This window comes from Odontesthes bonariensis, chromosome 13 (assembly GCF_027942865.1).
Source record: "Odontesthes bonariensis isolate fOdoBon6 chromosome 13, fOdoBon6.hap1, whole genome shotgun sequence".
NCBI classification, from domain to species: domain Eukaryota; kingdom Metazoa; phylum Chordata; class Actinopteri; order Atheriniformes; family Atherinopsidae; genus Odontesthes; species Odontesthes bonariensis.
Genome location: NC_134518.1, coordinates 13324118 through 13393675, shown reverse-complemented (window position 1 = coordinate 13393675; position 69558 = coordinate 13324118). Strand labels below are relative to the sequence as shown.

The following is a 69558-nucleotide window of genomic DNA, read 5'->3' as shown; positions in this document are numbered from 1 at the left end:
TAATATTGACGATGCCACCGGGGCTGATTTGTAAACAGGAGGGTTTTTAAACTCCCATCGCAAAGCCAGCGTGCGCACGCGGTGCTGCGTGCGCGAAGATACCGCACGCTGCATCAGTCTGAGTCCTGGTGCCGGTGACCTGGGAGTTTAACTTTCACGTTTCAGCACATTCATTTACACTCATTTTATTTCACTGCCATCGTGTTACAAGAGAAAAGAAAAAAGAAAAAAGAAAAAAACGCCTCTCGTTACATGTCACACCGATGCGCACACGTGCCCTCAAGAGCCGGAATCACTGTTACCTAAAGCTGTTACACAAGTCCTGTTTACATAGAGCAGGCCTTCACTAACACGCGCTGCCGGGCCAGGCTGCGATAAAACAAACCCAGCACGATAACCGGTCCGACCTCAAACATGCGAAAGACGAAACAAAAAGTGTGTCAGGGGGTCATTAGCTACATAAGAAGCTACAATAGCACAGGCGAGAGGGGGTCGCGGGGTTTGATTGGATTGGCAGGGATGGCAAAGCACGAAGGTAATTCAACGGCAGGCCGATTCACTGTAACGCGAACGGTCCTGCAATCCCCGGGACAACTGCAGACTTCAGCAACATATCTGGGGCAGAGGTTGTCCCTTCTGCTTTCTCACAGACACACTGGGAATGAGGTCAATTGCACTTTTACGCTTAAACTTTTAACTGCAGAGGGCACGGAACTGCACACACACACAAACAGAGCACACACACACACACACATCTGCCTCCATATCTAACAGTGTAATAATTGATCTTTTTTGTGGCTTTTTCGGAATGCAGTTCACCACATCCTCTCATTTTCATCATTTTGTTTTTGTTTTTTTTACTGAGGACACAGATAAGCGCATAAATACAGATTGGGTTCAGCCCGGGCCCGATGTTAGGTTCCCCCACGCCATCAGCTGTCACAGAGCCCTTTTAAACTCGTGTGTGACTGACTAGGACAGATGGGGAAATGTTGAACCTTTCAACCTTTGGTTGAAACCCTGCGTTTCTTTCCTCTAAAGGAAATGCCCCTGGACTCCCGCAGAGGCACTGTTCACTGACCCGGTTATTTACATCCAGGCGGTGAATACACTTAAACGATGAACACTTAACAACCGTAAATCGCTCTCATCTGTCCTTGAGACCACAACGGGCATTATTTTCCCTGTCATAACGCCTCTCAACTCACACGCTTGTGCGCATTCAGACTGTGAGGGGACTTGGGGTACGGGCATCGCCGCTGGGCACCAGCCGGGATGTTGTGAGACTCCAAAAAACTTATTTCCCTGGTTGTCATCAGAATCGTTGAAAGTTAAAAAAAATAAATAAATAAATAAATACATGTGCAGAGGAGTCTCTGCGGTTGAGCAGATGTCCCGTGTGAAGCCCCTTACCTAAGTGTAGCCCCTCATTGGCCATGCGTAAAGCTTCCGTGAAATCGTTGGCTTTGAGCTTGTCTTGGATTTGGCACTTGACCCTCGTCTCGTCGGGGCAGCACTTTTCCACCACGCTGATGAGCAGGACGTTGTTTTTCATGCCTTTCGCCTCCTTGTGTTTTAACCGCTCTTTGCACAGCGGGCATTTGGACGGGAGGTAGCCCCCGACGCACCTCCGGCAGAACGTGTGGCCGCACGACATGGTCACCGGCTCGCACATCAACAGGAGACAGTGCGGGCACTCCAGCAGATCCATTGCACACGGCTTCCGTCAACCAGCACGGTGTCCTACGGGAAAAAAAGCTTTTTGCTTTGTCCGTCAAAGCAATCCAGACAGGGGGAGAGGAGGGGGGGGGGGGGGGTTCGGGTTTTTATTATTGCACGGATCTGTTGAGTACCATACTGACGGCTAAGCAATAGGCTACACAAAAAAATGTGCCCCACATCCGCTCGAACCAGACCCGTTTCTGTCCAACTGCTGTTAATCTGAGCCCCGTCCGCTCAGCGCTCCAGTTCACTTTTCAAATAAAAGGCATTCATTGACATTGTCTTTTCGAGTCTTTTCTTCGTCTTTGGTCTGGGACGAGAGGCATCTTCCCTTTTCAGATAGGTTAAAGAGACACCAGCTCCCGGTTCGACACGCTGCTCCCCTCGACGCTCGGAACTCTAAACACGGCGCCGACCGGACCGATGAAGCGGCTCATCGGGTTTTCTTTTTTTTTTTTGGTTTTTCTTTCCTCCCTCTGTTTGGTAGTCCGTGTCCGCTTTTAACCCCCGTAGCAAAGCATCCAAATCCACGAAGCTAGGTTACTGTGTAACACCATTACGTTACATAAATAAAAAAGTCACGTGACGCGGCAGCGCGCGAACTGATTGGACGAGGGAGTAGCTTTCCGCCCTGTTGTGAAACCCAAGGATCCCGGGTTTCATAACACAATTCCTGCGACTGAAGTCCTCCATTTGAGATCTCGCTTTTTTATTCGATACTCAGCAAACACCCACGAGGTGAGCTCACATTGTTTGTGTGTGCAGCCACACGACAGAGTTTGCTCTCTCAGGAGTTATGAATTTGGACATTTTCCTGTGACAGAGTAGGGAATCCCATCTTAACTTCCAGGGGGCGTGGTGGAAGGATTATGACCTAAACCGAGACGTGTTCATGCGGAATTTGGACGGTTTGACTTATATACTTATATTATGTAGCTATTTTTTTCTTCTTCTTTTAAACAGAATAAATCGGCTGAAATGATGGTCAGGCTGCAATTTACTCAGGTTTGCTCAAAATGCTGTTCGCTTCCTGTAAAACGAGGTCATCTATGCGACACTGGCATATTTGGACCATCACAGTGCTACTGCACAGTCGCAGCTGTGCAAGCAACGCTTTCCACAGTCAGAGGTAGAGCTGCTACATTTCTAATGTTCGGAATCACTCCTCCAGGAATATACATTCCCATGATGAAGTATATGCTATTCAAGAAGCTTGACGGGTGGTTTGAATGAGGAAGAAGTGACTCTTTAACTCCAGCCTATACATGCTGACCTCTCTGTGACATTTCACTGGGTTACACAACCAGACAGTCACCGCTACAAGTTGTACCAACTAGGGAATATCAATATTTACGTGAAATTATATCCCAAGCCATTCGGTGGAAACGAACACTGGTGGCGCGCAACGCTGGTTTTACAATTGGAAATTTCTTTATTGGGTTTGGTGGATAAACAAATGAAAGTGATCATCCCAACCAATCTATGAAGTATTTAAATTATTTTACTATCTTTACATTAATAGGTAATACTATCCGCAAGAGAGTCCTCACATAAAACGCCACACAATGCTACAAGGACTTTAAGCCAAGTGAAAACAATGCATGCATACAAAGTACAGCATACATAAAAAAAGGGGTTAGATTAGAAAAGAAATAAAAGAACGACATAAACAAAATATAAATCTATGCAATTTCATCAATAATACTGCACATCGCGGCATCCTTGTCCCACATTCTGTCCTTATTTAAACTGGGGATATTCGTGTCCTGGTGACCTGCTGCCATGCAACTGGCACCTGCCTCCTCTACATCCATCGGTTCCGTTTTCAGCCTGGGGGCCTGCCCAGAAGAACAACCGGCGCTCGCTCCTCCAGACACACCCGTTGTCCCGTCACACGCACCATCTGGAACTTCCACCTGAGGCAAGTCGTCGGGTAGGGAGGAGAGGCACCCCTGGATCATCTCCACCACTCTCTCCAGATGTTTCTGGAACCTTTCTGCCGTCTCGAGCCTCTGTCTCTTCTGCACCTCCATCATCACCCTCAGAGTCTCCCTGGCTTGGTGTGGCCTGTATTCATTTATCAGATGGTGCATATGGACAAACAAAAGCTTTATGTCCTCGAGCTTCTCTTCGCGCTTTATGCTGCCGGGACTCTTGATAAGAATGTCGAGCAGGTCCAGAAAGTTCACAAGGATGGACATGTTCAGTTTTTTGAGCTCCCGTTTGTGGTCAAACTGCATAGGATGGAGTCTCTCGATGCCTTGGCTCTCCAGAGGACGGATAATCAGGTCATCGCACTGAAACTGGTTGCCAAACATCATGTAACTGTCTCTGATGGGTGGAGGCGGTTTAGGGGCCAGACCTTTGCGGATATTTTCATCCGTGTACTCTTTGATGTACTGCATAGGCGGCGGAGGCAGGGCACTAACCTGCTGTGGTTCCCCCATGATGCAGACCTGAACAACACAAACAAAGAAAAGCTGTCATTAGAAAGGCTGGCCACTCTCAGAGGGGCCTGAAAGTACTCTGATGGAGGGATGTGTAAATGAGCTTTTACTGCTGCGTCACATCCAGAGGCTTCGCTTCGATCAAGTACTTCTGGGTATTAGTAAAAGCAGAAAGAAAGCGTGTTTGAGCATTGAAAATGTATTCAAAGTCAAAATAATAATATGCAAAGTAACACGCTGAATTTGTTGCAAAACCTTAGTTCATTGCCATGTCGCACTCAGCCAGGGGATTTTTAAGCAAGCTAAGAGTTGATTAAATAAGCCTTTATCTCCTGACAAATGGCTGTTTTTGTTCATCACATAAGGAGACATTAAAATGAGAATATATTCATTTTGTAATCAAATAAGGTTTTTTCTTTTAAAAGAAGAAATAGGAACTCTTATTAATCATTTCAATGGCCATTTTCAGACAGCAATATTGTCATAAAGACTATATCCCCAAATCTTTTACAGATTGAGATATACATGTTTATATTTTGATGGGATTTGGTGGCCAAAACTTGAATGAAACACTTTCAACTACACACGGTTTGTGACCGTTTAGAAGAAATTTGTCCTCTGCCCGCCTGCAAGCGGTTTCCTGTTAACTCTCATTTTGTCACTACAGATTCATTTTTCATGAGAAAAGATCATTCTTTGCCTCTTGGCACACTGCGTTCCTGAGTTCCTTTGATTGAGGAGGAACTATGCAATGGCACAGGTAATATCAGTTTGAAAAATGACAAGATGAACTCGATCTGAAACAAAACCCTCACACGGCTCGTTAGCTAAAGCTACTGCAAAGAAATCAACGCCCTGCATTTTATGTGCTGCCCCACAGCGTGGGACAACATTTGTGGGGAAAACCAGCATGCTGACTCGACCACAAACTTCAAACACAAAGCTTTGGCGAGTGCAACATGATGCACTCGCCAAAGCTTTTTTTTGAGCAAAATGCTGGCAGCATTTTAAAAGGCAGGAATCCACCAACAAGTGGAATCAAACAGGACTGAAATGACAAATAATTCATTACACCTCACAGCATAAAAGGAAAAGTTGCCTTACACTACATTTATGGAGCACACTTAATTATTTCCAATGACAAGCAAATAAACAAAAAGCTCAAGAGAATTTGACTTAAAAAAAAATAATATGACGATATGTGGAGCTCCTTGGAAGCGATGCATCAGCCATGAAACTGAACACATTTATTCTTCATCCATCTGACGTGCACTGCTAAGAAATGTATGAAAGTGTCGAGTTTCAGTCGGTGTCTCCAGGCTATAAGATACTGCAGCAGACCATAAAAGCTGATTCATACTCGGCGCAAACGCGCAACTGTTCTGGCTCGAGAACCATTAATGACCATTAATGAGCCCCTTCACAGTTCCTTCAGCTCATAAGCGCAGTTTGCGCCGAGAATGCGTCACATTTGCAGTTCTCTCCAGACCAGCGAGCGTCACTGTTGAGGAAACAAGCTGAAAAGCATACGAAGAAAGCATACACAATGCCACCTGTGGTGTCACGTCAGCAGAGGCTGGCACATCTGATGCGGAATGAATTTACTCTGGGTGTAGAACTGTATATGTATCTCAGAGCTAAGCGGCTGCGGCAAAAACAGAAGAGATGGTGGATTGTTCGTCCTTTGCAACAAGACGAACTTTGTCAAACGTTGTCCCAGTGTAACTTCATAGACGTGTCGTACAGATGTTTGTAGAGGCGCATCCTCTCGGTCACCGCGGTCTCTGTAGTGTTCATTTTTTCTTTTTCTTGGTCAGCTGTTTCCGGTGGAGTGTGCGTGAAGTCAGAAAAAAAGTTGTGTGCGCGCCCTTGCGCCGCGCGAGGATTTTCTAGCTTGCGAAGGGGGGCGTGGCGGAATTTTGGGACACGTGACCGTTTGCGCCATTTGCGACCAGCTAGTATGAGCGAGGTTGCGCCGAGTATGAATCAGCCTTAACAAAACAATGGGCAGACAATGCAGCTGGGACACGTTTCATTCAGCTGACGACCGCTTAAAACGATGGCACCAGAGCAATAATGTATCTTTGTTTTGCCATTTCAAATTCCTGTTGTGTCTCTCTCTGGGTATGTTTTGTGGGACACGAGGACAGAGGATGCAAAGTCTGAAAAATTAGAAGAGGGACAACTTTCAACTTTACAAAAAAAAAAAAAAAAAAAAAAAAAAACACAAACACATGGAGCTCCCATCTACACATTCCACCACCGTTATGCACACAGCAAGTAGTGACAGTGGGTTTAAACTATGAGTGCCTGTGTATTTGGGATTCGAAACAGGCATCACACTCTGCCACTTGTCCCAAATGCTTGCGTGTGGATAAAGTGAAATAAAGAAAAAATATCTTACTAGATGCTATTAAGTAGAAGTATCAAATCAATATACCGGTATATATGGTACAAGGTAAAATACGAGTAACGTTGCACTAAAAATTAAATATGTCCCCACTAGTTGTGCAAAAGCACTTAGTTTCTTTACCGATTTGGTTAAAAAAATTTTGACAGTAAGCTTTCATAGAAGAAACAGACCCTCACACTATAACAAAGGTAAACAAGGCAATAAAGATCCAGCCAGTAGCATATGTGAAACATTTAAAGTAACAAAGCAGTCCCACCAGTTCTCTTAGAAACTGCCTATCAGTGGGAGACTTAAGAACACTCATATCCCATTAAAGAACGTATTTTGTAATATATAATATATAGCTATATATATGTATGTGTAGTAAATTCACAATAAAAGCAGACGTAGACATCAACGCAGTGGCTGCCTTCTGGGTGGGAAATTTAGCTAACTAGCTATGCCACTGCTAACCTCCGCTGAACAGTTCAAATCAAGTTAACTACCGACACACGTGTAAGTAAAGGCAGTAACGATACATGTACACACCTTTTAAATGACTCCTCAGAACGAGAATGTAGACTTCAGATGTGAAATGTTACCACGATTTCATCGGACAAGTAGCTCATGACTAGCTTAGCCTCCACAGTCTCAGTAAGAACGTCTTTTTTTTCTTTCTGTTCCAATCCCATTGGCTGAAACGAGCTCGTGACACCTTCAGTCACATTGATTGGACCGTGGCTGAGGAACAAACTCAACGTTGATTGGTCGCAATCCTCAGAGCTCGAATAAGGCCAACTAGAGTTTTTCTGGGATTTTGAAGATATTTCACTTGTCATCCGAAAGGGTCCTTCAGTGATAAACTAGATGATGGGAGGATCATCTTATGACCAGAGAGGGTCGTTACAGTCACATGTGTCACTGAACCCCCTGACCAATGTGCATGTCGTTTAAGTTATTTTTATCTGCAATTGTCTACCTGCCTAAGGGCGAGTTTTGGTCACAGGATCCAAGGTGTGAATGGTTGTGAAACTGCCTGTGGAAGAGAGACATGGCTTCCTTGACTCCTCTCTCAAACCATCTGTCTTCTCTGTCCAGAATGTGTACATTACTGTCCTCAAAAGAGTGTCCCTTAAGTTTACCTTGAGATGTAGGTGCACTGCTGAGTCTTCACCTGAAGACTCCTATGTTGTGCCATGCGCTTGTGGAGCTGTTGTTTGGTCTCTCTTATATAGAAGTATGCACATGCATACATGACGCCACTCAGTTTGTGTTTGGGTGTTTTGTCCTTTGGGTGAACCAGTCTCTGTCTGAGGGAGTCCTTGGGTTTGAAGTGCACTGTAATGTCATGTTTGGAGAAGATCCTTCTAAGTTTCTTACACATTCCTGCCACATATGTAATTACAGAAGGCTTGTGGCTGTTCTTCTCATCTTCTCTAACAGTATTGTTTGGTCCAAATGTCTCTGCTGATTTGACAAAGGCCCAGTTTGGGTATCCACAGGTTTGAAGAGCTTGGACTGTTGATGTTCCTTTTTTGTTCCCCCAGCCATAGTAGGTACATTCTCAGCCCGGTGATGTAGTGTTCTGATGACAGTAAGTTTGTGTTCTAGCACATGATGTGAGTCAAACAGCAGTTACTGATCTATATGCGAGGGGTTTCCTGTAAACCTCAGTGTTTAAAAAGCCTCTACTTCATGAGTTTGGATGTTGACCCAGGTGTCGTCCACATATCTGAACCAAGTGGCTTGGTGTTGTTCCGTTGTATGAGTTCAGTGCTTTGCTTTCTACTTCCTCCATACAAAAGTTAGCCACAGTGGGGAACACTGGAGATCCCATGGCACATCCGTGCTTCGTCTGCAGAAACAGTCATTGTATTTTAAGTCTCCATCACTGCTGAAATCAGTATACAAGTAAAAAGTGAGTCCACGTCAAAGAACGGAATGGTTTCACTCGGGGACAGTTTCAGGAGTTGTTTCAAACTTCTCCACAAAGTTTGTGGAGTTCTGTAAAGTTGAGACCTTTGGATAAAACATCCTTTTCTGGTTTGATGAGGTCCCTATCTAATAAGTTCTAGCCTGACAGACACAGATGTGTTCCAAGAAGAATTGGCTCTGCCGATTGCAATTTCCGCTTTTGTTGTTCCTTGCTCTTCCCGTGTTGCGAAAGCTGTGCCTTTTAAGTGAAACTGTAGACCCCCTCTGTGATTGTACTGGGGAGAAGTGCTGACAGTTTTTGTCGAGTCAGATCCATCTTGTGATAAGTGCATAAATGGTGAAATGGACCTGTCTCATTTTTTCGTTAAGCAGCTGGTTTTGAGGCTTCAACAGTATCTGTTCTGCTCTGTGACCTCGAATATTAGAGCTAAGCCGTCCACTGATGGGGGTGACTGTGTTGTCTGCATTTAAAATGAAAGCGCAGGTAGTTCCTGTTGTCTGCGAGCTTTTTTGACATCTATTTCGTACTCCCGCACCAATCGGAGGGTGTTTTCCCTAAAATGCAAGGCAATATCTTGAGTTATTTTCATGTTTTAATATTTTGTTCAGACACTGGCAGATGTTAGGACCGATGTATTGCATGTATGTATACCATCTGTATTCTCACAGACTTTTAAAACTAATGGGAAATGCAGTCTAAATCAGTTTAGTTCTATATGGTCATTTATTTAAAAAAAGAAAGAAAGATTAAATTCCCTTCAGTTTTATTGATATAGCACCAAATCACAACAAATGTCATCTCAAGGCACTTCAAAGATACAGTCCAATTCAAGCCAATTAGAGTCCAATTCATTGTAATCATAATCCAATCAAATCCAATTAATTAAATTCAAAATTAGTCCAATTCATACATACAGAGCCAATTCAGAAACAATTTCCTGGCTAAGGAAACCAACAGATCGAACCGGAACTCCTCTTTGTTCCAATCTCCCGTCCTGAGCGTGCCTGAGGCGACTGTGGAAAGGAACGACTCCCTTTTAACAGGAAGAAACCTCTGGCAGAACCAGACTCAGGAAGGGTGGCCATCCACCTCCACCAGCTGAGGTTTGAAAGGACAGAAAAGAGGGGACAACAAACACCATTCAAAGGATACCTGTTGAGACAGAGAAACACTTAATGACCACAATAACGCCAAATGTACATAATGTCATATGAGGAAATAAAAGGGGGGAAAAAGAGAGCAAAGTGAAGAAAGATGTGACATAAGATGACCCCCAGCAGTCTAGGCCTATAGCAGCTTAACTATGGGATGTTTCAGGATCACCTGAGCCATCCCTAACTATAAGCTTTATTAAAATTTTAAGCCTAATCTTAAAGTCCGAGAGGGTGTCTGCTTCCCGGACGTATACTGGCAGCTGGTTCCACAAGAGAGGGGCCTGATAACTGAAGGCTCTGCCTCCCATTCTACTGTTAGAAACTCTGGGAACCTCAAGTAAACCTGCAGTCTGAGAGCGAAGTGCTCTGTTAGGAAAATATCCAACTATGAGAACTTTAAGATGGAGGTCGTTCATTTTGAGCTTCATATGCGAGGAGAAGAATCTTAAAAATTCTGAATTTAACAGCGAGTCAATGAAGAGAAGCTAAAACTGGAGAAATATGATCTCTCCTGCTGGTTCTCATCAGAACTCTCAAATACCACATTCTTATTTGTGCGTGGATCACAACGCAATCATAATGTTCTTATTACATCTTCACAGCAGACGTGGTCTCTAATAAGACGTCCAGCAGCTAATTTAGTCATTTTGCCCAAGACTCGACTTGGTCATGGAATAATGGGCAATGGAAATTTTACAGCGTCGAATAAACTAATCAATGGATTAGAATGAGAGAGTTTTAGCCTCTTTCTCCTTGAATGCAAAGCCACTTGTCTTGGATCCCTTTTCCTCTTGGTGGTGCTGTAGCATCCATCTCGTTTATCGGGTTTTGTGGGTGAGAATATAGTTTCAGATTTTTAACATGCTTTTTGTCACTCCAACCATTACTTCCGAAGAAGCTCTAAAAGCTTCAAGCGCAAGCTTGGATTAACGGTCCCTTGAAACAGATTATAAAACGAATGTGGTTTTCTGACATCATCCGAATAATCCTGGCACGGAGAGAAGGTCATCTGTTGTTTCTTTACAGAAGAAAAAGAGAGGATGCAAAAGCCGAAATCATTGCACGGGTAGGCCTAATGGTGACGATGACGGTCAAGAAGAATTAAGGAAAAGGTAAATGATGTAACTGCGACTAGAAATGTGCAATAAGTCAAATGTTTACAGTATGTATAACACGAAGTACCCAAATTTTCATTTAGAAAATAAAGAATCTTCTTTTTTTCATTTACTCTTTCCTGAAATGTTTTCGAATAAATTGTGCGTTTTGAATTGTACTTATTTATTCGTCCCTTCATAGTTATTCAATTTGAAAATCTTGTTGAAAGCTACTTCATCGCCAAACAAGATGCATCTTTCTGCGGAAAATGTTACAATAGAAGGGCGGAAAAAAAGTCAAAAGTTCTCTCTCTCTACTACTGTCAACTTTAGAATAGTGCAACATGATAAGTGAAAGTGCGCGCGCGCGTGCGTGTGAGTGCGCGCGCGTGCCTGTAGCGGTGTGTGATTTGCCTGCACAACCCCGTTCGTTGCCGCAAGGATGTGGTTTTACTGTGCAAAAAGTTTACGCCGGAAGCTCCTCTGCATCTGAGAAGGTATCATCCCCAACATTTTTTTTTTTTTATTTTCTGTCAGCGCGAGGCAAAGAGCTGCTCTACCCATGACAAGTGTCGCTGGCTGTGCTGTCCGTAGCCGTCACCATGTTTCCCAGGGTGATTTTGAAGGGAACCATGATCAAAAAATCTCAGCAGAAGAAAAGAACATCGCCGTCTAATTACAAGGAGAGATTTTTTGTACTCGACACACAAGATTTGAAGTATTCTGAACGCCGGCCGGGGGTAAGGCAACGTTTATGATATGCAGTCCCAGCCATTTGCTTTGGAAATGTGATATTTTGAATGCCAGTAATAATCTCCACAGGTCCCTCACACTTGAACTAAAGAGCATGTTTTTTTTGTTTTGTTTTTTTTTGCAGAAAAAGCCCATGCTGAAGGGTTGCATTGAACTGTCCAGAATTAAGTGTGTAGAGATTGTTTGTACTGATGTCCCCATACCATGCAGCTTCAAGTATCCTTTCCAGGTTAGAGTTGCAATTTCTCAATGAATATATAGGCTGCTTTCTATACAAAATAAGACTCATATATACTAAGTATTGTGTATCGTTAAGTATGTAGTATGACAAAGTAATGTTTTCTCAATGTAAATGCCCCTACAGGTTTTCCATGACAGCCATTACCTCTACATATTTGCCCCAGACAACGACTGCCGTCAGAGATGGGTCCGAGCTCTCAAAGAGGGTAATTCGTCTCTGGACATCTTCAGGCAATGGCATCACATGGAAAATGATTCAACTGCATGTACGCCACAAATCCATTCAGTGTTGAAATTTCAAACCGTACGCATATTTGTTTTGTTTCCTCCGACGTAGAGACGAAGTACAACAACTTGGTTGCAAAATACCACCCGAACTTCTGGATGGAGGGAAAATGGAGATGCTGCCAGCAAACTGAGAAACTGGCAGCAGGTTGTCACGTATATGACCCAGAGGGTTGTGGTATGTATTTTTTTCTTTTTTTTTTTTTTTCTTCTCACCATGTTGATCGTACATCCCCTCCCTACTTTATTTGAAAAGTGAAAAAAGAAAAGTCAAATCACTTTTAAAAAAGAAAAAGAAAAGAACATGCATTTTTTCGGGAGCTTTAAAGACATGTCGTTAGGGCCCTCCTCGACTCGACAACAGGGTCGTGTAACTCAACATTCTACAAAAGCCTTTATAAGACCGTTTGTGCCGTGTGGATTTGCATCTGCACTAAAATCCTCCAACTTGTCGTTTCTGATTTCCCTGCAGCTTCTAAAAAGCCACTTCCCCAGCTCCCGGATCCAGAGGTACAACTCTCTAAACAGCACATACCGTTGAAATATTATTGACGAGGTGGCTGATGCTGTTCAGAATACAGATACAATGCCTTTTGTTTGTGTGTTTCTCTTTTAGCTTCAGTTTGTCAATTCTTTTCAAGTGTCCCTCTGTGATTTCGTTCATGATTTTGTTACAACACGCGCTGGTTGACAAGCACTGAGCTTGTGGTTTGGCCCCAGAAACGTCCAATCGCTCCTGCTAGTATTTTAAGAAACTAATCTCTTGTCTTTGCCTCTCTCTCTCTCTCTCTCTGGAAGACGGAGCTGCAAGATTTAGGACAGCAGTGGGTCATCGCTCTGCAAGACTACACGGCGATAGGAGACGACGACTTGTCTCTTCAGAAAGATCAGGAGTATCTCCTGATCAACAGCTCCCATTCTGACTGGTGGTCCGTGCAGGATGACAGGGGGTAAGGCTCCAAAAGGTGCCCTGTTACCACCTCACTCTTTGCCCTTACATGTGAAGCATTTTCTTTCACAACAATGACAAAAATGAGAAAAGAGTCAATGCGTCTTTTTCCCGGCCCCTCATCAGGTGCTCAGGTTTCGTGCCCTGTACGTACGTGGCTGAAAAATATGGCAACAACTTTGAGAGATTCGAGTGAGTTCTCCTCATTTTTCTGGTCATTGCATGGACGTCTTAATATTTGTTCATTTGTTCTCTGCGGACCTGACTTACTTTTGGGTAATTTGTCCTTTTACAGGTGGTACAACAAACACATTAACAGAGGGGGAGCAGAGGATTTATTAATGAAAGAGGTAAAAAATGAAATTATATCAAATAAATCAGCCTGTGAGGTTTAAGTGTTTATTCCTTTTCAGTTAATTTATTCTAACCTTTTTTTTGACGTAAAAAAAAATAAAAAAAATAAAGTCGAATTACAATTCTTACGCCTATGAGCGAGATGTTTTTCATGCGTGGTAAAAGCGCACTTTTGCTGTGACTGTGCCACCTACACCTTGCTCTTGCAAAAAATTATTGCACCTGCAACCTCGGAATCTGACACGACATGGGACATGAAATTTTTCTCACAACCACAGTGTTTCCACAATTTCCTGCCGTCAAGTGCTCTGCTACATTTTGCAAGCAACAGGGAGAACAGCTGTCCATCACCATCTGCCTCTCAAATGACTGCAAGGCCCATTCTGGCTTCAGCTCCTCTACTCCGCTGTAGAATGAAATGTGTTTTTTTTTATCTAGCTTATGTCATGTCGCTGCTCCGATTTTTAGGGAAAAGAAGGTGCGTTCATGGTGCGGGACTCGAGACATGCGGGAGTCTACACGGTGTCAGTTTTCACCAAAGCACCAGGGTAATTTTACCTCCATGTCTATTTAACTAAATAGATAGATTGAATTGCTTTATTGCTGAAATTACAATGGCATGAAAAGTATGTCTGATGGTTCATGAGATTTCATCTCTTTTTTTTACATTATTAAATACTGTCACTATGACAAATAATACCTCTACTGCTATAATCCTAAGTTTTTTTTCATATCCTATACTTTTACTGGGACTGACTGTGCACGTTTTGTGATTGGCGAGCCTTTTCTTTGTGCATGTTTCTTGCGTCAAAACATTTTGTCATCTCTAGATCTAATGGAGAGAAGAATCCTAGAGTGAAACATTACCAAATAAGACAGACAGAAACTGGGCGGAGAGCGTTTTACTTGGCAGAGAAGTACCTGTTTAGCACCATTCCGGAGCTAATTCATTACCACCAACACAACGCTGCCGGTAAGTTTGCCGTCCGTATGAGACATTCATTTAGAAAGATGCGGAGGAGGAAGCAGGGCTCATTTTTTTTTCTTTCTAAAAAGTGACAAAGCAAAAGCAAATCTGCAGCTCAGTTTCTGTGTCTCCATAAATGTGCGTGTATAAAGATGCCTGACTCTGTCTTCGTGTGTGTTTCTCTTGCTTGGCAGGTCTGATAACGCGGCTGAGGCATCCAGTCTCTCAGGGAATACGCTGCTCCCAGGAGGCTGCTGATCTCTCAAAAGGTTGCAACGTGTTCGCTTGCATAAACCGACCTGGAGCTAAAAAGAGTCATGAGTTGATGCTGAAAATCACGTTTTTGCTGACCTCTTGTGGTTTTCACCCTTATGTGTTCAGAGCAGTGCAACAACAGTTCAGAGGACTGATTTTTTTTTTTTTTTGTGATATGTTCGCTGGAAGTCTGCTTTGTCAGTTACACGTACTGAAGTTTTGTAACGGAACAATATTGTGGGGGTTGTTTTGCTTTCTGATCCCAACAGATCAGTGGGAGATAGTCCCAGAGGAGCTGAACCTGGGTCAGGAGTTGGGCAGCGGCCAGTTTGGGCTGGTGCTGGAGGGGAGATGGAGGGAGACGAGGGTCGCGGTGAAGATGATAAGAGAGGAGTGCATGTCAGACGACGAGTTCAAAGAGGAAGCAAAAGTTATGATGTAAGTGCGATGCAGTTAACGGCATTCCAGTTGAAATAAATGTCAAACCACCCATCTTAAATGTGTGTGTGCTGCGACAGGAAATTGTCTCACTGTAAGTTGGTGCAGCTCTATGGTGTGTGCACCCAGCGCTCGCCCATGTGCCTGGTGTTTGAGTTCATGGAGAACGGTTGTCTGTCAGACTACCTGCGAGAGAGGAAAGGCCGTTTGTCTCAGAATGTGATGCTGGGAATGTGTCTGGATGTCAGTGAAGGGATGTCTTATCTGGAGAACTCCAACTTCATCCACAGAGATCTGGTGAGCGGACAGAGAAGAGTTTTGCAGGTAATGCTTTCGTTTCCCTGCTATGTTGGGAGTGTTTATTGCTCCTCTGTCCCCACAGGCTGCCAGGAACTGTCTCGTCTCGAGCGACAATGAGGTGAAGGTGTCTGATTTTGGCATGACAAGGTACGCGTTCATCACAGACTCTGAAAATCATTTGCCAAACTGCTGCACCTTACAGGCCCATTGAATAAGCCTGCGTGGGTGGCGTCCTCTCTCTTTGCTCTGCAGGTTTGTTCTTGATGATCAGTACACAAGCTCCCATGGTTCCAAGTTTCCTGTCAAGTGGTCAGCCCCAGAAGTGATCAAGTACTCCAAGTTCAGCAGCAAGTCTGACGTCTGGTCATTTGGTGCGTTAATCTGTGTCTCGGCCTTTCTGTTGTTTGGTCCGTTTGTCTGATTCTCTGTCTTTTTTGTTATTAAGCCTGTCGCTTGTCCCCTTTTATAGTTATAGCTCTAACAGCTGTGCTTGGTGACTTTCGCAGGTTGATTAACTGCAAACCAAAATGACCCATGTAAGGTCTGGTGATAGCCCCTATCGTTGGATTCTTTAAGAAACCAAACTGGGAGTTAAATCGGACTGCACTGGTTAAGGATATATTCTCCATTAACGGCCACAGGAGATTATTATGCAACTTCAAATCTCCCAAAAAAATGTTATATAAAATTTTAATAAAAATAGAATTCAACAAGGTCCATAAAATTTAAACCTTATATTTGATAGAAATTAGTTCAGAAGGAATATCAAATGTTGAAACTGAGAAAGCCTATAGTTTTTTCTTTCTTTTCTTGATAAATATAAATAATCCCTTTCACTGTGATTTATATTTGTATAGTCTTTAATAAGTAAAGTTGGAGAAGGACTCACCACTCTCTTAAAGAATAGTTAACGTCTCTGTGTAGAAATGCAAAGAATTATGGGGCTTCATCATCCATGGCAAATGATATCTTTAAAAAAAATCAGTCAAAGAAAACAACCTACACGAACAACATGACCTGAGTTCAATAAGAATCGACCGAAGTGTCAAACTTGTCCTTTGGTTTTAATTTTTTTTTTGCCCTTTCATCTGTCTCCTTGATGGTATTGGGGTTACATTAGTGCATGTAGCCTGTGTTCCATACGCATCTGTTCCACATTTTTTTAATGAAAGCCGTGCTTGTTTCAGCTAGACAATGATAAACCACATTCTGCTTGTTTTCAAAGAAGCATCTTTCTGTAGTAAAAGAATGTGGTTCCTGCCTGCAGTATAGATCTGTCTTCCACGAAGAATGCGACTAAGAAGACGCTGAACTCTTGATTAGCTGAAGTCTTATAGCATGCAAGAGAATACTATTTGTGTCCTCGGTTCACGGCCCTTCTCAAACTATCTTGAAACATGTTGCTGGCACCATATTCGGAACGTAAACGTGGGGTTTAGGTGATTTAGGTGGTGTTTAACTTACATTTTACACTGCCTTTCAATTTTTTTGGGAAAGGGGGGTTGAATGTCAAAGCCTTGAAGCTTTTCTATTGAACATCATACATGCAAAGAGGTGATCTCAATCAATTCGATTATGTTTAACCTCTGAAGAAAAAAAGCACAGAGGTGTAAAAAGACACTGGACTTTTCATAAAATAATGCACTTAAGGATGAGGTTGCATTTGGTTGCTATTTCCATGGTGCAATGGCAACTACTGGATTTACTGTAATCCCCTTGAAGTTAATACGGTTGGGAACGTCGCAAGAACCGAATATTAAACTAGAGGGAACTTTGTGGGGCTAATATTAAAAAATTGCGACTTGTTTGCATCTTACAGATGCAGAGTAGAATGGTAAACATAACCACAACTTCCATGGCAGATGTGGCACAATCGTCTTTCTTGAAATGAAATGAAAAGCTCTTTTTGCACACCTTCTGCTCTGCACAGACTGCAACAAAGAACCTGCGAAAGTGCTGTGGTCTGGCCCAAACAAAACACTTGATCCGCTCGATGGATGGTGTTAAAACGTCAACAAACTACTGCCCCGAATTAAAATAATAGTAATGTTTTTTCAATATTATAATCGTTCATTCATTCACAGCTGTTTGGTTTCATTATCACACTGGACAGGAAAAAAAATAAATGAGAAATAACTGAGGAAAACTGGAACAAATGCAAGCTGGCCTCCATGATCGATGTCCAACAGTATCCGATTGTGCTATAAATCCTTTTCTAAAAAAAAGCGGGTTTCAAAGAAGAAGACCTATAATGACCCCTCTTTTGAAAGAAAGCACAACTGGCACTTGATAAAACTCAGGAGGACAAACCACAGTGCTTCTGCAAGTCCTGTGCAAGCCAGTTTATATGGTTGTGGAGGCAAAGACCAACAACCCCAGGTATACCACGAACGTGTGGTTGTTCTTGTTATGCCGTCTGCTTGGAGTTATTATGACAGGTTCTAATTTATGGCTAACATCTCTGTTAGCCATAGATAGACATGTCATTTTCCTCCTCGGGCAACTTTCTTCTTTTTTTTCTTTTTCCCCATTCAGTGGGAGGGTTACACCTACGTCATTACCGACCCCAACATTAGTTTACAGGTCTTAACTTTTTTTTTTTAGTCAATCTCATTATTTGTTGTATCGGCTAAAGACGACATTGTATGCCTTTTGTTTTTGTGTTTCCATTTCTTTCAAAAAGTAATGCAACTTTTTAAGACTTACAAAGCTCAAAGTCCCAACCAAAGGGAGTTCTTCTCCTCAGCTGCCTGAAATATCCTATTTGTATAGATCACCATGATAGACTAGTTTGGAACACTGCAAATACATACAGAGAGTACAGTCGAATGGTCAGAAAAATCCCATCCCATCGTCTTTTCCTAAGCACATTTTCTTGAACTCCTCGGAAAATGTCACGGGGTTAATGAAAGGCAAAAGGAGAAATTCTAAAGGACTTAGGAAGGGCCATCATGCTGCAATAAGGTCTTAAATAGACCTAATTTCATACAAAAGTTGAGGAGGTGCTGCGGCAATGTTACATTTGGGAAAAGTGATATTTAACTGAAAGGCACGTAAACCTCTTCCAGAAGACTGCTTTATGAATAAGCATAATGTGGGCCCTTTAAAACAACTTGTTACACTGAACCAAAAAGGAAAGTGCCTGTTCTATTGATTATGTGAACGGCAATTACTTTTGCCAGCACCATTTGAGAGAAAACTTGAAATGTGTCATTATTCAGTTTGGATAATGCTTGTAACCTCTGAATTAGCTGGAAAAAGAGAAGAGCTTACAAAGAGCAACAGCTGATTTTAAAATGAATAACCAGAGTCACAGGAAAATGTTATCCGACTAACAGGTTTGTCTAGCTGATAACAAATGGACTTTCTCTATATGTCTATGCTCAGGTGTGCTCATGTGGGAGGTGTATAACGAGGGCCGTCTTCCTTATGAGAACCGCTCTAACTCCGAGGTCGTGGAGTCCCTGAACAAAGGCCTGAGGCTCCTGAAGCCTCGCTTTGCACAAGACTCTGTGTATGTGCTCATGGAGTGGTGCTGGAAGGAGGTGGGGGCGGCAACTAGACCTATTTGAAGCAAAACAACAGGCGAATCACAAAGTATGTAGACGGTGAAATGCACTGCTGTGACATGTTTCTTTTTGTTCTCTTTTCTAGAAACCAGAAGACCGTCCATCCTTTGCTCTCCTCCTGCATGAGCTGGCCTCCATCTCAGACCTGACTACCAGCTAATGAGTTTCAATCTTCTCAAACACAGTTTTACTTACTTATTTATTTATTTATTGACTCCCTCACTTAATACTTATCAAGGGCTTTCCCAGTGGACTGGAGGAGTGATTGGAAAAGACAAGATAGGTTCAATATAGTTTGTGGATTTTGCACTTTATACTCTTTGTAAACAATTCCTGAGAAGGCTTACATGATGCACACATGCACTGTGACATAACTGTAAATGGTTCAGTTATTTTATAACGTGTCTGATCATTGAACAGGTGTTACGGTTACCATGGTGAACCAGTTAATTAGAAACTTTATTGACCGACGTTAAATGTTTTCCCTTTTTTTTTTGTCAATACCAAGTATTATACTCTTATTTGCCTTAGAAAGTGTTGGTGACTTAGCACTGCCAGACAGACTTTATCTTTTGGATCTTTTATAAAAAGTTTGCGCATATTTGGACGGACATTCAACCAACTGAAGCTGCAGAAAGTATGGAACTACATCCATCGACTGACAAATGTTCATACACCACTGGGCTTTCGGCCTTCTTTTCGAAGAAAATGGATGGACTTCAAAATATCACTTCACATCACTGGCAAACGTCTCGACTGTTTACCAAATGCTAACTGTCATTGCATCAAACCTGCGGCATATTGCATCATAGCTGTGGTAGGCCATGTGCGGGCAAGGCTAGGAATAAATCTGTATCATCAGAAAGGGCACATGTGCTACCTAAGCTTAAAGCAGCAGCCTCAGACTCCTCCAAAGCGAGTCAATCTCCACAGATGCTAACACCGGTTTGGCTAGCAGGGCGCAACTGTCCTGAAAACACACACCGACTTTACGTGTGCTCTGAACACATGACATGTAAAACTTAAATTCTCTGTGTGTATATTCAACCAAGTATTCTTTATCATACAAATGCCCTTCTTGCATTAGCAACAAGCTAAACTACTTGGAAAAAAAAATCCTACCTCCATACGTGGAGGACATGGCTGCATAATCTAACACATTTCATTCATTTCAGTGTGCCTGATATGTTTTTTTGTTTAGATATTTGTTTTACATTAACCTTTGCAAAGTAGTTATCTCTTCGGGCTCAGCCTGACAAAGCTCTCTCCCACCTCCATTTTTATTTCAGTGAACAATACATTTGCTTTTTTTTTAGAAATGGAAAAGGTCATCAATGCTGACAGATGATTGAACCATTCTTGACTTTAGCCGTCATCTTGTCTTTTGGCAGGCCATATCTGTCAGCTTTAAGGGTGACTGTCAAAGGCTTGTTTGCTTGCTCCTTCATAAAGAACAGTCACAGTGACAATTTCTCACAATTTACATATGGCTGAAATGATAAAGAGGATGTGGATCAAAAAGTGATCATTCACTCTTCGCTGTCATTTCAGCCAGGAAATTAGTCACCCAGCAGGAGGAGAGTGATGTGTAGGTGGCCATGTTAGATGTTTAGGTCTTGTTTGGGCCTGTTTTCACAAGTTATCTTCAGACATTGAATCAAAAGCACTCAATGAATTAAAAAGCATAAAAAGGGATAAAAGAAAACATCGAAATGACTGTTACTTATCTACAAACAGGTGAAAAGAGAAAAGGAGATCTGGTGGCTATGTTATGGCTGAATTTTGCTGACATATTTTGAGTCTACTTGTTTTTTTTTTTGTTTTTTTTTATAGGAATAACTCACTAACAAGGTGTTCTGAGTCATCTCCTTTGTCTTATGATAAACATGTCTATCCTAATAGAGCGTTTGAATGGCTTATTGAACACAATAATGATGTCGATCATATCCCGAAACAGAATGTCTGAAAATGAAAAGAATCAAGGTGCTCCAGTCAAAGTCCAGGCCTCAACCCTGACTGACATGTAGCTTCGGGACCTCGAGAGAGCTGAACATGAATGAATGAATGCAAACTTAAATGCAACAGAGCAACATTGTGAACGGGATCATGATTCCCTCACAATGATATGAGAGGCTGATACTGTCACACAGAAAACGATTCTGTTTAAGATGGTTCTTCCAGCTTTTGCATCATGGGGAGTGCTTTTTCCCCCACTAATGGCCTGTGCACTTTGGCTTAGTTTCTGTTCAGTAAATAATGACCCAGTGTCACATGTAATGTGTTGTTTTTCAGTTGTGATTATTGTTTACCTACTTTTAAGGCCTAGTATATATTTGGACCAAGTATAGATCACATAAAACCTCTGGCAGAGGGTGTACTTTCTTTTTCACGTGTGCGAGGCAGATTTATGGACAACCATCATCAAAGGACTAAATAAGAACATAGAGCTCCAAAGACATGCAGAGCCAACACTGAGGCACACGAAGGCTGTTCTGTTTATGTAAAACGTTTATTCTCTAAAAAAATAATTTCATACGAACCATCTGAGCAGTGTGGATTTTAATTATTTAGGCTCTCTTTCAGGGACTAAAAGTTGATATCCCAACAAAAATGATAACTAAGTTGATATCATTATTGGTAGATGATATAGTATCTACTTTTTTTTTGCAATGTCATACAATACACGCATAACAACAAATACAATACAAATGGCAACATCCAATCCAATTTTATTTATAAAGCACTTTACAACAACCTCAGTTGACCAAAGTGCTGTGCAGAAAAATAAAAACAAAAAATTTAAATAATAAAATACAAGAATAAATTAAAAGACATACAACAGCCATATAATTTAAAACAATAACAATACTAAAATAAATTTAAAAAAAAACATGAAGATAAATATTTACTAATAGAGAATGGAAATTTGATTCATAAATGGAAAGACATGTCGCCACAGCTCGGCAGGAGGACGATCTGTGGGAACAAAAGGAGCTCATCTTGATGCGGAACTTTGATTTCGAGCCGATGTTACATAAAAACAAATGTGCATCAATTATGTTCGCCACTAATCCATCCTGAACGGCTCCTAAGCACAGAGCAACGAAAGCTCAGAGGAGCGAGATCAACATGTCGGGGGGGCCCCTCATCATCACCCATCGCCCCACTGTCACTGTCCCTTTAAGAGTATGCACTTGCAGCCATTTTCTGCTCTTTGTGTGGGGTGGATTAGCACAGGGTTGGTACAGGGCGAAACTGGAGCATCAGTCGGCAGAGAAGACGGAAAATAAAGTAATAGCATACAGAAATCGTCGATCGCCGTCGCAGACCGCGACACCGCCCGCCCGCCAGTTCCCCGCCGGACGGACATGTAATTTTCAGGTATGTGGAGAATGTAGCGATGGATGCAGCCGCAGCGCTGAAGATGAGCGGGGCTGGGGATGTGCGCTGGGTAGTGATGATGGTTGGAGATTGGCGTGCTGTCTGTCTGTGTGTGTGTGTGTGTGTGTGTGTGTCCGCCCCCCCTCTTCCTTCTCCTCATCTCGTTCTTTATCCTTTTTTCTTTTCCGTTACTTATTTGCCTGTACAATGTCAGTGAAATGACAGATCCAGGAGAAATGGCCGTGCGTGGAGCGGACCGAGCGCCTCGGGTTATTCTGAACCATGAATGGGATCCCCGTTAGCCTCCATCGGCATCGTAGCTCACACTGAGATGGGTGGGGTGAGGAGAGGGTTCCTGTGTAGCAAGTGCACAGATCAATGATGGAGCACGTAAAGCTCAACGATTTTCCGAGCCGATAGCAGCTCGTCGCTGGACACAGAGAGAGAAAATGAAAGAGATCATCATGACAAGATAGATGGTGATTATGACCGTTCGGATGCCTCGATTCCACGAAAGGACATATACTCCTTTTCAATTATTTTTCTCGCCTTTTCTATCTTGGACCCCCTTACCCCTCAAACCCCCCTCCCCCCCCAGTTGATCCATCCGACCAAGAGGCCACATAGAAAGCATTGCAGACGCTTTCACAGCCATTCCACCAGCAGCCATGCAGGCCTGTAACCGATCACAGGTTCGCCTACTTCCGTTTCAAACAAACGCCTTGATGCACAGGCTGTGCAGCGTTTTTTTTTTTTTTTTTCTTCTTTTGGTGCTTCACTCGCATGAAACATGAAATCCGCCTCAGATTCGACCTCTTGTAAACTTGTAAAGCAGCCTTTCAGCCCCCCCCCCCCCCCCCCCCCCCCCCCCCCCCCCCCCGCACACACACACAGACAGATACGTAACGACTGGCTGCAGATGCTCGTGCAAAAAATGTGAGCCACCACGATCATTTTAGGAGTGTTACTAGAAATAAAGTTAATCTTCTCTGCAGGCCGTTTCTAGTGAGGTGAGGAAATATGACATGAGTTGGAAGAAAGAATAACGTGGACATCTGTGATGTGGCGAAAGAGCTTTTCTTGTGCCATCTCCATAGCGACTAAAGTAGTGTTGCAAAAGCCATATCTTCCCATTAAATATTCAGTAGCACTGTTACTGCCTTTCACACTTATTATCTGAACTTAAATAATATGAGACGCTGCGGTATGACACCAGCCCAAGAAAGGGGAAGCAGGAGTAGACGATGCTGCCAAATGTGCAGCCATCAAACCCCACTGGTGTCGTTGCCAGTTCCGGGCCTTCCCTTATTTTTGTCACCATGCATCCCTTCAAAATCTAAGCTGTCAGTATTTATTTCGTCGTGCCAGGTGCTTGTCATGAAGCCAAGCCAATGTTGGTTCCCCTCCTCACGTGGCGTCCGCTGTTAGTCCTCCAGAAGGAGAGCGTGACATAAGAAGAACCATGAGACGGCAGCAGTTTTGCTGGTCTCTGAAATGGCAATCGGCCTGCGAAGTGCAGCCGCCGGCATGCTTCCTGCACATGCCAACACACCACAGAACACACAGATGCTGCTGAACACACCACTAACTAGCCGCTATGTGCATGTGAAGGTGCTTGTACGTGATGGTGTGTGTGTGTGTGTGCGTCTAAATGTTCACGATTGTCCCTCCTCCCTGCCCGTCCGATCACATCTTATTGTGAGGATGAGCACGTATATTCAAAGCTAGCCTTGGGGGGGGGGGGGGGATCCCATTCAGTGCTGTGACACTAGAGCTGACACACTTACTCTTGTTCTCAGGCAAAAGGGGTAGCAGCAAATTCTGGGCATGGTTTTTCCTCTTCTGTTTACTTTGTTCACGCTCTCTCCATCACAATCCTCATCTTGTTTTCGGTTTGGTTTGGAGGTCTCAGCACTTTCATATCTCCATGCCTTAGTGCCAACATTTGGCTGTCTGATTCAAGATCTCGATGCAACCATTGTCGTACTTTTCAAATTGACCGGGGAGAGTTCTGGAGAGAGTAGTCGTCCTGTTTGGACGTCACTTTTAGTCATTCCAGTCTGATACGGAGTAAGCCTCGTTACCAAGTGCCCAGAGGGGAATGAAGGGGCCCTTTGCTTTGTAGAGATGCACATACACACTTACATAGACGGACACACCAACCATTGAGCACAGGCTGCTATAGGGTGGGAAAGTTTATTCAGCCAATCCGGGGTTTAGACTACGTCTGTATTCCCAGGCACAGATGGGAGCTTGCTATCACAGAGCATGTTTTTGTGCTGGACAAATCCCTTATTTCGCCAACCAAGTTTGAAAAGAATCGGAGAGCATTTGCATCCATGCTGTAAAGCAGCATTAGCCTACGGGGCAAAAAGGGTACGGGAAACGGCTGATAGAAGCCAACCAAATCCTGAAACATCGTAAGGTTTTAACAGTAGATGAGAGCGAAAAGTTGGCTCTGACATTTTATCCTAAGCTTCCATTGGTCTGCAGACACGGGCCTGAAAATGTGCAGGTTTCTGCTGAGTTAACCTTCCCGCTGCCTGTGGCGTAAAAAGATTCCTATTCATTAAGTTTTAGAATACAGAACAGAAATAAAAAAGGCTCTGTCAAAGAACCATGACTCTCAGTGTATCAGTTGTACTGTATACCACAAAGAACCCGTTCTCTACCGTGTATTATCTAAAGCCATCAGTTTGAGATATTTGTGTGCATCATGGCAGAGAGGAGCAGCATAGATATGCCAGCAGGGAAACCTCACCTCTGATTCATTATATCTCATTATTTCTAATCCATACGATGATGTATTTGTCTGTGTGTGTCATGCTGCTGTTTAATGACTCAGCTGTTTGATTTTAGCTTCTGGACGTGTGGTTTATTTTCAACATTACAACCCTTTTGTGTGAGTTGAATTTGACAGCTTGATATAACAGGAAACCCCACCCACCAGTACAGTAATAGATATTCAGATGTGACCATCAGCAACACGTCCGAGTGTGTTGATGATGTGGGCTCATCGTTGCATGGACTAACATGGGCCCTTTTCGATCTGCTGTTTTTTTTTTTTTTGTTTTTTTTTTGCATATTTCTGGCCCTCGTGTGAATTCCTTGTCTTTTGATGCGAACGAGCGGAGAGTTTAATCCCCGTCTTCTCTGTGTGGTCCGTCCTCTGGCCCTCTCGGCTCTCCCCGCGCCGTCTCTGGCCTTGAATATTAAGCTGATTATCGACGCTGTCGGCCCCTCTCTGCCGGGTCAAATGTAAAACCAGCGACACATGATACTGGCGGTGGGAGCTCCAGCACTGCTTAGCTAGGTTTTATAATGAGGTGATGGCACTGTTGCTCAGTCTGGAGCGCGTGTGTCGTGGTGAATGTCAGTTAAAGCCATGTGGATGGGGTGAACAAGTATTGGTGTTCGTTTATGTAACCCAGTGTTTTGGGCTGAGTGACGTAAACGCCCGATTGCGTAAAGTTTCAAAGAATTTACCGTCGGATCGGCTGCCTTTGTGAGATGGCACATTCTGCGTTCGTCAAAATGTCATTCACCGCCAGGCCGCTCCACATTTCCACATCTTGGCATTTCAAGAAGTGCATGCTTCAAGTGTGCCTGCAGTCAAACGAAAAAGCCAAAAAGGAAACAGCGAGGGGCCTCTTACCCCTTAGTTCCCCCTGTGTGTCACACAGTGAAATGGGAGGGTTACACAGGTGCAGGATGAACAGACACAAGCGCTGCACCACAAAGCCTAAACAAAGTCTCCGAAGAGGAAATTAAGCTGTCTGGACATGTCAAGAGAATATCTGCTGCAACTGAAAAGCATTATCTCTGCTTTATCTCTGTAAAACACATGTTTGGATTGTGAAACTGTCCGCTCGCTCTTTAGTTTGATCAACTTATTCTGCATCTTTTTTTAAAATTCCCAAAGCTTTATGCGAGCCTGTCAACTCCTCATTCTTTAGATGGGTTTTAAACAGCAGTTTATTTCAGCTGTTCGTGGTACAATTGCATCCTCTTTTTTTTTTTTTTTTATTCCCAGCATGATAATCTATCAAACTGCACTCCCTGATGTGGAGTATCTCCAGTTGAGGGGGGGCGGTCTTTGTTTTGAAGCACACACAGTCCCATCGGTCATCTCCCTTCTTCATATGTCATATCTTGGCTCTCTTTCCTCTCTGTCTCTCAGACCGGGGTGTTGTTTGAGTGACGCCTTGTTACCATGACGACCCACGTGACCCTGGAGGATGCTCTGTCCAACGTGGACCTGCTGGAGGAGCTGCCACTGCCGGACCAGCAGCCATGCATCGAACCCCCTCCCTCCTCGATCATGTACCAGGTACACACTCGCACACGCTGTCGCCACCGTCCACCATAATCCCCCAGCTGTTCGGATCTTTTCAATGCGCCCCTTTGACTCTTTTGTTTCCTTTTCCGCAGGCCAATTTTGACACCAACTTTGAAGACAGGAATGCATTTGTGACCGGTATTGCCCGCTACATCGAGCAGGCCACAGTCCACTCGAGCATGGTGAGACCCGCCTTCTGGTGTGATAAACCGAAAAAAAATAAAATAAAATGAAAATAAAAAGGGGAAACGCATGTCAAGTCTTTCTATCATTTTGTTTTTTTTACATCTAACCACCTGAATGATTTCTTTTTCGCTCCAAATTGGGTGTTTTCTGTTCCTGTTTCAGTGTTTCAGCCGCACGCTGTTAAAGAAAAACGTTTTGTGTGAACTGATCATGCTTTGGCTCTTTTGTTAGGACTTTGCCATGACTATTGGCAGGGCACACATGCACACACACACTCATATGGACACATTCCACTCACACACTGTTGAGTCAGACAGGCAGTAAAGTGCTGAAGTTCTTTACTCTGACAGTGAATGAATGGAGAATGTGAGCTGACTAGCAAAGAGGGGAAGTAGTGCTTTATTTAACCGTCTTTTATTAGGAAGTCTGATTGAGGTTGAAGCCAGTCTGTTTTGGGAACACTCACCTATTTCAAAGAGGAAGAAATGCACCCCACCTAAAATATTCATGAAGTCTGGGAACAAATGACTCATCTGAGGCGTTTGATATGTTCCGTGTTGTTAAAAAGCTTTGCAGTCCCACTCCAGTAGTTATGAATTTGCTAAAAAAGTTGTTCTCCAACAACTGAACAAGTTTTTGCCATGAAAAACAACTCGCATAACCTTGCAGTGGTTTGGGTGGAATGCTACGCATTTTTTTCATCAGTCAGTGAAAGGGGATCTCTAAATTTGCTAATCTGGAAGCTAGAGCAAGTTACAAGGAGAAGTTGGCCAGCACTAGCTGAGGCTAGCACCTGCTGCCCCAGCCACACAAGCATCCTGCTCGCTCCATCCGGTCTGGGACCTGCGGTTAGCAGCTTGCTCCTGCTCAGTCCTCTGGGCCCAGTTTTGGCGTATATAGTGCCCGCTCTCCCATCCAGGCCCAATCCCAGTTGCTAGTGGCTAGCACCTGCGCAGTCATCCTGAGTAATGGCAATGGCATTGATGGCTGATTTTGCTCATTAAACACGATATTACCAAAAGTGTTCACTCACCCATCCAAGTAATTAAATTCAGGTGTTCCAATCACTTCCATGGCCACAGGTGTATAAAGTCAAGCACCTCGGCATGCAGACTGCTTGCACAAACATTTGTGAAAGAATGGGTCGCTCTCAGGAGCTCAGTGAATTCCAGCGTGGTACCGTAATAGGATGCCACCTGTGCAACAAATTTCCTTGCTACTAAATATTCCACAGTCAACTGTCAGTGGTATTATAATGAAGTGGAAGCGATTGGGAACGACAGCAACTCAGCCACGAAGGGGTAGGCCACGTAAAATGACATGGAGGTCGCCAACTTTCTGCTGAGTCAATCGCTAGACCTCCAAACTTCATTTGGCCTTCAGATTAGCTATAGGACAGTGCATAGAGAGCTTCATGGAATGGGTTTCCATGGCCAAGCAGCTGCATCCAAGCCATACATCACCAAGTGCAATGCTATTGGACTCTAGAGCAGTGGAGAAGCATTCTCTGGAGTGACGAATCACGCTTGTCCATCTTGCACTCTGATGGACGAGTCTGGGTTTGGCGGTTGCCAGGAGAGCTGTACATCTCTGACTGTAAGTGTAAAGTTTGGTGGAGAAGGGATTATGGTGTGGGCTTGTTTTTCAGGAGCTGGGCTTGGTCCCTTAGGTCCAGTGAAATAAACTCTGAATGTATCAGCATACAAAGAGATTTTGGACAATTTCATGCTCCCAACTTTGTGGAAACAGTTTGGGGATGGCCCCTTCCTGCTCCAACATGGCTGTGCTCCAGTTCACAAAGCAAGGTCCATAAAGACATGGATGAGCAAGTTTGGTGTGGAAGACCTTGACTGGCCTGCACAGAGTCCTCAATCCGATAGAACACCTTTGGGATGAATTAGAGCGGAGACTGCGAGCCAGGCCTTCTTGTCCAACATCAGTGTCTGACCCCACAAAGGCCCTTCTGGAAGAATGGTCAAAACTTCCCACAAACACACTCCTAAACCTTGTGGAAAGCTTTCCCAGAAGAGCTGAAGCTGTTATAGCTGCAAAGTGTGGGCCCACGTCAGATTAAACCCTATGGATTAAGAATGGGATGTCAATGTGTGTAAAGGCTGATGAGGCAATATAGTGCATGTCTTGTAACCCGTATAAAAACTCATGGAAATGTGAAAGATTCTTGACAGAGGATGACTAGTGAATCCTCATTAGAAACATTGCTACAGCTTTGCATGATTAAATAACAAGTCTTTTTTTGTTTGTTGTCAATCTGTGCAGAATGAGATGCTGGAGGAAGGACACGAGTACGCTGTGATGCTTTACACGTGGAGAAGCTGCTCCAGAGCCATTCCCCAGGTTGATAAGATGCCTATTCACCTTCTTATCGATGCATCCCTTTTCTTTGAATTTAGCTTTTTTATTCTGTTCTTTTGTTCCTTTTTTTTTTTTTTAAGCAAACTCGGCTAAGACTATATCCAATGATCATAACTGAATTTGCTTGTAAAGCAGGGCTCAAGACTTCAAGTGTTTAGTAGCATTTTGTACCACAAAAATGTTCAAACAAGGCACCGCAGTATGACCTTGAAATAAGGGTTTATGAGTGTCATCTGTGAGAAACCAAGAATGTAAAGCTAGTTTTTTTTTTTTTACACTCCCACTTGCTTCACAAGTTTTAACACCTTTGTGACGCTGCACCCCCCCAAATATCTGATGGGGTTTCATGTGCTGTTCTCTGCGTGGCCCAAAACTGTTTAGGAACAGAATCTCTTGTATACAGAATGTCTGTATGCAGCGTTGCAACATTCGGGATGCAAATATTTCAAAAGATGGGTCAGGCTTCATTGCTTTTTGATTGACACCTCCACGAGTTGCCACGATGTTTCCACAGGCTATAAAAGCCAAGACGGTCCATGCCGCAAGAAAGTTCACGGCCCCCACCTTCCCTCGTGTATACATGGAGCCTTAACCCTCACGCTAACCCGCAAAGCAACATGGCTGCCGCAAGGTTCTGATGTCAAATCTCTGCAGACTCGGCGATGAGTCGGGTCTGTGTCAGATTTGAACTTAGCCTTGATATGTCATTAAGTTGTTGTGCAAATATGTTAAAGGGATGGTTCGCCTATTTGACATGAAGCTGTATGACATCCCATATTAGCAATATCATTTATGACCGTTTTCTTACCCCCTGCTGCGTCCTGTGAGCCGAGTTCAGGCCTCGGTTTGGCGTTGATGAAGGCTAGTTGGCTGGGGTCGCAAAAATAAAGCGTTTTGCTTCTCAAAACAATATGCGTTCAATAGAGTAATACATTTGCATCACAAAATCGTTCTCCAGGAAAAAGTCAGACCTCACAATCGCTTGCCGCTATTTTCTCTCCCTTCATATCACTGCGTGCTGTGTAGACCGTGCAGACCCAGCCAACTAGCCGGACTACCTTCGTCAACGCCAAAACGAGGCCTGAACTCGGCTCCCTTTAACATATCTAATAACCCACAACTGTAGCGATCTTTGCACGTCGGTTTACAAAATAGGACTCATTTTTTTTCTCCCCCCTTTTTCTGTGTCATGAAGCATCCCTCGCTCACTCCCAGTAACACTTAGTGCTGGGAAGAAAAAAAAAAAAAAAAGTGTTTGACTGTTTGGTTCCAGAACAGTTATCTGTTTACTTAGGGTATTCCATGGAAAGGCATTTTAGAATTTTTATTTATTTTTTTTTTTTTACCGGAATGGAAAGTGGTTAAATCAACATGAATTCAATGCAACACATTCTTATCTTATGAATAAGATGTGAACGTTTTAAACCTTTAAATGGCTCTTCCTAAATTCTTTGCTGGTGGTCCTAATATTTTCACTTCACGCCACCGGTGCTTCTGGCACAAAAATGTTATTCTGGAGCCCTGCTCTAAAGAAAAACATCTTTTCGTGTCTGTTTGAGCCCCTCCAGCTGCGGGGCAATAAGCCCACAGACGTATCTTATGAAACTGTGCTACCCTGGGAGGAGCTGCTGATCATGAAATGTGGCTTGCCAAACTTTTGGTTGCTGACTCAAACGCTCAGCGGTCTGTTGCTTTGCCTCTGCTCTGCCTTAACTTGTTTTGACAGCTACAATTTTGGAAGTGTTTCAGGTTCTAGTCAGGCAAAACACTTAGTCCTTATCAGGTCTATCGTGTTGTAGTGTTTTGTGCAAAATAACATGGTAATTACAGCAGTGATGTTGATGGTAGCCCTCCCACGCCGACATGTTCAGCTTAAACACTTGTAACAATATGGGGAATATAATGAGGGAAAACAATGAAAACCTCTGGGTGTTTCTTTTCTCTTTGTTTTTCAAACCTGTAGGAGGAGAAAAAAAAAAAAAAGCTATTGTTGTGTGTGACCTAACTGAACCTGCTCTGCTCTGATGTGAGGCTGTCTGATGGCTCCATCTTGTGTTTGTTAGGTGAAATGCAACGAGCAGCCCAACAGAGTGGAGATCTACGAGAAAACGGTGGAGGTTTTGGAGCCTGAAGTGACCAAGCTCATGAAGTTCATGTACTTCCAGGTAAGATTCAGTTTAATCCCTCAGTTTAATGACTAGTTGAAGGGTAAAAGTCCAACTTGCATAACGGAAATCACAGCTAAGAGAAAACCAAATCATGCTGAGAGGAGAAGAAGTGGGCTTCAGTGTCTCCTTCAAGATCGCTGTCTCATCGTCACATTTCTGGGTAGAATTACACATCACCCAAAGAAGCTTCCATTACTCTTTACATCCTTTTGCGCTGTTACAAACACAAGCCTCACATCATCCTTCTGCTCAGTGGTGCAGCCGAAGGTTTTAATTTGGTTCACATAAATTGACTCCTTCGTTTAAAAAACGCTCACAACGAGGTTTGTGGATGTTGTTGACGAACTGAGACATGGTTTCCAAATTGAGATGCTGCTGATGAGCAAATGTTCTTGTTTTGTTTAGGTTTTGTAGCTTTGAGCACCAATTGACGTGATTCAGTTCCACCTTATTCACCACGAGACTTCCCTGTGGACACCGTCTCCACAGCTCACAGCTAAACAGTCTCGGTAGATGAGTGGAATGCAGGCCAGAGGCAAAATGCACATACTTGATTTTGGGTCGGGCTTTCCCTTTAGAAGATATATTCCTCATTGATTACATTGACAGTAATCAATTTCCTGTTCTGTGTTCTCACAGCGGAAAGCCATAGAGCGCTTCTGCAGTGAAGTGAAGCGCCTGTGCCATGCCGAGAGGAGGAAAGATTTCGTGTCGGAGGCCTATCTGCTCACTCTGGGCAAATTTATTAACATGTTTGCAGTGCTGGACGAACTCAAGAACATGAAGTGTAGCGTCAAGAACGATCACTCTGCCTACAAACGGTACTGAGCCACGTGCAAAGTAAATGGAGACCTGCCTTTTCTTCCTCTGCCGAGGCAAACTAACCCGTGTCCTCCTGCGCCTTCAGGGCAGCTCAGTTCCTGAGGAAGATGGCTGACCCCCAGTCCATCCAGGAGTCCCAGAACCTCTCCATGTTTTTAGCCAACCACAACAGGATCACTCAGGTTTGTTTGTTGTTCTTTTTTTTTTTCCTCCCTCGGTGCACCTTTTGATGAGAATTATGATATTTTTACACAGATGCATTCAGCGTGTGGTAACTATTCAGCTCACAAACGTCTAGTGTCCTACTACTCCAGGAACTTTATTTGCTTGGCAAAGCATGTGGACGAATGACTCCCATTTGTACTGGCCGTATACTTGAGATGCCACAGTGCAGGTCTAGTTGTTGACATGTTGTGTGGTCTTGCAATAGAAAAGGATTTATAGGTTAAAAAAAACCTTCTTCTCTTAATCAAAACTAATATTTCACCAGTTAAACAACATGGCTGACCTGTTTGTTTAAATTGGTATCATCTTGTGAATTTTTCCAACAACTATATTTAGAGCCCACGTGACACTAAACCGATTGTGAAGACAGTTTGCCTTCTATATATTGAACTATATTAGTTCATGCTTCAAAACGTGAAATAACTGCAGGAAATCCCTGTTGGATATATTATGTCAAAGGGCTCGCACAGTCCCCTTTAAATCAAATTAAAAAAAGAACCTATCAAACAAAGAAGTTCAGAAGTTTGCAAATAACTGATAAAGTAAGAAAAAAAGTGAGCAAAAAAAGAAGTAAATAAGTGCGGAATGAAGAAAACTTCTAAAGCCTGGTTTATAGTCGGTAACGCAAGACGCAAAGCAAGACGCAAGAAGAAACGCAAGCCCTTGCGCGGTTGCAAGCCCCCCCATTGCGAGCTTGCGTGTGTCACCTCAATTTTCTAAACTTCACGCAAGAAAAAGACGCAAGCCTACTACTTGAAAACGGCATACTCATCGATCTGACAGCATGCAGAGCGTTTACACACAGTGCACTTCACTCCTGTCCGAGCCGAAATCAGCCAGCCTGAAAAGCTGATTTCCCTTAAGTTATAAACTCTGTAAATATATAACTTTAGCAACATTTGAAACATTTTCAGGCGAGAAAGTAGTCGTTTAGACCCCCAAGGTGTTGAAAATCTGACAAAATACCGGCTATTTACAAGAAGAAGAAGCATGAATCACTCGAAGAGGTCCTGGCGGTGAATTTCCTTTCATCATAGTAGGCTTGTCATTGAAAAAACCCGCTACTCCACCTACTGTCCTGGCGGTGAATCGTCACGCAGCACACGCAAGCGCCGGCAAAGCTAAATGAAGTATAAACGTCTCGAGCCATTAACATAAACGCAAGAAGAAAGCGCAAGGGCAGTAAAAAGAAGTATAACTCAGCCTTAACAGTTACGCACGGGGGTAGATCAATCATGCTTTGGGCCTTGTGTGGCAGCGAGTGGCCCAGGGAACATTTCCCTGGTAAAGGGAAGAATGGATGCCATTAAATACTCAGTGGGGTTACATGGCACTGAAAGGATCGGATAATTGGCTAAATTATAATAAGACTGAGTTATTAAGTGCATGTAGACACCTTAATCTGACAAGAAATTGGATCGGATCAGATTACTCGCGATCGGATTAAGACCCCGAGATAACTCGGTTGAAAGTCAAAATGAACGTGCTTGTCGACAGGTGAAGCACGTGGTGAATTAGACTTTACGTTCTGCGCATGCTCGAGATTTTTTCCCGGGGTCGTGAACCGGACGTCGGAAGAGACGATATTACTGTTGTAAAGAAACAAACACCGCGATGGAGAATACCCTGTTGTGCATCGCGTTTGTGCAATAAGCAGCTCATCACACACGAAATGCAGAGGGACATATCTTTATCTTGCTCTTCGTTCGCCATTTTATCGAATGCCCGAGTTTGTTGTTGTTTAAAAAACAAACAAAAAAAACTCAAATTTAAATTCATTAAATATATTTATATGTTTTTAAATTCATTTATATTATTTTATTTGTTTCTCTTTATCCCTGCTGCAATGCTTTTATTTGATGTAAAGCACTTTGAATTGTTTGTACATGAAACGTGCTATACAAATAAATATGATTTCATTTGATTTGTTGGTGGTGAAGCAGTCAACCGGAAGTAGCTCTATAAGCAATAGTTTAAATGGGTACAGCGCCACCTATCGTATCGGAGTATGACATGCTTTGTGCATCTGATTCGTTTCATTCACTGCCATATATCCAAGGATAATTACCCTTACTCAAATAAGGAGCAACTCATTCTTATTGTAATTTAGCCAATAATCCGATCCTTTCAGTGCCATGTAACCCCACTGACTGTTGTATCCTGGAAGCAAACATCTCACCTTCGGCACAAAAAGCTGAAGATGAAATGGGGTGTTTAGTACAACAGCATGACGATCCCAAACATACCAAAGTATCCACGATGGAGTACCTCAGGAGGTGCAAGCTGAAGGCTTTGCTCTAAGTAAAGTAAGATACATTTAATTCATATAGCAACTTTCAAGGTAAAAATCTCAGTGCTTCACAATGAAATACATGGAACATGAGAAATATAAAAACACAACTAAAGCTAATCAGAAGCAAGTTTAAAAAGACGGGTGCTTTTTTCAAAGAGATCACAGAGTCCACTGATCTCAGGCTCCAGAGGAACGGAGCTCCAGAGAGTGGGAGCCACTGCTGCAAAGGCTCTGTCACCAAGTCACAAGAGCTGAAAGACTGACCCATGTCTCACCTTTTGCAGGCCACTTCATGTATGAGGAAAAATGTGGCCTCATGTCACCTGAAGGTTGTCCCCCCTCCCGTCTTTTTTTCTGTGTAGTGCCTGCACCAACAGCTGGAGGTGATTCCAGGCTATGAGGAACTCTTGGCAGATATTGTCAACATCTGCGTTGACTATTATGAGAACAAAATGTATTTGACACCCAGTGAGAAACACATGCTGCTTAAGGTAAGTCTTCATCTGCTGTCAGCCTATAACATGGGCAAAAAAGCAAAAATAAAAACTTTAGCTGGTGTCTTCTTTCCAATTCTAAACAAACCTCCTCCTGTGTGACAGGTTATGGGCTTTGGTCTGTACCTGATGGATGGGAACGTAAGTAATATCTACAAACTAGATGCCAAAAAGAGGATCAACCTGAGCAAGATTGACAAGTTCTTCAAAGTAAGGCTTTTGTCCCTTTTATCTCTTTGAATCAGCAAGGTCCTTTTTGTGCAAAACCGTGTTGCGAGGTGTTCCTTCGTTCTTTTTCAGCTTCAAGTGGTGCCGCTGTTTGGGGACATGCAGATCGAGTTGTCGCGCTACATTGAGACGAGTGCTCACTATGAAGAAAACAAGTCCAAGTAAGAGAACCCAGATCTCGCTCTCCTGATTCTTTCCTGTGGGATGTCTCCTCAAACAAATGCCCTTAACCCAAAGCAAAATGAAAAGATTATTCTACCGCCGTTCCTTTTTGCGCGCAGGTGGACGTGCACCCAGAGCAGCATCTCGCCACAGTACAACCTGTGCGAACAGATGGTGCAGATCAGGGACGACCACATCCGCTTCATCTCGGAGCTGGCGCGCTACAGCAACAGCGAAGTGGTGACGGGCTCCGGCCTGGACAGCCAGAAGTCAGACGAAGAGTACAGGGAGCTGTTTGACCTGTCTTTGAGGGGTCTGCAGCTGCTGTCCAAGTGGAGCACGCACGTCATGGAAGTTGTGAGTGAAGGCAGTTGATTGATTGTTTTTCCAGGTGGGGCAGGGAGAATGCTCTGCCCCACAGTCGATATGTGTGGGTTTAGAGGTATGAAACGTTTTGTGGCTTTGCTATTGATTGTTCTGGTTTTGATCTATTAATACGACTCCTTTGTCTGTCTCAGTACTCGTGGAAACTGGTCCATCCCACCGATAAATTCTGTAACAAGGACTGTCCGGGGACAGCGGAAGAGTATGAACGCGCCACGCGTTACAATTACACCAGCGAGGAGAAGTTTGCCCTGGTGGAAGTCATCGCCATGATCAAAGGGTTGCAGGTAAAACCGTATACAAGTCATTTTCTCCCTGATGTTCACAACAGATGGCGGTCAAAGGACATTTTAAGCATGCAGTGTAAATTCATCTGGCCAGAAATGTAAACAATAAGTACCGGATTAAGGGTCCTCAGCCATGATGATGGTAAAAAGGAGGACGCTTCTGTGTTATGTGCTGTGTAGGTTCTGATGGGTCGAATGGAGTCGGTGTTCAATCAGGCCATCAGGAATACAATCTACGCAGCCCTGCAGGACTTTGCCCAGATGACCCTCAGAGAACCCCTGCGCCAGGCTGTGCGCAAGAAGAAGAATGTGCTCATCAGGTAACCACAGCAAGAAAATCCATCAGACTGTCCCTTTTTTTTTGTCAGTCTTATCTATATTTAATTTTCTTTTTCTTTTTCTATAGTGTTCTCCAGGCTATTCGGAAAACCGTCTGTGACTGGGAGGGAGCAAGAGAGCCTCCAAATGACCCTTGCCTGAGGGGAGAGAAAGACCCAAAAGGAGGTTTTGACATCAAGGTGCCTCGTAGAGCCGTGGGACCCTCCAGCACACAGGTGAGACATGGAAAAGGGCTTTTATTCACTGAGGACATACTCCTTTTCCTCTTTGCACTCAGGCTTTTTTCCCTTTTATATTTGGAGTTTCTCAGAGCAAAGATATGAACTTTCCAATTCTTTGAAACCAACCTCTTGCTACTTGCAAAATGCAGTCGGAATGCAGTGGTGGATGGGTTTAAAAAAAAAAAAAAAAAAAAAAAAAATGCAGTCGGAAAATAATGATCTTGTTTAAAAACGTGGGTGGCAAGTGTCCAATAATGCTTCATTACACAGGAATGTAAGCATTCTCCTTCTCCTTGCATGTGTCATAAGGGTTATTTTTCCACCTTCTCTGCAGCTGTACATGGTGCGCACCATGCTGGAGTCACTGATAGCAGATAAAAGTGGATCAAAGAAGACTCTTCGCAGCAGTCTTGATGGACCCATAGTGCAGGCCATAGAAGACTTCCATAAGCAGTCCTTCTTCTTTACGCACTTGCTTAACTTCAGCGGTGAGTTGAAAATCTCAACAAAGACGTCAAATGAATCAATAATTTAGGTTTGATTATCTGGGAAAGAACTTTTGAACATTGTGCATCACTTCGATGTTTTGGACTTTCAAAACAAAAGCAGCCATGGCTGCCATGATAACAGATCATACTAAAGTGAGCTGATGCGTTTCCAAACTAGCTGTGGCGCTCATCAGTGCCCGGGCATCTCAGCAATTCCTTCAACGTGTGTTTTCTTCTCTGTTTTCTGCTGTTCAGAGGCCCTGCAGCAGTGCTGCGACCTGTCCCAGTTGTGGTTCAGGGAGTTCTTCCTGGAGCTGACCATGGGCCGCAGAATCCAGTTCCCCATTGAGATGTCCATGCCCTGGATCCTCACTGACCACATCCTGGAGACCAAGGAGCCTTCCATGATGGAGTAAGACCAGCTGATTGACAAACTCACATTGTACCTTGAAAACACAAGCAGCTTTGTAACATCCACCCTCTCCCTTCCAGATACGTCCTGTATCCTCTAGACTTGTATAACGACAGTGCCTACTATGCTCTCACTAAGTTCAAGAAACAGTTCCTATATGATGAAATTGAGGCTGAGGTAAGGTTCAGTGGGCACCACTTTAAATCCTAATGGCTCAGCCTGTGTTCTTAATGCCTTTCAAACTTGTTGGTGTTTTTCCTGTCCTCAGGTCAACCTCTGCTTTGATCAGTTCGTCTACAAGTTGGCAGATCAGATATTTGCCTATTACAAAGCAATGGCTGGAAGGTAGAAAAAGGGACCTCCTCTCACTGCCTTTTAAGTCATTGGCAGCTATTGCGGCAGCCTTTCTGAACTTCTCCTAAACTGAATGCATTGTCCTCCACAGTGTCCTCCTAGACAAGCGCTTCAGAGCAGAGTGTAAAAACTATGGCGTCATCATCCCTTACCCTCCATCAAACCGTTATGAGACGCTGCTCAAACAGAGACACGTACAGGTACCTCCAAGCCATTCTCTTTTGCTCATTGTATTTGTCATTTTTGGTTTCTGCTCATTTGTTTAGGCATTTCTATGTTTTGGCTGTTTATGTTGAGCGTGATTCATCTTTTGGACTAATTCGCAACCATTCTTTCCGAACCTTTTCAGCTGCTGGGTCGCTCAATCGACCTGAACCGCCTAATCACCCAGAGGATCTCAGCAGCAATGTACAAATCCCTGGACCATGCCATCAGCCGCTTTGAGAGTGAGGATCTCACCTCCATAGTGGTAAGATTATCATTCGTGACGCTAACGAAGACCCGTTGTTTCCGCTTCCTGCCCCACCTCCGTCATCTTTCTTCCTCTTCTGCTTTCTCACGTCTGGACAGGAGTTAGAGTGGCTGCTTGAGATCAACCGGCTTACCCACCGGCTCCTGTCCAAGCACCTGACGCTGGACAGCTTCGACGCCATGTTTCGTGAGGCCAACCACAACGTCTCTGCTCCCTACGGACGAATCACGCTGCACGTCTTCTGGGAGCTCAACTTCGATTTCCTACCAAACTACTGCTACAACGGATCCACAAATCGGTCAGTTTGACGGCGCGTGCCTGCTCGTGTGATTTAGCGTTTTTTGCGTGTAACTGTCCTTTGTGCTCCCCTCAGCTTTGTACGCACAGCCATTCCCTTCACCCAGGAGCCTCAAAGAGACAAGCCAGCCAATGTACAGCCTTACTACTTGTATGGGTCCAAGGTATAATGCTCTTTTGTGATTTGTATTCAGATTTTCATAAAAGCTTCAGCCTCTCCGCGTCAAAGAAAACCTGTTTTTATACATTATCTTCCCTCTTTCTTTTCTTCTCAGCCTCTGAACATCGCCTACTCCCACATATACAGCTCCTACAGAAACTTTGTTGGCCCACCTCACTTCAAGACCATCTGCCGCCTCCTCGGTTACCAAGGCATTGCCGTAGTGATGGAGGAGCTGCTTAAGATTGTCAAGAGCCTGGTATTTATCTTCATTTTCCACCCCTAAAAACACATTCCCTCCCCTCAGTGCGCCGGGAGTCTCTCTCTCGCTTGTTATTCTTGTCCTTGTGCCCTCTCTACCCTTCTCTTGTTGTGATCCATCCATCTTCTTTATCACTGCAGTTACAGGGCACCATACTGCAGTATGTAAAAACTCTGATAGAAGTCATGCCCAAGATCTGCCGCCTACCCCGCCATGAGTACGGATCCCCAGGTGAGCTAAGGTTTCAGGTGTTTGTTACCAGTTTCCATGACATTCATATTCTAGATGTCTTTATCGTGTTGACTGGGGTTTCCCCCCCCCCCCCCCTTTTTTTCTTTTCTTTTAATCTACCTTTTTCCCACAAGTGATTTAGATGCACTTCCTCTTATCAGTGTGCTCGTAACTCAAGTTTTAAGTCAAGTTTTAAACATCACTCTCTTGCTCAAACAAATGCCCCTTGTTCAAATATGGTTACTTTTAGCTCTAAACGGACCAAGATGGCAAAAGTAAAATGCTAACTCCATGTCCACTCCTTGTATGTAGAGCATATGTTTCAAACCAGGGTAGTGTTTAACAAAATCAACCCGGACAAAGTTGGACACTTTCCAGAGATGTTGAACTTCACATTTGACCATGAATTCCATGCTATTACCGGCCAAAACTTTAAACGAAAATGAATCAAAAAATCAAACAAAAAAAAAAACCTACCACTGCTTTTAAAGTAGCTAGCAGTAGCATTAGCATTAGCATTAGCCCTGATAACGTTTCCACTTCATACTGGTAGCAAATTGATCTGTGTTTTCTCCCCTTCTACAACTTGGTCATAGTCAAGATGGTGACCAGAGAGGATGAGAATGTATAGCATTCTACACATAACTTTTTGACCATTGTGAGTATTACATACGGGTGCTCATATTTGCTGCATGAGGCAACACAGATACCTTTACAGTCAAAATGGCTAGCGTACGTGCAGTAGAGTGCACCCAGAAACACAACGTAGGTGTTCTCATTGATAGTTTTGTAACTTTTCCCTTTATTGCTTCGAACATTTTTTTTTTTATATATCCACGAACATGAAATGGAATCTAATAATGGGAACAGAAACGGAATTCAAAGAGTTAGAGTGAGGCAGTTTATGATGTTGGATTTTCTTTTGCAGTTTCACACGAGGCTTAAATGCTAATATAACAACAAATAAGAAATGCACAGTAAATCGACCACAAATCTGTACAAACACTTAGTCAGAAGATGAATGTTAAAGTGTATGTCTTAGTTATTTATTTTTTTTATCAATACACTTCCATTGATGTCGTGCATTTCCATCCCCATTTTGTCTTATTTCTTTAGTGAGTCATGCACAACCTGGCCTCTCTTGTCTGCTGCCAGGATTTTGCAACTTTAAGCAGTACTTGAATAAAATTCTACCATGACTTTGTGAAGCAACAAAACAACTGCTGACAACAGCCAGTGTGAACCCCTTTCAAATACAGTTGTAGGAATGTAAAGGCTCTAGCATGGTTGCCGCGTCTGCTAGCGCGAGCGGTGTTGATGACGTCACGATTTCGTGCCCGCAATATATAGTGGCGCAAGTCGATGCGCCAGTAGTTGCAATTTTCTCCGTCACAGAGGTGGCGCTGCTACTTTAAGGTTACCGCTATTCTACAACCACGAAAGTGGAGAAGAAAACAATGCCACTGTCAAGAGCAAGAATACTGTAATTAATGATACTGCTGCAGTATTTGGATCATTTTAATTTTTTAATTCAGTTAATAGAGGTGAAGGTTTGAAGCCCTCGGCATCAACAGAGTCTCTGCCCTCTTCTGTGCCTTCACGTATCTGTCCCGTAGCTTCTCCCACACATTCTTACAGAACTCTCCCTCTTTCCCCAATCTCTGTCCACGAGTTTTGGGAGTTTACGTGGTCCCTGTGCTGTTTCACTGCAGTTTCGTACAGCTGCTGTACAAACACACTTCCTCACTGGACAACGACATTGGTCCATCCGGTCTGTCGTTGTTGGGGCCGCCAAGTTACAAAAATCGACTGGTGCACGACAACGCGCTGCGCCGTCTTTTCAAGGGAAGCGTCAGGCCTGATACGTCACGGTCCGCCACCGCCGTGACAGACGCGTCAACTATAACTACGGCTTTAGAGAGCTGTAGGAGGCACAGTGGGGAGGTGGCACCTCTGTTGCTTTGAAGTAACGTTTTGGATTGGCTGATAGTGATAAAAGTAAAACAAAATGCAATGCAGACAGCAAAAATCCCGCCAGTGAGTGATGCTCTTTAAAGGCTCAAACTGCGTCTCACCTCACCTCCACGTGGTGTTACATCTTTGTGTATTTCCTGACCTGTATCCATGCATTTTTGCCTGAGCTGCATGTGCAGATTACAGTCGCTCAAATGGATTATCCCTTTGAGGTTTAGTAATCTGTAGATTACTGATGTTCTGTACCTGGCGTTGTGTACGTGGCGTTCTGTACGTGGCGTTCTGTACCTGGCTTACAGCCTGTGATCTTATTGCCATTAGTTAATGATCCTTCTGTCTTCTGCTGTGAGGGCCTGATTCTCTCACTGAATGTGGGTCAGAGACGCTGGACGGACCCATTGACACCAACCTAATTCATCCTGTTAGCAATAGATTGACAGTAAGATAATGAGATAATGTTAGACTATTCTTTCTTAGCTGGCGTTTGACGTTCGGACCTTGTAGATTTAGTCAGTTTTTTAATTAAAGGTGGATTTGGTGAGCAGGGTATCATAGCTGTACATTCAAATTGTGCCACGCCAGGAATCCTGGAGTTCTTCCACCACCAACTGAAGGATATCATTGAGTATGCAGAGCTGAAGACAGATGTCTTCCAGAGCTTAAGGGAGGTTGGAAACGCCATCCTCTTCTGCCTGCTCATCGAACAAGCCCTGGTAGGATATTTCCTTTGCAAGTGTAAAAATCCCTTAATAACCTAATGTTATTATTACTCTCCTGTTGCCATGTCCCTCTTCTTTAAGGGGTTGTGTTGATCTCTCTACTTTCTTTCCACGCTGTCTCTGTTAAGTCTTGGTTTTATAAGTGCTCCTTTTTTTTTTTTTCCCCTCTATGGTTCCGGAGCACACTTTAGTGAACAGGACCACTGATATGTAGCTGTTTGACTGCCGTGTTGTTATGAGGAAAGGTTTCAGCTCAATTTAAGATGTTGACTCAGTCCCTAAATCAAATAGCGTGGTCAGAAACTATCAGGCTCCCAGTCTGTGTGTTTGATCTTTGATGCTTTTTCCCTGAAATGCAACTCTTATTTTTCATTACACGCTGGCTACTACTACAGGTGGTAAGGATTCTTGTCGTTGGTATCACGATAACAGCGACCAAATATGCCCCCCCCCCCCCCCCCCCCCTCTTTTTCTTGTTCATTTAGGCTGTTAGTTTTTCATTTAGTGTTAGTTTTGATGCACACATTTTCACCTCCAAACAGCCATGGAAGCAGACGGACTGAGGCTATATCTTTTCACATTCACACGGAATCGAGTGAAAATATTGTTTTTGTCATCAAGGTCAAATTACGGCCTCTTCACCGTTGATCGGGACAATTTTAACTCAAAGTGTAAACACACGTGGAGCTATTTGAAATCATTACAGAATCCTAATGTCCTTATCTTCCATGGAGGTGAGGTGACGGTGTGTTTGTTGATTGGTTCTTGGTAGGTTCTCGTGCTCGGCTCTGTACTTCTGCATGCCCGCATACGTAACCCTGTTTCGCTCTCACTCTTTTCATCATTTCTGCCACTGCATTTGCTGTGCGTGTGCGTCTGCCTCTTAAGTGTGTAGGTTTGTGTGTCTTGCTTTGTTTTTGTCATTGCTCGGCTCTCTCTCTTCCCGCCTGTGGCCCTTCAGTCGGGGGTTCGTAAATGCTGCTTTTCCGCTTTTAGTTAGATTTATTGGCCTTCACTAACAACCACCATGACAACCGCTTCGGCACGTTAGTTTTCCTGTAATTTCCCGTAGCTTAAACGCACCAGGCATGACATTTCGAGACATTGACATTTTGTAAACGTGACCTTTTGCTCTTAAAAGCCAGACGACATGAGATTTTGTGCTTCGAGTGTTACAAATTGTAACGTTTTTAACACTGGCCTGTCATCACAGCCTAATAAAGGTGGCCTCCACTCACATAGCTATTGATCTCGTCTCCAGCGTCATGTCGTCTGGAGACGGCGTTCAGTAGCCCGTTGGCATCCACCTGCGATGCCAGCGCTCAATAAAGAAATTCAGCAAACTTAAAACCACCTCATGAGTGTCTGCATGCTTTGTGAGGGTGTTTATAAAGCCAGCCGTGTGAGGTTTGTCACTGAAATGGTCTTTTCAATTTGATTGTGCTTCAATCATAGTCCCAGGAGGAAGTATGTGACCTGCTTCATGCTGCCCCCTTCCAGAACATTCTGCCCAGAGTCTACATCAAAGGTATACAAAACGTCAGATTTCTCACAGTTTGGAATTGTTAAAAGTATGGGTGCCCTTTAACACTTAATGGATCTCTGTAAGTGATGTAAGTGTGTGTTAAACAGAGGGCGAGCGCCTGGAGGTGAGGATGAAGAGGCTGGAAGCCAAGTATGCCCCTCTCCACCTTGTGCCTCTGATTGAGAGGTTGGGAACCCCACAGGTAAGTGCAACCCCCTTTCTGTCTTTCGGAGGACTGACCGGTGGGAGAGGTCGACAAAGACGTATAAAACCCTTTTGTTTCTCCTCGATGAAGTGTTTTTTTTCTTTTTCTTTGCACATGTGGCTCTTGCAGAAAATAGAAAGCATGCATCTTTCTCATGTTTATTCTTCTTTTCATGCTTCTTTTTTTTTTTTTTTTTTTTTTACCAGCAAATTGCCATTGCGCGGGAGGGGGACCTGCTGACCAAAGAGCGGCTGTGCTGCGGCCTCTCCATGTTCGAGGTCATCCTGACCCGCATCCGCAGCTTCCTGCAGGACGGGGTGTGGCGTGGGCCTCCACCAACCAACGGCGTGATGCACGTCGACGAGTGCATGGAGTTCCACCGCCTGTGGAGCGCCATGCAGTTTGTCTACTGCATTCCCGTAGGGACGCACGAGTTCACAGCAGAGTAAGCGACGGCTGGAATTTAATCCTGAAATGTGCAGCAAAGATGTGCGGCTGTGGCAGAATGGCGTCACAGCAAGTGGATAGATTTAACTTGTCCTAAAGACTTTATGCTTCAAAGAGGTAAAAGCAGGAATGCTGGTGAAGCACTCTGCGTTTTTTAAAAGGAAGTGAGGGATTCTGGCAGCATCTGTTGAACAGCTGCTGACTGGGCAACTCCTGCTGTCACCTAAAGGGAGCAGGAGTCTTAACTTTTTTTTTTCTCCTTTACCTGTGGTAGATTTTTGGTTGAAACAGCTTATGCTGTGCGGGGTTTTGTGATTATTTTTATTTTATTTGCTCTGCTTTAAATGGTGGTGCAGATGCCATTGTAACCATTTGTCACATATTTGGGCATTTTTAAGCAAAATGCATTACATTTGAAAAAATTAAATATTTGGTGCGCGAATGCAAAGGACAACAGGGTACACTTAGCTGACAAGGGTGATTTAAAAATGTTTTTTATTATTATTTTTTTTTTATTCAATGAACATCCCATCCTAAACCAGGAGCCTCTCGTACGCATTTTTAAGTGGTATATTGTCGGTCTACGCCGCTCTGGGCCGCTCTTAAATGCAGTCCAAAAAATTGTTTGTTTCACCCTAAAATGCTACAAAAAAAACAACAAAACAGTCCTTTGCTGCTAAAACACATTAAATCTGCGTTGATGGATAGCAAAAGGAGACAATTTTGTTGGTACTCATTTATTCTGCTTTTGAGAAAAACCCATTTTTACGTAGCTCTACTTAACTACGAGGACTACAAATGAGAAGGTAAAACCAGCAAAGCCCCGTATCTGCAAACCTACTTTGGATCCAGAGATAGAGAGAGAGAGAGAGCATCGCATGTTGCTCTCCTCTGTCACAACAGCGGCTGATTAGATATTACAGGATACTCTAGTGTCAACAAAGGTGAACGTCTGCTGCACCATTAATTATGCAGTCCTGTCACATCTTCTTTCGACTTGCTGAAAACTTACACCTGCGCTGTGCGTGTTTGGCCTTCCAGGCAGTGCTTCGGGGACGGGCTGAACTGGGCAGGCTGTGCCATCATCGTGCTGCTCGGACAGCAGCGGCGTTTTGACCTCTTCGACTTTTGTTACCACCTGCTCAAAGTCCAAAGGCAGGATGGCAAGGACGAGATCATTAAGAATGTGGTGAGTGCACACTCTTTTACTCTTAAAGAAAAAAAAAACGCGTGATCTAAAGATATCCCTCTTTTGCTCTCGCTTTCCTCGCCAGCCCCTGAAGAAGATGGCGGACCGCATCAGGAAGTACCAGATCCTCAACAATGAGATATTTGCCATCCTCAACAAGTACATGAAGGCGGTGGAGACGGACAGTTCCACTGTGGAGCATGTTCGCTGTTTCCAGCCACCTATACACCAATCCCTGGCTACCACCTGTTGAAAAAGAAGCCTTGATAGATAGCTCTCGCGCACACACACTCTAAAACACACATATTCCCCCCTTAGCTGTGCTGTTTTTTTTTTTTTTTTTTCTGCCTCCGTTTGGTCTTTAAGAGGCGCAGGTGACCGTAACAGCCCTGTGCCACCTTTAAGATTCAGGAGACGAGTCCCATCACACTTTCTTTCCTTTATTTAAGATTATGCTGTCTATGGATTCTTCAGAGAAGTGGACCAGGCCAGATGTGGAGGTGTATGTTCACACCTTTTTTTCATTATTTTTTCTTTCATTTCTTTTTTTACTCTCCGAGTGGCTCTTACTCAGACTCATGCATGCCTTTTCTTATTCCTCCTTCTGCTGACCCGTGCATTGGACCACTGACACAAATGCCTAAAATATTGAAGCTACAGCCAAGTTAAAAAAAAAAAAAAGAAAAAAAAAGACTTGTCAACGAAGAACCGAGGCAAACATTTATCTAAAAAAAAAAGGAAAATGCAGATAAAGCGCAAACTCGTGCAAACGCGTTTGACTCGATCGTATGCAGATCTTTGGGTGCTCCTGTTAACAGCTGTTAGCATTTCAGCACCTGCACCGCTACACCCATTGCCACTACTCTGCCTGTCCTTTTTAGACCCATGGTCTCTTCAGACATTTGTACAATAACCTGGTGTGCCCACATCCATGGTACGCAGTTTCTGTCACCATGTATTTGGCTCCTTAACTCATTACCTCTTCCACACCTCGATTGATTTTGAAGACATGGAAGCAGATTGCATCTTTTTTATTTTTTTTTTATTTTTTATTTTTTGCTCTACGGCCTGGCGTTGTTTTTCTTGCCTCCTGACCACAGAAGTTAATTTGGTACCAGTCCCCACTGTAAAGTTCCACTGCTGAACAAAGTGAAGTGTCGAGTGTTGTAGCTGTTTTCGTTTTAAGAGCATTTTTAGTTTCACACATTCTTGGTATGCTCGCCTCTCTGCTGTTGACTGAAAACCTCAAACCCCCCCTCCTCCCTCTTCCGTCAGTTGCAAAGATTTTTATATTCTGTACACAAGCACACGCATATTCGCCTGAATAAATGTGTTTCTTTTTTCTTTTAAAGTCAAAATACAGAAAAAACAAGATTAGGGAGAAAAAAAAAAACCTCTTAGTTGTATAAAGACTGTTGTACCAGGCCAACCTGGTCTGAATGCGACTGGATGAGCAGACTTATGAAATACTCCTCACTTACAAACAAGGAAAAAAAAAAAAAAATATATATATATGATAACGACAAAACTAATTAAAGGGCAGTTTCCAGGAATATAGTTAGTATTTACTATTGTTGGACTTTTGGTTTAGATTTAGCAGTGTTTACAAATTATAAACCTCCCTCTTTAAGTTTTTCATTTGAAGAGAAACTAATGAATTGCAAAAAAGCCACCCTTTCTCAGCAGCCTCGTGATCAGCCCCTGCTCTGTTTTACATGAGGAAACCTTCTTTTGTAAGTGTCTTTTTATCCTATTTATTCAACTCCCTAGTTATTGTTCATTTAAAGGTTAATCTAGTCAAAACGACGGTACCAATGTGTCATCTTGAAACCTTAGCATGGCAGACGTAATTTATTGTCATCAGTGGCTCCATTTGTGACATGAGGCTTTGTTTATGATATTGTTGTACAAGTGATGATGTTTTGAAGTACAGAAAAAAAAAGTGGATTAAAAGAATATAAAATGTACAACATTAGTCCTGCAAAGGATTTGGAATTATGTTGTATTTCCATGAAATAAAAAAAGAAAAAAAAATGTTTGAGAAAATTTTCCAGTGTATTATTGGGGTTGCCACGGAATTTGTGCGCACAGATTAACTGGATACATTTTGATGGTTTAATGCAAGGCAACAGGTTTTAGATGGTTTTCAAGCACATACATTTAACACTAACATTTTACACACACACACGGGTTGGATTTTCTGAGGTAGAGCTAATTTCCATGCAATGCATTCAATTAAAGAAAATGTTCAACAAAAGTCATCTTGGGGCATTTCACCATGAAAGGAAGTATGTGTATATATATATATATATATATATATATATATATATATATATATATATATATATATATATATATATATATATATATATATATATATATATATATATATATATATATATATATATTTCAATTTAAGTCCAGTTCAATCTCATTATAAAGCGGTTCAGTTCAGCTGAATCCAATTTATTACAATCCAATCCAAATTAATCCAGTCAAGTCCAGTTTTAGCCAAACGTGAAATTATACGGGTGTGTTCCAGGAGTCACATATATGACAGTACCGTGGTATTTTAAAACAAAATAAACTGAATAATTGCCTTTGATAGCTTTTCAAAATATATATATATTCATTTAAAGATCTGGGTCACTCTTAAATAATTTCACAGGCTCTGGTGGTTGGCGAGGCAGCTCTCTCGTGTCAGCAGACATTAATTCCATGACCTACAATTGATTTTTTTTATAACAATACCATTCAGTACACAGGTGCCAAACTCTTCCTGATTATTATATGCATATACAAATAAAATCAGTCTTTTCAGTGATTTTCAATTTATACATTGGGAATTATAAACAGCGAGGCTACAACTTGTCACTTTTAATATGAATAAAAAAAACAACAACACTATGTACAGACAAATTGTACATAATCAGTGAGTAATACTTTTTACACCACTCTGCTCCTTATTTGAACTTCGGGGTTATTTTGAAAATCTCACAACACTGATAGGACATGGGGCATGTCGTCATCCAGGATTCGATTCCTATTGGACACGCACACGTGAAGCTACGTATGACGTTTTATTTTAAATTTCAGCGGCGGATCGTTAGCGCTTGTTGTTGTGTGACATCTGGAGCTGCACTGCAGCCTCTGCGAAAACTGTCGAAAAAAATATATTTTTTTTCCGCGTAAATTCGATCTGAAATGTCTTTTTCAAGGGCTCCTCTGAAGAGGTTCAATGAGAACGTAGGTAAGTAACGTTAAAAAGCTGAAAGGTTACCAGTAAATCATCCACTTAAGTTATTTAACGGTAAGTAGCTTAGCTGACATACTTAGCTTATAGCTAATCAAACTTCAAGTTACACCTGGTTGGCGTGGTGGCTTGTTGAGTTAGGTTAATTTAATTTCACGAAACCAAGTGAAACTCGGCAAAATAACGAAGGGAAGTACACTTTGAATTTACAAAGAAACAAAAAACAGTGCTCGCGTGACAGAGTGTATTACAGTAACTAACGTTGTGTTGTTGGCCGAAGGTTGCGCCCCTCCACCGGGGGCCTATGAGATCAAATCAGGGGAGCTGAAGGGAGCAGCATCCTTCGACAAATCTGATCGATTCAGACCTGTTAAGGCAGGTGGGTGATTGTTCAGAACTCAACACAACGTGGAATAGCTGTTTCTGTTTTGTGCCACTTATTGTCTTTATGGGTCTCCAGCGACTGGGGGTCTTCTGCCACCGTCATCGCCCTCCAGAAATTCCCTGGTCTCTCCTGTCCGCAGGACTATGTCTGTTGATGGTCTAGTAAGTTTACAGTTCTTTTAGCAACTAGTGCTTATTGTGTTAATTTGAGGTCTCTGCAAACCATAACAATTTTTTTCCCCCAATCATAAAACTATTATTCACTTTTAATGACTTGTCAAAACCCAGAGTGAGGGCTCCAGTGTGAAGAAACAGAGGAATGACATGACCTTGGAGAGGAAGCAGCAGAAACTCTTGGAGAGAGAGGTGTGTTCGGTGAAAGCAATATTTACCCACGAGGGCATTGTTCTGGATTTTTTTTCAACTTGTGTTGTAATAACATTGAGCAAACTGGTATACAAGCAGTTCATTAGCAAGAGATAAACGCAGCTGTATCTCTTCCCAGATCCGCTCTCTGATGCAGCAGCGAGGGGAGCAGGATCGCCGCTTGCTGGTCTTGGAAGAAGAGCTGAAGAAGGTGGAGGCCAAGCTGCTGGCTGCAGTCAGGGAGAAGACGGGCCTCTCTGCCAACGTTACTACACTTGAAAGACAGCGAGCGGAGCTAAAGAAGGTCAACGAGTTTCTTAAAAACAAGGTGCGTTTCAGCTTTGACCGTATATATATATAGTCTACAGAGTATTAGGAAAACCCTGTCTTGTCATCATTAAATGTATATTGAGCACTTTCTATATTTTCTCAGTACTACATGAAACATGTCACTGCATACTTTTTAGGTGTCTGCTGATACTACAAAGAAGAGGATCAATTCTCTCACGATGGACCTGATGGAAGCTAGGAACAAATTGGATGTAAAAAATCAAGTATGGTTCTCCTTAGAAGGTTTAATCGCGGCTGAACACGTAGATTGGGAGCACGTTTTTGTTGTGCTTAAGTATGTTGCGTTTGTTTCTAGGAATTAAGTATGCTGCAGATTAACACTGAAGGCCAGCTAAGGTTGTTAGAAACTGATCTCCAAGCTGCCAGGGCCTCGACCTCTGACCTGCAGGACAAGAATAAAAACTTGGGTAAGATTTACAAATGATGCAGTGTAAGTTTGACAGTATTTGTAACTGAACTAATTCAGGCTTTTTGTTCGTTTGTTTGTTTCCTCAGAGGATCTCCATCAAGTGACAAAAACCCAGAGTGAAGAGCTTGAGAAGGAAAATGCTAAGCTACACGGTGAGTTGTGTGCCGCTTGCTGATGACTTTATGCGATAACTGGAAGCAAATTGCACGTTTTAAGAAGCTCCTGCCTAAAACCTGAGACTTCTTAGACTATTTCCTGCTCACAAAGATGGATTTACATCCCTGTTATCGCCTTGGATGTACAACATAAAAGTTTGATGCAGCACTGTTTTCACCTCTGTGCACGTCTTTCCTTGCTTACTCGACCGACTGGGATTACGTTGTTTTACAGCTGTGATACGGGAGCTGAGGCAGGAGATTAAAGTACTGCAGGGATACCTGGATTCAGCCAATGACCAGATCCAAGTATGAACTATGGCTACAAGAACAAATCTCCCCCCCCACATTTGATTATATTCTTGTGAAAGACACACTTCATCTGTTTGTTTGTAGGATCTCCGCTTGAAGATTGAAGAAAACAGGGTTGCAGGTACTCAAGTGGAGAAGCTAACGTAAGGAAGTGCTCCTTCACATTCTTTTTTTTTCATCTCCATTGTTTGCCATGTGCAGTACACTCATGTCACTTTTCCCACAGCCAACTAGAGTTGGAGCTAGAACAGCATACTATAGAGATGGAGACCACAAAGGGTTTGCTGAGACAAAAAGAAGAGGATGCCCACAAATTCCAGGAGGTGCTCCAGGCATCAAAGGATGCTTTATGGGAGGTGGAGAAGAGAATGAAGCTCCAGTTGGTGGAGCTCCAGTCAGCACAAAAGTCAGTGAGTGACATGGAGAAGCAGATGAAGCTGGCCAGCCAAGAAGTTCAAGACTCTGAGGCGACGGTCCGTCAACAAGAGACCGAGCTTGCCAGACTGAGGGAGGAGCTGAGGAGAACTGAGAAGGAGCTGGATGAGCGGGTGGCACATCTTGAACAGAGATGTCTGTTCTCTGAGGAAGAGAGAAGTATGTTTATCCAAACCCAATGATTATTTTCACTTCGGAGTCACATGAACTTCGTAAGTCCTATGTTGTCAATCTTTTGTTTGGTTTCAGGCAAGATTCAGGAGGAGGGACTGAAGAGAGTAGAGGAGCTAAAGATGGAGCTGGCTTTGCTACAGCAGGCCAAAAGTGATGAGAGGAAGAGACAGATTCAGCTTGAGCAAGGACATGCTGTACTCACGGAGGAGCTGACAAAAGAAAAGGTTACATAAGCACTGTTGTCTGTCATGGTTTTACTCTAAGGAAAATACACAGTGAAAGTTTAAGCTTTAGTTATGTCGGGTTTTACAGGCCCTTGTGGACTCCCTGACTGTGCTGGTGGAGCTTGAAAGAAAGGAGTCTGAGGAACGCTTGATACAGCTAAAGGAGGAGATGGAAGAGGTGCTGGGAGAGCTCGCTGTCATGGAGGAACAAGAGCAGCGGAGTCGGGAGGTTACAGAGAAAAGTCAGGAGGCCCTTCAAAAACTGCAGGAGGAGAAAGACGAGCTGGAGTGGCAGCTAAACCATACCAAGGAGCTGTTGGAGCGGTGAGTACCTAAAAGCCAAACACACTGATGGTGAATGTGAGTCTAAAACTTTCAGCACAAGTTATCAAGATGAAGTTTAGATGGCCTCGCTACACTGGAACAGCTTTTTCTGGATTTGTCATTATTTTCTGAGTCGCTATTTAGATGCACAGGCAGCATGTCCCAGCATTCAGTGTACACACAACACTTGAAAGTAATTGCGGTAGCCTGTCCATCACAAGTATGACATAGTCAGTGGGTCACTGTCTATTTCTGGTAATGAGCAGTCTGACGTTTGCACATCACCTCATTACTTCACCTGTTGTGTATATAAGGGCAACAGGGCACTTGGTGAGGAGCATGCGATCTGCTTTTATTAGATAGCAGAGAGTGGAGACTGACAGTTGAAATAAAGGATAAGATGCTGAGGATCATGTCACTGCTTTCAGTGGATGGCAACATTTGGATGTTCACCTTACACCATGACATTCCACATCAGGTTTGGCACATTTCATCACGATGTTTGTCCTGCTCAGGCACCCAGAATCTGTCAGAGCGTAAGGTCATGACAAGGTCATGAGAAATTTGTTGTTGTTGTTGTGTGGGAGACGTGTTTTATTTTTTTCCCTCCCTCCCTTTCTTTTTTTTTTTTTGTATATTTAAAAAAAAAAAAAAGAAAAGAAATCCACTTCAAGGTTGTTTTGCCTCCATACCAGCGGACAGGGTACATGTCTGCCCCCCCTGGTGATAAGTAATTGGGGTCCAACATTAGTCAAAGATTGAATGGTCTGTTTATGCTTGTGCCACTATTATAGCCTGAATCTGTTTAAAGATATGACACACACATACAGTGCATTTCAAATTAATTAGATCGTATGTATCCATTTGCCTTTTGGGCATAGTAACAAAAAAAAGTTGTTTTTGGAAGACATGGACATCATTTATAGGGTATTAACTTTATCAAGTACCATGTGGTCCTGTGATATTTCTGTTCTCTCTGATCTAAAAGACAACGATTGTGACAATAATGAACTTGAATATATATATTTATTATTATTATATATTATATTATTATTATATATTATTCAAGAGACTTTCTGTGGCGTTAAAGTATATCGAGTACATGTAAAAGCACGTCTAAACCCATTATATGACTGTAATAATTTCATACTTCGTAAGAGTTGGTACTGTAAAATTTAAGGTTTTCAGTTGATATTTTTAATTTAATTTTATTTATTTATATTTTGTCAGTAACTTTAGCTTATATAATTAATTGTTATGCTCCGAAAGTCCTGTTTGTGTGTGTAGCATGCTTCAGATGCCAGGCAGAAGCTCAATGTGCTTAAAAATGGATTTCAACACCAAATTTGTATGCTTGTCATTTCCAGTAAAAGCAGTGACGTGGCAGCTTTGAAAGAGGTGCATTTGGCTGCCATGCGAGAGCTCCAAGAGGCAAACACAGACCTGCAGAAAAAGATGGGAGATGTTCTCACTGAGCTGGAAAGGTGAGCGCTCAAGAGTCGGTGCTTTTTGACGTTTCGCTCGAACGTCAGCTTGATTCGCGCTTGGCTTTAAACGTGAAACTCGGCCGGCATGCAAGCTTAACAGAAGGCTCGTCTTACTTTTCAGCACCAAAGAGGCTCTCAAGGGAGAAAAGGGAAGACAGAAAGAGCTGGAGATGGAGGTGGAGAGAGTGACCCATCAACTGAGGGAGGCGATGGGCAAAATGGTCGAAGAAAAAGAGGAAGAGATCAACAGAATGAAGGAGTGGACAGACGAGCACCAAGAGAGACTGCTGGCTGAAGCAAAAGCCGGGGAGAATTCAAGGTATGCTTGAAATTTACTCCGTCTTTAAGTAATTGTCACTTTTCTGCCCTCTTAATCCTTCTTTCTCTGTGAACTTGTAGAATTTTGCTGGAGATAAAGGCCACAGAGGCGAGGCTTTCAGCTCAAATCGACCAGCTTCAGCAAGAGCTGCAGCTGCAGACGAATGAGAAAGAAGAAGCACTCGGGCGACTAGAGCAACAGGAAAGACAGAGTTTAACTCAGCTCCAACATGATAGGGAAAAAGCCCAGAAACTGCTGGAGATCAGCCAGGAAAAGGAGGAAATAATAAAGAGCCTCCGAAAAGAAAGAGAGGAGAGCGTTAGAATTCAGACAGCCCTTCAGGAGGAAAAAGAGGTATTTGAGGCTGAGAGAAAAAACCATGAGCTGGTCAGGTCAGAGGTGCTCAGACTACAGACTGAGCTTAAGAGGGTTGATGAGGATAGAAAGAGCCTGCTGTCTGAAGTAGAACTCAAAGAACAGTTAGGGCGTGCTCTTGAAAGTCAGCTAAGCGCTACTGAGCAGGACAAAAATCGGCTTAGATCTCATCTGGATGAAGTTGAACAAGAAAGGGTTGGCCTCCAGGTCCAATTAAACCTCATGGAGGAGAAGACACGGGCTTCGGAGCACGAGTCGGAAAAAGACAGGTTAGCACTGAGGGAACAGGTAGAAGTGCTTACTCAGCAGAAGGTCACACTGCAGTGGGAAATGGAGGAGCAGCGGCAGGAACTCCAAAGACAATTAGCTGAGGCACAAGAGAAGAGGTAAGCAGTACTGGGGTTTCTCTCTGATCATAGTTTTTCCAATTTGCAGTTTTTAGATGATCATTCCTCTCTTTTAAGCTCCCCAAGGTCTGAAATCGAGCACTGGAGGAAACAATATGAGGAGCTGTATGCTAAAGTCAGGCCATTCCAGGTTAGTAATTTCCTTATATAAAACCTCAAAGTAGCCCAGATGAGCTTTAATTAGAGCTGGCTTACAAGTATTCCTTAAATGACTTTGTGTAATGTAAAAAATGCTCTCCAGTGTATTTAAGCTCTACACTAAATGCCACCTGCCCAGCATCAAGTGGCTGACAGTTTGCATCCAAGTGATAAATAGTGGATTATATCAAGTAAAAAACAAAGGAACAACTGATCTTTTTGAATGCTAACACCTTCATTGTGTTAATTATATCGGGTCAAAACTAGTCAGTGTTCTGTTCACAGATGCTACTGTGTTAAAGTAAATAAGAAACCTTGTGCTAATGTCTGCCCACAGGAGCAGCTGGATGCGTTTGCAGCAGAGCGCAATGCGCTACTTAACGAGAATGGGGTGAACCAGGAGGAATTAAACAAATTAGCCGACGCTTACGCTCGCCTCCTGGGGCACCAGAACCAGAAGCAGAAGATCAAGCATGTGGTGAAGCTCAAAGATGAGAACGTCTCCCTGAAACAGGTGGAATGTCGAGGGCAGCATCGTCTGCTTTGCACAGCGCACACTTTGCCTTGGTCTCACACACGCGTGTGCTTTTGTGTTCACTCTCCCGTCTGTCCGTGTATGCAGGAGGTGTTAAAGCTTCGGACCCTGACGAGCCGACAGAAAAGCGATCTGGAGCAACTGAAGTCGAGGCTTCCCGGTGCTCCTCGTCGCAGGTTTGATCCCAGCAACGCTTTTCATCACGACAAGGAAAACAGGCAAACTGATATAACTGAACCTCTTAAAAAGGGTGAGCACCAAACTGACTACTCCCTACAACTTTGACATATTATGGGTCACTAGCTTTGAAGGTGTCACCAAATGCGATAAGAATCTAGCAGTTTTTGTGAATTTCTTCTTTACTGTTTTTACTAATTGTAGAAATGTTTGCAGTATTCTGACTTTTGTTTGTTTTTGTTATTAAACCATATAGAGTAGAAGAGCTCTGCTAGCTGACTAGATCTCCTACAGCTGCTGGGGATGGTGCAGCCAAATCACATTACATTCTTACACTTGGTGTTCATAGATTTCTATATTAATGTTTTACTAATTCATAATTGGGGATGTTTTACACCTTTTGTGTCAAATGATTTCATGGACTGTATAAGACTGCTTTTAATAAGTTTAATGTGTGCAGAAATGGTGTGAAAACAACAAGGACATTGATAGAAGCTTTTAATGCTTCCAGTTGGATCAAAAGCAGAGGTTGTGTAACATTTTTTTATATTGTCTGCTGAATTTTATTCTTGAAATCTTCTTAGCAAATCTTTGGGTAACAGGACGAGTATCTATTTCATGGAGAATAGCTGTTTGTAAATTGTTTATTCTATGTAAATAAAGACAGATTTTAATATCCCTCTTAAAACAAAGTTTTGCTTAGATTTATCTACACACTATCCACTGCAACAGTACTCTGCACAGAGCCCTCTTTACATGCATGGCTTTGGCCATGCCGGTCCTCAGCCAGTAGAGGGCACTCTTGGACTGCAGCCACAGGTTAGAGCTGGAGTAACCCATTTGTTTCACTACTAGCTACAAAGAACAGAAACTCACATCTTTGCTGAGAGGAGCCTCGGGTTATGGGTCAATAAGCTTTATTTCCTTCAGTTGATAAGACATAGCCAGCAAGTATCGGGACAGAAATTGACATCGGGACCTTTTTTTTTTTTTTTTACAAGCTATGAGTGGTGCTAGTTGTGAAGTGGGGGGTCAGTCGCAGTAGCCTTCTAGGTGGTGAAGGCTGCACGGCTTATGGCAGCACTGCTCCACGATGCCTCTCTTCACCTTGGGTTCATCACGGCCAGCCAGAACCCTCCACAGCCGCTCCTCCTTTCTGGCCCTTTCAGACAGGAGCCCTTTGAAGTGGAAAGAGTTTCCACAGCCCAGCGTTAAATCCTGCTGCCTCCACGCAAACATCTTGTAAACACCATTGACTGTTCAGACATTCATGGAGACTTAAAATCTAGTAAATCTGATCATGCCAATCCATTTAGTCTCTGCTTGGAGCGTTATGATATGATGAAGCCCCGTCTGAGGCAACGCATAGCTAGCTCACTGATGTTGACTTCAAAACATGAAAAAAATGTTTGAGGTGGAAGATCTAAATAATGCGTTTTGGGAATAACTTCATGAGGAATGTGGGGAGTTCACAGGGTTTGTGATGAATGGATTTGTTACATCACAGATGTTTAAAGCAACAATAAGACAGAATAGCTCGATCTGAATTAAAGAGGCTGGAGAGAGGCTATGCCCACTAATAATGCCGTGGTCAAATGCATAGATTTAGCTCAGTAAAGTTATCAGCAAGTTTGTCCTGCTGCTAGCAGATTTGGAGTTTTTAACTCATCCAAACCTTAGATATGGTGCACAGAAACTGGAGAAAGAAAAGCTAGGCTGCAGCCCTGGCGTAAAGTCACGCTTCTGATCTTCCACCCTTAATGAAACTTTTGTAAGATGCTTTTATTAAAAAAAAAAAAAAATCTGACAAAAGTAAATTCAAGTTTCCAGTTTTTGGAACCTTACCGAGTAGTTGTTCCAGATCCCGCTTGTGGGTTCGACTTGGAGTGTAAAAGAATCCCCTCTCCCCGCACACAAAGTAGAGGGCGTCCACCAGGTGGGATCCGCACAGGTGCTGGATGGGGGCTGAGGACGCCCCGAGGGGGCAGAGCAACAGCAGTAACATCACTGACACCGCCCGCCGCGGTACCCTGGCCATAAGAGGGAGACCGCCTGGACACAGCAAAAAAAACTTTCACACATAATGGAAATATATGATCAATTTTTCATATGTGTATTTATAATGTTAGGTTTCAAAGACTGTAGAACTGAATCCACCTTTTAATTGTTAACACCTTGTGCTCAGATAGACAAAAGTCAGGGGATACAGCAATGCTGAAAATGGACTGGAATGTTCTTCGTGACGCTTGAGCATAACAAGACCACTTTCTTCTAATAACTTCAGTTATAGGTATTTTGCCAAGCCCTTGCGAAGCTCAACCAGAAAAATTCCAGGCAGAGAATGATAGCACAGAACATACGAGCAATAGACCCACTCAAAAATATGGGCTTTGAAGTGAGCAGACAACTGAATAATTCATTCATTCAGTGGAAATCAAAGGCCAGGTTGAAAAGCCACGGTAAAACAAGGTCTGCAGAAGAGTCACTGTTTGACATTTGTCTCTAAACTTTACAAATGCATGCAGGCTTAAGGAGACAAAGTCAAGATTAGGAAGACGTAGAAGTTCAAAAATGACATTTTGATGATCCTGGTGCTGCAGTTTTTTTAAGGGGTTGCTGTGGAAACGATACCGAGGTTACTTCCTGAAAGAACTGGATAGTTCTGAAGTTAAAATTGGCCTCTTGGCTCTTTTGACTTTGATGTTGCACATTCCATTATTATTTTCAGACGGCGTAGTAGACATCACGCAGCCAAAGTTCTGCCTAATATTATTTTGACAAAGCCCCCCCCCCCCCCATTGAATTTCTTTTAGCCTTACTTTCATCACCTTTTGAGGCTTTTGGTCGAGCATTAATCGCAAAAATCGGAAGACTGTCTAAAACCAGTGTTGTATAAAGTACTGAAATCTCACACTCAAGTAAAAGTATAGGTACCCCTCCAAAATATAATAAGTCATTGACTGAAATGTTACTTGAGTTAAAGTCTTAAAGTATCCGAAACGTCTTGTACTTAAGTATGAGAATTACTGTAAAAATAGATGTACTAAAGTAATGTAATGAAAAGTATAAGTAAAAAGTAAACAAGGCAAATGCAGTTTGAATGACATTTTTTTTATATTTTGGTAAACTTTGAAGGTCAAATACACTTAAAATCTACACACAACCAAGTGCAGGCAAAATTTAGACCAGGTTTAGACAGAAAATACAAACTTTGTGAACCTTTAAGTTTTTCTTCTTCAAGTAAGGTCAGTGCTGAAAATGAGGCGTACATTACACCATTAAGAAAAAAATGAAACAAAAGAGGCTGCTACTGTTATTGCCATCATTATAAACAAAAGTTAAAGAAAAAAATAGGAGAAAACTGAAGCGTATCTGGCATCTGAAGAGGGAGTCCAGTTTGAAACCCCTTTTGTAAACCTTTCTAAAAAAATAAAAAATAACTCGGTATAGAAAATGCGGCCAACATCACCAAGAAAAAAAGCTGTTACGATTACTGTACTTCACAAGCTATAGGAGGTGCACACACAACCGGTCATTATACAAAAGAAAAAAAGAATTGGGAGGGAACTGCAGCTTATCTGGCATCTGAAGAGGAAAACTACCTTAAAACCTAAAAAAGGGGAGTTTCTGTAAGATAGAATTTCCACGTCTTTGGGCAAGCATAACATGCATGGGTTCAAAACACTGTGGTTTTTTTTCTCTCTCTCTCTCTCTCTTTTTTTTGTAACGAGTAACGAAACCGAACAATGAAAATGTATCGGAGTAAAAGTATGCAATTAAGTTTGGAAATATAGTGAAGTAAAAGTGAAAGTTGTCAAAAAAATTTAAACTCGAGGAAAGTACAAAGTATTCCAAAATATACTTAAGTACAGTAGTGAAGTATTTTTACTTCGTTACTATACAACACTGTCTAAAACCCAGAATCGCCATTTTTATATCCAGGTTTCGCAAGTACAGCGCTCACACGAGGGAAGGAATTGTCCAAAACTAAACAACAGTAATTTGGTTAAATCCCACGTGTGATGGATAGTCTCACAGCTTTAACGTCCATCAACCTTCTCAAGGTGAAAAACACACTTAGCAGTCATTTAGAAACTATATGAAGCTTTTGTGGACATCTTGTAGTAAACTGTGGATTTTTGGATGAGAAATAAATCAGTTTAACGGTGGCTTTAACAATGCACATGTGCCAGGCATTACAAAATTGGCCGAGCGCACCGCGTAGTCTGCCACTCCTCTATCCCTCTTGGTCGTGTGCCCGGCACCTCGGAAAAGTAGATTGGTTGAATTATGGATCCTGTCCATGCTACACTGTATTTTCATCCTGGTTATTGTAGACATCAATTTTAACAGGTGAAAACTTGAGGGAATACAGAGAAGCTGGCTTACCTGTGTTATAGGTCTCTGAGCAGCAGAGCAGCTGGTGGTTAGAGATGAAAAGGGCCCGGGCTGTGAGGTGCAGAGAACATCTCTGCTTGGCCACCTTTCCCCCTCTTTAACTCTCCACCTCCACCTGTCTATTGTCAGTCTCAACAGAAAGCTCTCTTATTAACACCTTGACCCATAAGCATGCTTGATCTTCGGTGGCACTACGTCATTTAACTGACTGTGGTCCGACACCATCAGGATAAAGTTGAGAAGGCAGCCTCCCAGAGTTCTACCCACCTCGACCCCATGCTGTGTAATGGCCTGACTGGCACTGTTCACAAGCTTACATACACCATATGTCACAGTCTAATCAGTCGAGATTAGAGGATTTTTAATCCATTAGTGACCACTAGTGGCTTGTGAAAGCTAAAACACTGTCTTGTAGGACTTGGGAGAATAATTCCAAAAGAGTTTCCTATCTCTTTCTTCTTTTCAACATACGTGAAGGCATTTAATGCCACAAAAAGCGTCAGAAGAGAGCTTAGATGCGCCATATGTCATAAAGCCTGTGGGAGAGGGGAAAAAAAAGTCTAACTCATCTCTCATATGCAGCAGCTGCTCTTGATAATTTCAGTGCATCTCTCTGTGGGTGGGCCAGATTTAGATGAAAGTTGACACACTGTGTAATTTTCTATCAAGTGATGAGTCAATTGTTGAGCCCTGCGGTTGCTGCGCAGCGCTGTGTTGTCACTTTGCCTCCGACATTCCACTGAACTCTTATGATGCCTAACCGATCTGATACTCATCACTCTGCAGTGTTGGGTCTATGTGCAGTAACAGGAAAAATGGGACAGCCTTAAACTTGAGCTCTCCATACAACTTTTTAAATTTCATAGTTTTCTATTCTATGGTTCTATAGTTTGCATAAACCTCTTTTTATACATGCTTTGATGTTGCTTTTATAAAAAAAAAAAAAATATATATATATATATATATATACCCTTTGTGTCGAGTCCAGGAGCTACGGTGGGTTAAATCTGCACTGTAGCAATCTGGGGCATCTCTGTTATTTATGATGCACACTAATAAATACAAAATTCCCCATCCAAGAGATTTTGTGTAAACATTCTTAGATGATGTTATTCTTGGCTCTCTGCAGCAGATTACACTGCAGATATCACCAGCTTTCTCATACGGCGCAAAAGACCACAGTCTTTCATTAAATGTTAAAGATCAAATTGATCTCAATCCAGAAGGCAGCTGAGTCACCAACAGAACTAAAACCAGTGTTGGACAGGTCACCCTCGTACAAGTGCCCAGTCCCGCCCGCTCATTGATAACGGACTTGTAGAATGTGCATGAATGCACAAAACACCCTCTAGTACATGTTCAACATAATTGTCCTCAAACTGGAAGAGGAATTTTAACATCTCCCATCTGGTCAACTGTGACACACTCTGATTAATGTCACTGCATGGAAGTTATGAGGGGGTACAGCCATGTGAAGAGGAAAGTGCAGCCTCTTTGAATTCAAGACATTAAAATGCTTGCATAACATTTTAGATTTTATGTATCAAGACACTTGGGGAGGGGGGAATCACCCGGTCCTTACCAGATCTTTAAAGTAAGTGAGTATGACCTCAGATGAACGATAACCCATGACCCGTTACACCATGTTATTCATTAAGAATAAAACTATTAAAAAAAAAACAATCACAGCTTCCTTTAGAATTTAGAGGGTAATTAAGAGCCAGATGGAACTACTAAAATGCACTTGATTAATTGGTCATTTGTAAATGCGAGCTCCTCTGTAAAAGCAGAAGTATTGTTTTTTTTTGTTTTGTTTGTTTTTTGGAGCATTCAGGGGTGTCGGCACAATGCCAAGGAGGAAAGAAATCACCAATTGATCTCAGTGAAGAAGTGGGGGTTCCAGCAAGTTCACTCTACGCTGAGACGGTGCAATGCTCAGAGAAACCGAATGTCTCAGACTCTACAGGCCTCAGTCAGTCAGCATGTTTAATGTTGACGTTGATGACAGTACAATTAGGAAAAGACTGAACAAGTGTGGCTTGTTTGGAAGCCATTCCTTGCAGCAAGGCTTAGGCTTTTGCAAAGTTGCATCTGAACAAGCCGCAGGACTTCTGGGACAATGTTCTTTGTACAGAGGAGACCAAAAAAGTGCAGACTTCAAACTGACTGAAATGCTGCGGTGGGATCTTCAGAGAGCTGTGCTTAAACGTATGCTGACAAACCTCAATGAACAGAGGCAATGTTGTAAAGAAGAGTGGAGCAAACGTCCTCCACTCTGCCGAGAGAGACCGGGTTTAATCATGGGATGTACTTAGTGTGTCGTGATTTATTGTTTTTCTACAGAAAACTTTAATTAATAGAAAGGGTATTTCTTGTTTCTGTTGACTTTGAAAATAGTTGTCCATTGGTTATGGAATGATTAATGTCTCACAGACACACACATAATTTATTATCTAAGAATTAGATTAAGAATTAAAGTGAAAAAATTGTCAAACGTATTCAGGGAATCTCACATCGCCAAAGATCTCTCGAGCCTGTAGTTTGATTCTGGGGACCAATTTAACTCCGGAAAGCATTCAAATCACCTCAAACCCAAATATTTTCCTCCACTCATGGCAATACCGTTGGGTAAGTTTTCAGATGGCACATTACCATCCTCGCTGGCAATGTAAACATTTGAAATGGACATAACCACGTTTGCTCTAAGGCTAATCATCTGTATCTTGCAGTTCAGCAACTCTCGGGGTAAGTTCTCTTGTTTTTTTTGTTTTTTTACCTCCAGGAAATAAAGGTCAATGTTCATGAGTATGTGATTTCTAAAAACTGATTATGGTTAATTATGGTTAAATGTGAAAGAGTGTATTTTTTTAAGATTGAGCTCTCTAAAATTTTTGAATAATCTGACAAACATTGGAAACCAAAAGAGTGCTTGACAGGCCTCATGAGTAATGGAGATGTAGTTTACTCGTGGTTTCTGTTTTCCTTTGATTGTTACTTGGGCCACGAATCTGTGGCATTACACAAAAACATAAAGACGGGGGGCGGTCTGTGGCGTAGTGGGCACAGCAGGTGCCCCATGTACAAGAGGCTATAGTCCTTGCTGCAGCTGGCCCCAGTTTGAGTCCCACATCGGACGGCTCTTTGCTGCATGTTGTTCCCCCTCTCTCTGCCCCCTGCTTCCTGTCTCTCTACACTGTCCTATCTAATAAAGGCATAAAAAGCCCCAAAAAATAATAATAAAAAACCATAAAGAAGAGACATAAGACAAGTTTTTTTAAACATTTTCTCATGTTTTCACACTCATTTTTGCACAGGGATTCGATTGTTATTGTCCTCATCAGGACACAGTTCTCCGCTGTAACAAAGCAAAAACAGAATTCTGGAGGGTTTTATTCATTTGATATGAATAAAATATTCAAACACTCAATTTATATGCATATTAAGAGCTTTTCTTTTGACAGCCTGACCTACTTCCATCAGTGGTCTTTGAGTTGTTTGGGCTTTTACATCTAAATAGTTCTTTCTGTGCCTGGACACAGTCACGTCCCACAGATCTACTGACAGTTCTCCGACCTCATTGTTTGACTTCTCCTCTGGCATACACCATTAACCGTGGGACTTTATATGGACAGCTGCGTACGTTTTCAAAAGATGCCCAATAAAAGTGAGGTGGGAATGGAACGCACCAAAAAGAAGAAGACAACAATGCGACATGAGCCGTAAAAAGTACAAGATTTGGAAAAATGTCAAGGGTTTGAAAAAAAAAAAATTCCATAGCCCCTGCAGCACTTAGATAAAAGCATGTGATGCAATAGGGCATTAAAGGTGTCATTAAAAAAAAAAAACTCCCATCAGTTTTTGTGTCTTTTGTTTAAATGCCACTTGTCTGCACACATCTGACTGAATCTACTCAAGAGATTCTAAAATAGGTTTCCCCCAAAGCAACGTCCATTCAAAGGTTTCGTTTTTTTTCTTTGTGATTATTTATTTTTTGCAAAGGAGCGCCACCTTGACTTCCCTGCATGAATACCAAAGGGAGCTGAGATGTAAGGAGATGAGTGTCGTCATTAGTGATTAAATCATGTGCTTTCGAGGAGGGGAAGGCAGGGCTGGAGGCCATCAACATCCTGAAGTGTAAATGTATTTTTATTCAGTTGTTTTTTCAAACAGTTTTGGTTACCTTTGACAAGCAATTCATTTGTTGGCGTCTCAGAATGTTCTATGCGATGATCTGAGATGTAAACTTGCCAGAGTGAACATTTCCATTCCGATTTTTTTTTCTCCTAGAGCTGCCAAAGACTAATTAACCCAAAGTTAAACTTGTTCATTAATTTATTATGACAGTTCTTCCTAACTGATAGACAGTGAAGACCTTGTATTTTATTTTTTTTAGCATTTTCAATGAGCTACAACATTAATTAAGCCAACAGAAATTAATTTGGATAAGCTATAACAGTCACGCATGGGTCTAATATGTGTTAAAGAGACTTTTGGGAACTAAGGAAACTATTTGGAGCTAGTTGTCTTACATAGTGGACATTCTGACTAAATGACAGTGGGTGGAAAGCACGTCTTCCAAAACCAGCTAATGACATAGGATCCTTTGATGAATGATAAAAGAAAGGAGTGGGAAGGAAGCTTTCCTGCACCTTGGCTCTGTGTTAAATGTAGAACTAGGAAAGGTCCAACTATGTTGTGCTTTGAAACGCATTCCTCGAGGGAACAGGGCAAAGCAGCAAGAGCTGCGAACAACAGGCACATCCCTTCCGCCCCGGTCGCACAGCTGCTTCAAACATGCACATCAAATAGCACAGAAGCAGCAGCCGTCCTCAACACACCGAGACAGACAGAAGTTGGGTGGAAAGCCGGATGGGTCCCTAAGGTGAGAGTTGCATAACTCCTCTTCTCTTCTTCTGCAGTTGAGGAGATGAAAGAGAGTGAGGAGTTCAGCCTAGTGAGATGTTGTTAATCTGTTCTGATGGCGAGCCTTTTCCCTCCCATAATTAAACCAGACCTTCTGAGGATAGAAACTGAAGAGACTTAGAACATCAAAAAAAAAAAAAAAAAAGAAATCCTTGAGACTGACACTGCGGACAACAGAAACAGCTTGGATCATTATGATTTTAAGTGAGAATTTGAACCGCAAGAAGGCAGAAGTAATGAGGCTGATTTTCATGAGTGGATGCTGGGATAAAGGCGCCATGTGGACTCAATGTAGATTCACCCGAGCTTGGATGGAGCAAAGCTTTGCACGTCGAATGACCGCTATTGAAAATGTCTCCGGGCCTGAAAAAAAAAAAAAGAAAAGAGATAACATCAAATAAGGGTGAAAAAAAATTTAAAAAAATAATAAAGTTGAGAGATTATTTCTTAATGTGACTCTTTGGCAAAGGCAAACAGTTTGGAGTCTGGCAGGTCGAGCGTCCCTGTCATATACAAACACAGTGTCATGCACGTGTGCGCACAAACATAAGAGACAGGCTGGACATGTCCTCCTGTTCCGGACACTGCCCTCCATGTGTGTCACGGCCTGCTGGCCCGGATCCATGACAGAACGCCGGAGAGTTTCAGAAATCGTTGGCGTGTCCGTGTGTGTGTGATTGTGAGTGAGAGGGAGAGGGAGAGGGCTGCCCTGGTGTCTGCACTCCTCTGTCCCAGCAGTGACAGTCGCTAATGCAGTACTAACCTCTGTCATGACCTACTTTGCTGTGCTACCTCGTTCCAGACCTTTGCAGAGCGCGCGCTCCAGCGCGCACGCACATACACAGTAATAATGAATAAAAGGAAAGAGTCTGCTTATAATTCCACACACGTTAATTTGAAAACTGTACTTGATCGCGCACGTAGAGACATCTGAACAGATTAGAATTTGAAGTTGACTGCATAGGTAGAGGAACAGAGCTGGACAGGAGCAGTTTGACAGCTGAGAAAATGACTGCATGTTATATATCTGACACGTCCCCAAGAGAGAGGTGAAGCAGGACAGAATGATGGCCGGTTTGATTTTCAGCTCAGAAAATAGATTTCCATTTAAACCCCTCATGTGACCGGCCTTTTCAAGTTGTGCTCAGCCCAAGACAAGGGAATTTCATTTAGAAGTGGCATTTTCCTGGTTGTTAGCCTGATGGATTGATACGAGAGCCTCTTGCTTCCTCTGAAGAGATGCTTTTTTTCTCACAGCACATCAGAAGGGGAAATAATGCTGTGACTTTTTCAATCGTAACCCTTTGGTGCACCAATAAGAAGTGGTATCAGCTTGAAATGTACTTGATCGCTTTCATTTCTCACCGAAACAAGGTGTTCACCTGAGTTTTGGATTGACATGATGCAATCTTTATCTTGTTGATGTTGACACCATTCAAAATCAGTTTTAAGGCTGCATCTGTATGATCCCCCCCCCCCTTTTTTTCCCTGTGTTTTTCTTTTTTCTAAGTCGAGTTGTGTGAAGTACTTATTGAGTAGTCGGTGTCTTACCTGCAGTAAACAGCAGTCAGAGAGCCCTCAGTTTGGAAAATCTGGGAGGAATTCAGATGGGGAGCTAAACGTTTCTATCCAAAACAACCTAAATCTCAAATTCTTGATGGTGCAAGCAAAGGCTACCCACAGGAACATCAGGTAACTTTTGCATTAGATAGTTCTTTACTTTGTCATGATATTTTTAACCAAAGAATCTTTTTTATGTATTGTGGCTGTCCAATGTCCATCAGGAGTTGTGTCCGGCTTGTCAAATAGCTTACTGCTGGGCAATACTTGAAAAATTCCAGTTCCTGTGTGGATGTGCCTTTTTATTAATGTCTTACTGTCTTACAGTTGATGTTGTGGGATTAGACCATCAGAATTTTGAGTCACCACTTCAGAAGGTCAGGGGGGGGATCTCAGTAGCAAGTGCCAAATAGGGGAATGAAGATAGAGTCCACTCCTGACCACTGGTGGCTTCAAATAACTTCACTTTGAAACTTTGCTCTTTTGTTGTCCTTGTTCTAAGCAGCACTTTGCTTAGCTCCTCTATCAGAACTCTCGCCTGATTCTCCAAATTGAGAGTGCTCTGAGGCATCATAGCGGATAAGATGAGTAGGCACAGCCCGTGACTCATCATGACTCATGCATTAGCAGGGCCCAGAGAGGAATTAGAAGTAACACCAGAGGAGCTAAACACCAGCCACTGATAGACAGAACAGTCACTCAAGACTGTAAGATCAGACATACAAATCTATGGACCATCTGGATTGACTACAAGAAAGCCTATGACTCAAAGCCACACACATGGATACTGGAAGGCTTGGAGCTCTACAACATCAACAGGACACTAAGAGCCTTCATGAAGAAATCAGTGGGACTACAGAGGACAACCCTGGAGGCCAATTCCAAGCTAACTGCACAAGTTAACATCAAGTGCTGTATCTACCAAGGAAATGCTCTGTCCCCTCTGCTGTTCTGTATAGGCCTGAATCCCAGCAGCCACATCATCACACAGAGTAGCTATGGATACCGGTTCCAAAGTGGAGCAACCATTAGCCACCTCCTCAACATGGACGACATCAAGCTGTATGCCAGGTCTGAGCGAGACACTGGCCCACTGATATACCTCACTAGGATATACAGCAAGGACATCTGGATGTCGTTTGGACTAGATAAATGTGGCCGAATGATATCAAAGAGAGGCAAGGTGATCATGAATGAAGGGGCTGAACTACCAGAGGGCAGCATGGCAGATGCTCAGGACAACTACAAATACCTTGGTGTTCCACAGGCAGATGGCAACCATGAAGAGTCTGCAAGGAAGTCAGCCACAACTAAGTAGCTACAAAGAGTAAGGCAGGTCCTGAAGAGTCAGCTGAATGGGAAGAGCAAAGTCCAAGCCATCAACACATATAACCTGCCAGTCATAAGATATCCCGCTGGTATAATAACCTGGCCAAAGGAGGAGAAGGGAGCCACTGATATCAAGAGTAAGCTCCTCACAATGCACGGTGAGGGTTTCACCCCAAGTCCAGCACTGTGAGATTGTACACTAAGTGGATAGAGGGAGGCCAGTGAGTGTCAGAGCCACTATCCAGGATCAAACAACAAATATCCAGGAATCCATCAGGATGATGGCCCCCAGTGATGAAATGCCAAGTGAATGTCTCAGGCAGCTGACACCCAGGGTAGGGGAGGAAGCAGAGGAGGAACCATCATGAAAGGATAAGCCTCTGTACGACATGTACCACTGACAGAATGAAGAAGTGGCTGATAGTGAGAAGTCCTATCAGTGGCTAGAAAAGGCTGGTCTGAAAGATAGTACCCGGGGCACTTATCATGGCAGATCGAGAACAGACCACGAACAGAAGAGCAATAGAGGCTGGGGTCTACCACACCTGACAAGAACCAAGGTGCAGGCTGTGCAAAGAGGCCTCTGAGACAGTCCAGCACATAGTAGCAGGGTGTAACATGCAGGCAGGTATGGCATACCTGAATGTACTTGTACACTCAGTATATATATATATATTTATATATACATAGAGAGAGAGAGAGGGAAAAAAAACTCTACACTCGTATATATATACATATACTGTATGTATATACATATATACATATAATGTTTGGGATTACTGAATTAACCCCATCCCCTAGAATAATATAACCTCTCTAACTTGATAATTTATTCATCATTCATTCCTAACTTTTTTGGAGAGGATAAGAAGACTATCTGAAATGTAGTTATATAATCTCTGGTTGCATGCTGATTATGAAATTGATCGCTGAATCTTGATTGTTTCCCACTGTTTTGCATCGCTTCTTTTATGAAACATCCCTCTGTGTGCATTTGAGAGCTGAGGGAGCCCAGCTGCTGAAAGCGAAATCTATATCAAGCAAAAAATGTTTTGGCAGCCCAGTTTCGCACATTGACTATTACAACAAAGCCATGTTCTTTGGCCTGTATAGTGGCGTATTTGCTCCCAAACCTGCAATTCTGCAATCATTCTGAAGTAATTGGGCATGTTATATACACAAAGACTGAGTTTCAATCTGTTTGCTGACAGAAAGCTGGATGTTTTTTCTCTGGCTTTCTGTCTGTGATTCCCAAAAATAATTGAAAATATTGATTTATCAAATCACAGAATAGTCATCTTTTTTTTTCTTTTTTTTTTACATCACCTCAGTGAACTTAAATCATCTTTGGTAGCAACTTTTCCATATTTTGCACAATGTGGCTTTTCCTTTACGTAGTAGAGTTTTAAATTGTCTTTCAACAAGGAGAGGTCATTCGAAGGTTAAAAAAAAGGACAAAGAAACTTTTAGAATGAACGTGAGGTTGAGTATTAAAAGAATTTTGGCAATCAGACTGTCATTGTGACCACAGCAGAGAACAACCAGCAAGGAGAAGGGGGCGATGACGGTGTCAGAAAGGCACAAGGCCAGACGCAGCACTGAATCTAAAGTACTGGTGCAGTGTCTAATTTGTTTGCAGAATGTGGGCATGTAGATCAAAACTGACAATGGGTGACTTTGACATTGTGAAAAAATGGAGTTGACAAAATAGTGCAGCTTTGATACCCTATATAACCGCAGATGAAAGCTGACACGAGGGAACAAATCTTCCTCAATAAAGTTAAGCAAAAGCTTCATTTGTAGATGCAACAACCTGTGTTCACTGAGAGCAGTTTTCATATGTGTCGGGGATGAAGGCCAGAGGACCAAGGACGTTCAGTGCTGGTTTTCGACTTTTTTCTGTGTACAGAGATTTCTCAAAATCCCCTGGATTTGTTTGATGACTCTTTCAACCTCAGTTGATGAAAAAAGCCACAGTGGAGAATCTCTCCTCCTTCTTAGCTTCTAAATCAGCTTTGCAGGGATGCATTT

General features: G+C 42.8%; 6 protein-coding genes across 6 annotated transcripts in view; 3 read left to right on the top strand and 3 right to left on the bottom strand.

Annotated features, from left to right (window-relative positions):
* lonrf4 (LON peptidase N-terminal domain and ring finger 4) overlaps positions 1-1810 on the bottom strand; it is a 14197-nt gene extending 12387 nt beyond the window's left edge. Inside the window, exon 1 of the mRNA XM_075481026.1 lies at positions 1414-1810. Within this exon, the coding sequence (XP_075337141.1) occupies positions 1414-1711 (298 nt within the window). The 5' untranslated portion in view covers positions 1712-1810. The remainder of the gene's footprint in view (positions 1-1413) is intronic.
* A 1320-nt stretch (positions 1811-3130) lies between these two features.
* Positions 3131-7239, bottom strand: med7 (mediator complex subunit 7). Its single transcript, XM_075481027.1, has 2 exons — positions 7111-7239; positions 3131-4178 (listed from the first exon to the last, which is right to left on the bottom strand). The coding sequence occupies exon 2, from the start codon at positions 4167-4169 to the stop codon at positions 3405-3407; it is 765 nt and encodes a 254-aa protein (XP_075337142.1). The 5' UTR covers positions 4170-4178; positions 7111-7239; the 3' UTR covers positions 3131-3404.
* A 4029-nt stretch (positions 7240-11268) lies between these two features.
* Positions 11269-19700, top strand: itk (IL2 inducible T cell kinase). Its single transcript, XM_075481025.1, has 17 exons — positions 11269-11485; positions 11623-11727; positions 11863-11944; positions 12076-12201; positions 12496-12533; positions 12822-12973; positions 13099-13164; positions 13268-13322; positions 13795-13874; positions 14157-14299; positions 14488-14562; positions 14818-14986; positions 15067-15283; positions 15369-15433; positions 15539-15657; positions 18674-18831; positions 18941-19700. The coding sequence occupies exons 1-17, from the start codon at positions 11348-11350 to the stop codon at positions 19013-19015; spliced, it is 1863 nt and encodes a 620-aa protein (XP_075337140.1). The 5' UTR covers positions 11269-11347; the 3' UTR covers positions 19016-19700.
* A 2238-nt stretch (positions 19701-21938) lies between these two features.
* Positions 21939-46735, top strand: cyfip2 (cytoplasmic FMR1 interacting protein 2). Its single transcript, XM_075481023.1, has 30 exons — positions 21939-22236; positions 26417-26566; positions 26668-26757; positions 29039-29116; positions 31198-31299; positions 31942-32123; positions 32210-32306; positions 35005-35133; positions 35242-35346; positions 35437-35525; positions 35646-35883; positions 36045-36197; positions 36378-36517; positions 36604-36751; positions 37092-37245; positions 37501-37657; positions 37738-37834; positions 37926-38002; positions 38103-38211; positions 38361-38480; positions 38582-38781; positions 38857-38944; positions 39056-39199; positions 39343-39433; positions 41990-42120; positions 43582-43654; positions 43759-43853; positions 44063-44301; positions 45345-45492; positions 45578-46735. Exons 2-30 carry the CDS (start codon positions 26450-26452, stop codon positions 45743-45745), a joined length of 3759 nt encoding a protein of 1252 aa, XP_075337138.1. The 5' UTR covers positions 21939-22236; positions 26417-26449; the 3' UTR covers positions 45746-46735.
* A 1890-nt stretch (positions 46736-48625) lies between these two features.
* hmmr (hyaluronan-mediated motility receptor (RHAMM)) lies at positions 48626-55975 on the top strand. The gene is made up of 19 exons (XM_075480564.1): positions 48626-48742; positions 49026-49124; positions 49206-49291; positions 49418-49495; positions 49635-49823; positions 49963-50049; positions 50142-50253; positions 50342-50407; positions 50646-50719; positions 50807-50865; positions 50949-51316; positions 51407-51555; positions 51644-51879; positions 53247-53363; positions 53488-53685; positions 53766-54446; positions 54525-54597; positions 54943-55119; positions 55228-55975. The coding sequence occupies exons 1-19, from the start codon at positions 48697-48699 to the stop codon at positions 55423-55425; spliced, it is 3093 nt and encodes a 1030-aa protein (XP_075336679.1). The 5' UTR covers positions 48626-48696; the 3' UTR covers positions 55426-55975.
* A 374-nt stretch (positions 55976-56349) lies between these two features.
* Positions 56350-57355, bottom strand: insb (preproinsulin b). The gene is made up of 2 exons (XM_075480563.1): positions 57163-57355; positions 56350-56495 (listed from the first exon to the last, which is right to left on the bottom strand). Exons 1-2 carry the CDS (start codon positions 57353-57355, stop codon positions 56350-56352), a joined length of 339 nt encoding a protein of 112 aa, XP_075336678.1.
* Between the last annotated feature and the right edge of the window lie 12203 nt (positions 57356-69558).

Bases quoted from the DNA above. Each gene is read 5' to 3' on its own strand.
- itk (XM_075481025.1), top strand. From the start codon at position 11,348: ATGTTTCCCAGGGTGATTTTGAAGGGAACCATGATCAAAAAATCTCAG. The intron at 15,284-15,368 runs GTGAGCGGACAG...CTGTCCCCACAG, and splicing joins ACTTCATCCACAGAGATCTG to GCTGCCAGGAACTGTCTCGT. The intron at 18,832-18,940 runs GTGGGGGCGGCA...TCTCTTTTCTAG, and splicing joins TGGAGTGGTGCTGGAAGGAG to AAACCAGAAGACCGTCCATC.
- insb (XM_075480563.1), bottom strand. From the start codon at position 57,355: ATGGCCAGGGTACCGCGGCGGGCGGTGTCAGTGATGTTACTGCTGTTG. The intron at 56,496-57,162 runs GTAAGGTTCCAA...TCCACTTCAAAG, and splicing joins GGATCTGGAACAACTACTCG to GGCTCCTGTCTGAAAGGGCC.
- hmmr (XM_075480564.1), top strand. From the start codon at position 48,697: ATGTCTTTTTCAAGGGCTCCTCTGAAGAGGTTCAATGAGAACGTAG. The intron at 49,125-49,205 runs GTGGGTGATTGT...ATGGGTCTCCAG, and splicing joins ATTCAGACCTGTTAAGGCAG to CGACTGGGGGTCTTCTGCCA. The intron at 49,496-49,634 runs GTGTGTTCGGTG...ATCTCTTCCCAG, and splicing joins AGAAACTCTTGGAGAGAGAG to ATCCGCTCTCTGATGCAGCA.
- cyfip2 (XM_075481023.1), top strand. From the start codon at position 26,450: ATGACGACCCACGTGACCCTGGAGGATGCTCTGTCCAACGTGGACCTG. The intron at 38,003-38,102 runs GTAGAAAAAGGG...TGTCCTCCACAG, and splicing joins TACAAAGCAATGGCTGGAAG to TGTCCTCCTAGACAAGCGCT. The intron at 38,945-39,055 runs GTATAATGCTCT...TTTTCTTCTCAG, and splicing joins ACTACTTGTATGGGTCCAAG to CCTCTGAACATCGCCTACTC.
- med7 (XM_075481027.1), bottom strand. From the start codon at position 4,169: ATGGGGGAACCACAGCAGGTTAGTGCCCTGCCTCCGCCGCCTATGCAG.